Source organism: Nicotiana tomentosiformis, chromosome 2 (genome assembly GCF_000390325.3).
Source record: "Nicotiana tomentosiformis chromosome 2, ASM39032v3, whole genome shotgun sequence".
In the NCBI taxonomy this organism is placed as follows: Eukaryota; Viridiplantae; Streptophyta; class Magnoliopsida; order Solanales; family Solanaceae; genus Nicotiana; species Nicotiana tomentosiformis.
Window position 1 is genome coordinate 78,979,092 of NC_090813.1, and position 64,160 is coordinate 79,043,251.

General features: G+C 36.6%; 3 protein-coding genes across 5 annotated transcripts; 1 reads left to right on the forward strand and 2 right to left on the reverse strand.

Annotated features, from left to right (window-relative positions):
- Positions 1 to 13,116: 13,116 nt before the first annotated feature.
- On the reverse strand, positions 13,117 to 14,658 carry LOC104116446 (uncharacterized). Its single transcript, XM_009627300.2, has one exon. The coding sequence runs from the start codon at positions 14,656 to 14,658 to the stop codon at positions 13,117 to 13,119; it is 1,542 nt and encodes a 513-aa protein (XP_009625595.2).
- A 25,242-nt stretch (positions 14,659 to 39,900) lies between these two features.
- Positions 39,901 to 41,862, forward strand: LOC104086545 (protein MOTHER of FT and TFL1-like). The gene is made up of 4 exons (XM_009590835.3): positions 39,901 to 40,218; positions 40,707 to 40,768; positions 41,125 to 41,165; positions 41,465 to 41,862. The coding sequence occupies exons 1-4, from the start codon at positions 39,997 to 39,999 to the stop codon at positions 41,692 to 41,694; spliced, it is 555 nt and encodes a 184-aa protein (XP_009589130.1). The 5' UTR covers positions 39,901 to 39,996; the 3' UTR covers positions 41,695 to 41,862.
- A 95-nt stretch (positions 41,863 to 41,957) lies between these two features.
- Positions 41,958 to 51,533, reverse strand: LOC104086546 (lysine-specific demethylase JMJ28). 3 transcript variants are annotated; one of them, XM_009590838.4, is made up of 13 exons: positions 50,476 to 51,533; positions 50,207 to 50,352; positions 48,730 to 48,832; positions 48,512 to 48,644; positions 48,369 to 48,432; positions 47,568 to 48,282; positions 45,748 to 46,077; positions 44,667 to 45,191; positions 44,498 to 44,570; positions 44,334 to 44,419; positions 42,857 to 42,976; positions 42,389 to 42,495; positions 41,958 to 42,294 (listed from the first exon to the last, which is right to left on the reverse strand). In XM_009590838.4, exons 1-12 carry the CDS (start codon positions 51,070 to 51,072, stop codon positions 42,415 to 42,417), a joined length of 2,973 nt encoding a protein of 990 aa, XP_009589133.1. In that variant the 5' UTR covers positions 51,073 to 51,533; the 3' UTR covers positions 41,958 to 42,294; positions 42,389 to 42,414. The 3 variants fall into 3 exon arrangements, with proteins under 3 accessions (XP_009589133.1, XP_009589132.1, XP_070051735.1); XM_009590837.4 differs by having other exon boundaries at positions 41,958 to 42,303; positions 50,476 to 51,532; XM_070195634.1 differs by having other exon boundaries at positions 41,958 to 42,495; positions 50,476 to 51,532.
- Positions 51,534 to 64,160: the final 12,627 nt, after the last annotated feature.

A 64,160-nucleotide genomic window follows, 5' to 3' on the forward strand; every position in this document is an offset into this window, starting at 1 on the left:
TTGTATCGGGCGAAGGTATTAAGGTTGATCCCAAAAAGATTGAGGCAGTTCAAAATTAGCGTCGTCCTACTTCAGCGACTGAGATCAGAAGTTTTCTGGGTTTAGTAGGTTATTATCGTCGGTTCATGGAAGGTTTTTCATCTATTGCAGCACCTTTGACCAAATTAACCTAGAAGGGTGCTCCGTTCTGATGGTCCGATGATTGTGAGGTGAGCTTTCAAAAGCTCAAGACAACATTGACTACAACACCAATGTTGATGTTGCCTTCTGGTTCGGGGATGTATACAGTGTATTGTGACGCTTCACGCGTTGGCTTGGGTTGTGTATTGAAGCAGGAAGGGCGAGTTATTGCATATGCTTCATGACAATTGAAGCCCCACGAGAAGAATTACCTGGAACATGATTTGGAGTTAGATACAATTGTTCATGCTCTTAAGATTTGGAGGAATTATCTTTATGGGGTCTCTTGTGAAGTCTATACTGATCATCGCAATTTGCAGCATTTGTTCAAGCAGAGGGACCTGAATTTGAAGCAGCGCAGATGACTGGAGTTACTGAAAGATTATGATATTACTATCTTATATCATCCGGGCAAAGCAAATGTGGTTGCATACGCCTTGAGTAGAAAGGCTGAGAGTATGGGTAGTTTGGCTTTCATTTCAGCAGAGGAGAGGCCATTAGCTTTGGATATTCAGTCCTTGGCCAATAGACTTGTGTGGCTAGATATTTTAGAGCCCAGTCGAGTTCTTTCATATGTTGTAGCTCAGTCTTCACTATTTGAGAAAATCAAGGCTTGCCAGTATGATGATCCACACTTAATGGTTCTTCGAGAAACGGTACTACGGGGTGGTGCCAAGGAAGTTACTATTGGAGCGGATGGTGTTCTGCGACTCCAGGATCGTCTATATGTTCCTAATGTGAATGGACTGAGGAAAAAGATCCTAGAGGAAGCACACAGTTCTCGGTATTCTATTTATCCAGGTGCTACGAAGATATATCATGACCTGAGGCAGCATTACTGGTGGCGACGAATGAAAAAGGACATAGTTGAGTTTGTAGCTAGGTGTCTAAATTTTCAGCAAGTTAAATATGAGCACTAGAGGCTAGGTGGCCTACTTCACCAGATGAATATACTCGAGTGGAAATGGGAACGCATCACTATAGACTTTGTTTTCAGGTTGCCGCGGACCTTGCGAAAATTTGATGCAGTTTGGGTGATTGTTGACAGGTTGACCAAGTCAGCACATTTCATTCCAGTTGTGACTACGTATACTTCGGAGAGGTTGTCCCAGATTTATATACAAGAGATAGTTCGGTTGCACGGTGTGCCAATTTCTATCATATCAGATAGAGGCCCTCAGTTTACTTCACATTTCTGGAGAGCAGTACAAAGTGAATTAGGGACCCGCATAGAGCTCAGCACAGTATTTCATCCGTAGATCGACGGGCAGTTAGAGTAGACAATTCTGATTTTGGAGGATATGCTCAGGGCATGTGTGATTGACTTTGGAGGTTAGTGGGATCATTTCTTTCCTTTGGCCGAGTTTGCTTATAATAACAGTTACCAATCCAGCATCGAGATGGCTCTATTTGAGGCTTTATATGGTCGGCGATGTCATTCGCCCATCGGATTGTTTAAGCCCGGTGAGTCTAAGTTATATGGTACTGATTTTGCTGAAAGATGCCTTGGAAAAGGTAAAGTTGATTTAGGAGTGACTTCGTACAACACAGTCCAGACATAAGAGTTACGCATATCAGAAAGTGCGTGATTTATCATTTATGATTGGTGAAAATGTTCTCTTGAAGGTTTCGCCGATGAAGGGAATCATGAGATTCGGGAAGAAGGGCAAGTTGAGCCCAAGATTTATAAGCCCATTTGAGGTGTTGAGATGAGTTAGGGAGGTTGCTTATGAGCTTGCCTTGCCTCCGAATCTATCAGGAGTTCATATGATTTTCCATGTATCTACGCTCCGGAAATATCATGCCGACCTATCACATGTGTTAGACATTAGCACAGTTCAACTGGATAATAGTTTGGGCTATGAAGAAGAACCAATTGTCATTGTTGATAAACAGGTTTGCTAGTTGAGATCTAAGAGGACTTTTGCAGTAAAAGTCCAGTGGAGGGGCCAACCAGTCGAGGAAGCGACTTGGGAGGCCGAGGAGGACATGCGGAGCAAATATCCACACTTATTTAGCACCCCAAGTATTATTCTAAACCTATTCGAGGACGAACACATGTTTAAGAGATGGAGAATGTAATGACCCAACTGGTCATTTTGACTTTTAGAACCCTGTTCCCCTAAATAAAACTTCCCGAATGTACTTTTAATATTTTATGGCTTGCGAGAATGGTTGCTTCAGAATTTGAAAATGATCGGGTTGAAATCGGAATAATTGGTTCCTTAGTTTGGCTTTAAAAGGTCAAGTTTGACTTCGGTCAACATTTTTAGAAAATGACCTCGGAATCTGGATTTGACAGTTCCAATAGGTTCGTATGATGATTTCGGACTTGGGCGTATGTTCGAATCAGGTTTTGGATAACCCAGGAATATTTTAGCGATTAATGATAAAACATATCAACTATTTGAAGGTTTAAAGTTCTTTAAATTTGGTTTAGAATAGATTTTAGAGTAATCGAGGTCCGTTTGAAATTATGAGTTTGGGAATAGCTCCGTATAATGATTTAAGACTTGCACGTAAAATTTGGTGTCATTCCGAATAGTATAAGTATATTTCGGCGCGTTCGGAGTAAGTTTGAAGAATTTGAAAATTCTAAGTCGATTCAATTTGGTTTGGGGTATGATTCTTAGTTTTGATGTTGTTTTACACGTTCCGAGAGTTCGGGAGAGGGGGGGAGAGGGGAGGGGAGGGGGGATGAGGCTCGGACCAACTTCAGACTTGGGAGAAAAATGGTGAAGCTTTCTGCTTCTGGTACGTTAGCACCTGCGCTTGTACAGCTGCAGGTACGACCATCGCAGATGCGAGTTTGGCTCGCAGAAGCAAAAAGGAGAGGGCAGGCAATTGACAACAGATGCGGAATATTTATGCACCTGCGAATGCACAGGTGCGAGACAAAATGCGCAGATGCGAGGCTGGGCAAGTTGAGTGAAATTCTCCCTTGCGAGGCTTTTCCGCAGGTGCGAAAGGCATGTTTGGCAGAAAGCTTAAAAAAACGAGAATCAACCATTTTGAGCCCATTTTTCCTCCATTTCCGTGTGATTTTAGAGCTTTTGAGAGGGGAATTTCAACTAGCAATTGGAAGGTAAGTTAAATCTACACCCCCAGAGTTGCAAACATAGATTATGGGTAGATTATAACTTGTAAATCTTAGAAATAAATGGTTTAGATGATAAACCTAGATTTTCATAAAAATGAGATTTTAATCACGAAATTTTTTATGGAATTGGATAGAAATTATATATTTGAGTTCTTGAGATTATGGGTAACATTTTCATCCGAAAATTTGTGAATTTTAGGAATGTTACCATTTTGGTTTGGGTAATTTATTTAATATCCTAAATTCAAATTATTAAACATGTATTAATTATTTTGTATAACATTTGGATAGTTTCAGATTTTACGGCATCGAATTGAGAATTTAACGCGATGTGGAAATCGAAAAGTGGACTTTGAGACAAGGTAAGTCTCTTGTGTAATCTTGTAAGGGGAAATTTACCTCATAGGTGATTAAATTAAATACTTGTGCTAAATTGCGAAGGATACGTACGCACGAGGTGACGAGAGTCCGTGCATAGCTACTATTTATGCTAAAGTCAGGGTAGTTTAGGACTCAAATTATGAATTCCTTGTGTAAATTATATTCTTTATTTAATTAAAATTATTTGATATATATATTGTGAATTGTTAGGAAAAATATTAAAAGGTAAAAATCTCATATGCTTAATTTTCTGTTTAAATTAATTAATTATTAAAACAATTGTTCATCCTCTTGAATTGATTTTATAATAACTATACTCTCCTTCCGAAGGTACATAAGAAAATATCCTCCTTTCTTGTGGAGCGGGTCGAACTCCTCGCCATGATAGATGTATTTATGGATCACACTGCACGTCCCTCGGCAGTGTACACGACACTCTGGATCGGATCGTACAACCTCGACAGAAATTGTGCCTAATAATAATAATTATTCGATACCTTGGCATTTCAATTGCAGTTTGTGAATTTAATTAATAGTTTGCAAATTGTTGCATTTGAAAGAATTTAATTATTTCTGCTGGTTAAATAAATTATTGTTAATTCTGTGAATCATATTGATTTAGATATTCTAGTTTTATTACAATTAATATTATTTACCCATAGTGAGTGTCAAAGTCGTCCATCTCGTCTCTACCACTTCGAGATTAGGCTTGATACTTACTGGGTACACATTGTTTACGTACTCATACTACACCTGATGCACTTTTTGTGCAGGACCTGAGGCAAGTACTAATGGAGGACCTATCATCTTACACCTATGTTATCCAGAGGCGTAGTGGTGAGGTGCCTTTTGGAGCCGTTCTGCAGCTACCAATGTGTCTTCTTGTATTTACATTCTGTCTATTTTATTTCAGACAATATTTAGAGTTTTGTATAATCTACAAGATGCTACTACACTTGTGACACTAGGTCTTGGCATACACACACACACACTAGTAGAATGTTTGGACTTGATTATTTTTAATTTTCTAGAATCTTTTAATATAGTTTTAAATTTCTGCAATTAAGAAGAGTTCAATTACTCAGTTTATTTTAAAAGAATTGAATATGAGTTTAAATTACTAGTTGGCTTGCCTAGCTGTAGTGTTGGGCGCCATCACGACCTATAGGTAAAATTGGGTCGTGGCAGGTCTTGTCCGCTCGGGTGGGCGTAGCTAGTTACCTTCATTGCCTGGTGACCGAGGAGGACCAGTCAAAGATGAACGAAGTGGGCACTTCGAGCCTCCTCAATGAGGCGTAACATACACTGAACCGGGTAAGGCGTCTATCCTTCGTACTTCTTTGTGAACCTTGCTTAGTTTGAGGTGTGTTCTGATGACATCATTATTTTTCAGGCTTCAGTGCTTCATCATGAAAGATTCTTTCGGTCCCGCTTAGAGATCAACCAGCTCGAGTTCGAGCTCAAAGAGCAAGTCCGGAAGAAGGAAATATACAGGGCTCTTAGTGAATAACAAGAGGAGGCTCTCAAGGACCTTCCGATTCTCTGAGCCGAGCTAGAAAAGGCCCATATAGAGGCCTCAACCTTGAAGCAGGAGACGCCAACCTGGTCGAGAAGGTAATGATATTTGAGGCTAAAAGCAAGAATCTACTCATGGTGACTAACGACGCAACTTCACATGTCCAAGAAAAGATGGATATGATCGACCAGCTTCGGGCTGAGATGGATGAGGTCAAGGACACGACTGAGGCGTGGAAGGGCAGGATGGCCCTGTTGGCTTTGGAAAAAGAGGCTGCAAAAGTGAAGCTGGTATAGGCCAAGGACCAACTCCGGGTCGCAAAGAACAAGGCCGATAAGTGGTCTCGGTTAAATGACGAACTCCGAGCACAACTGAACTTGGCTGTCACGGAACGGGATGCCTTCAGCCAAGAATATAATGTGCTTAGGTCCAAGTTGGAGGCAACTTCTGTTGATTCCTCTATCATCGAGGAAATGTTGGCCCAGTATAAGGCCAATGTGGAGGTAGCCGAGGCTCTCTTAAAGACAAAGACTGAGTACGTATAGCGGCTATCCCGGAGAGAGACCCTCAATGAGGTCCATGCCCGAGGTTTTGTCCTTTCGACCGAGATTGAAGAAGCTAAGAGACTTGAGATCGAGGCGAAGGAACTCTACGAGCCTGAGGGTCCCGAACACTCCGTGGTTCTAGGGGTTCCGATGGTTTCAGTGACGAGTTGAGCCCTGGTGAAGACCAAGAAAGAAATTAAGTTTGTACCATAAGAAGTAGTACCCCTTTAAGTGTATCACGTTATAGTTGTTTGGTAGTTGTACACTAATAGAATGTATGAGTTGACCAAACTGTATAGAGACCTGGTCCTATACCAGTTCCCACAGAAATAGCTAATGAACCAGTAAGTAAATGACATGAGAGAAATTTATGTGGAAACATCCCTGCTCAAGGGGATAAAAAATCACGACCTACACTGGTAGGATTTCAACTTCACTAATAAGCAATCTTTAGATTACAACCTATTATAACCTAGGAATTAAACTCTTAATCCCTCACTAACTTGAAATACACCTATTACAAGCCACTTTGCAATACACCTATTACAAAGACTTCAACTCATGACTAACTCTAGTCACGACACAAGCTCTACAGGTTTGTGATTTTTGAGGTTCCTAATTTAAGCTTCTAGATAAAACAAAGTAGTAATTACAATAAATAGCAAATACAAAGATACAACTCAACTAAGGACATACAAAAGACTTGTTATGGAACTGGTCCGTAGTAGTGTTGCACTTTGTTCTTGATGCACTTGTGACTTCAATGCTGAATAATCACATCTTGAATATTTTTGTGTGAATATCACAAGTGTTCAAGTGATGCTTTTTGTAATGCTTCTTGTTAATATACTTTAAATGACATCACTTAGATGATGTAAACACTTGGTTAGTAAAAATCCCTTTCCAATGGGAAGTGACTACTGCATTGTTTCTGCATTGTAGCATGTACAGTACAGGCAGTCACTTTCCAACTGTAGAGTTGACTTTGCACTGCTGTCAGGGAAACTCGAAGGGATTAGGTTCCTGAGTTGGTTCTTTTCTATCTAAAGTCAACCAACTCACATTAGCTTAAGTCTATTGATGGATAAATATACCAAGCGTGCATCAGGTCCTTTATCTGGTTCTTGACAATAAGTTTGTTAGATCATCAAAACATAAATCTAAGATACTTTAAACCCATCAATTTCCCCTTTTTTGATGATGACAAAGTTTAAAAATTGACAATAATTTGCAGAGCACAAGAAACCAGATAAAGTACCAGGAACTTCACAAGTTCCCCCGGACTCTATGCTTCTCCCTTAATCAGATCCCCATGCTTCAATTTATCTTTCCTCTTTTGGAATCATTAAAAATACACAAGCAAGCAATCTTCATAAAGAAGTCTAGCCTAGCTAACTCATGCCACATGTGTGCATACAACATGATAGAAAAGAGAAGCAAAAAGAGACAAGCATTTAACAACAAAAGATAGTCTTCATTGATTTTTATAAAACATAAGCCTTTTCCATTATAGCAAAAGCAAGTTTGGACTGTTGAAAGCGGGAGAACTACATGTGAACTCCATCCACATCATAAAAAAAACAAAAAACTACCACAAGTCATCAAAACAAAAGATAGAAACTTGACACTGGTCACTGGAAGATTTTCTTAGGGAGCACTAGAGGAGGAAGGCTTGAAGGAGGCAACAGGAGTATTGAGAACAAGGTCAATCCCAGAATTTGTGGACATTTGCACCGCGAGCAGTTTCTCTCTCAGGTTCTCCACCTGTTGCCTGAGCTCAGCGTTTTCTTTAGACAGACGAGAAACTTCTTCACTTGATGAACTGGAGGGTCCTACTGCTGCTATAGCCTGACTAAGCTGAGTCTCCATAATGGAGTTCCGTGCCTTCAACTTCCTAATCTCTTATGTGGCACAATTCTGGGCGTTGATTAGCTGTGAGATCGTCGAAGTGCTTCCCATTCCTCCAACCTTTTCAATACATTCACATTCCTCCAGTGTAGTTTTTGAGAAGGTTTATTTCCTAGTCCCCATCATGGGATTTCCTAAGGGTACATCAAAGAACGTGAAGACACGCATGAGAAGAAAGCCATACGGAAGTCCATGGTTCCCATCTTTAAAAGCTACCACTTTCTGTATATGTTCAATCATAATGGCAGGCAAGTTGATAGAACAAAACTCATCTAGTGTTTCCATTAAGTATAGATCAGACCTGGAAGTAATGGACCTTCTTTCAGCATGAGGGAGTAGAACCTTGTTAACCAACTCGAACAACTATTGGTACACAAGAAGTAGATCCTTGTTGTGTACCCGTTCCCCATGTTGGATATCTTTTTATTTCACAATGGCGCGCCTAAAATTAGAGCCACGAGCACCTCTCACAGATGACAACCCTTCAGATGGAACCTTGAGAATGTCCCCCAACACAGTAGCATCCAATACCATATCCACTCCATTCACTAAAACACAGATGTGGTCATCTTCAACAATGAAGAGGTCGACATAGAAGCTTTTGACCTCATCCTCATATACTTTGGCCACATCCTCTTTGAACATATGGCCCCACAACTGAAACTCCACCATCTCAAGAATTTGTCTCATACCCTCCATTTCAAAAATCTCAAGGTCAAAAGTGCGACCCTACAGTACTTTTTGATATCTCAACCTTTCTTGCCCTAGTACACTTACACTTTTTACCCTTTTTGCATAACCGGGTTCCCCAATAGTTTGCAACTTCCTTTTTCCAGACCTGCCAATGGACTTTCCCTTACCACTTTATTTTACCAGAATATCATCATCAGACACAGATTCTTCCTCCACAACTTGCTTAGACTTGACACTACCTTTCACAAACTTTTTACTTAGTTTTTCAACAACTTCCTTTGAAGCACTCTCAACAGATTGTTTCTTTTTCAGAGATGTCTCAGATCAGGAACTTGGTTCCTCATGAGCATCCTCATCCACCTCTACTACTGGAATATTGTTTTCATACACAATTTCCCCTTCCTTCATCAGCCTTTTCTTCTTCTTCTTCTTCTTCTTCTTCTTCTTCTTCTTCTTGTTACTGCTTCTGCTTTTCTTCCGGGAAGACTCAAAAACCTCCTTCTTTTGCAACCTTATGGTAGGTCGCTTAGAAGGGGGCTCAGGAGTGACCACGAGCTTTCTAATAATGAAGCGAGCACTGAGAACCACATCATCCTGATCATCCTCATCACTAGGTTTCACAACAGGAGGGATAGACTTCAACGACTCAACGTCAAAGTGAGGAGAAGGAGCAAGGTCAAAGCTGACCTGGGAAGATGATTCCTGACCTATTTCCCTAGGAAGGGGTTCCGGTTCATCAGCAGGGTTCCTAGTAGCTTCTTCAGGTGCAGGTGGTTCAAAGAGCACTATTGTTCCTTTTTCTCCTAAGAGCGGAGTCCCTTCTCCCTAAGACGCATGCATGGTAGATTAGGGTCAGATGGAGTGGTGATAGAGATAAGAGGTGAAAGGGAATCAGGTTTGGATATATCAGTGTCAATAATGGTGGAAGAGGGGATTTTTTGTGGTGTTTCGAATGTGGTAGATGAGTCGAAGATGTTACCTTCCAAGGTGGGCAGGGTAACTTGCTCTTCAGCCATGGTGAGAGAGATCGATGATCGCTCAAGTTTAGGAATGAAGGGGTTTTAAGGATGGAAAGGATAATTATGAGGGAAGAGAGAAACGGGTTCTGAAACGGCGGTAGGTTTGTGGGATGATGCACCATTGCAGAAGGAAGTTAAAAGATTTGAAAGAAAATACGTGATATACAAGGTCTGAAAAGGTGGATGATGTGGTAGTTAATTTTGTTTCTTTTGAGATACGCATGAGAAAAACACAAGACTACTAACCTGTGGTACAAGAACTAGGTTCCTGACCGGTCTTTTTAAAAAGATTTTCAACTCTCTTTTGTTGCTCATGCATTGTTCCTTCAGCTTCTAGAATCATCATGTGTGTCTACCTGCAACGGTATAAAAGTGAGTTAAGCTTGGCTAGAAAACACTTTAGCTAGATTTACATGAATGTAAATTTCATAGCCATATGGAAGGGAATCAAGTTCTCAATTTGGCTTGATTAACCCCAATGACATCCTATTTCTCTCAAAATGTTCCCTGCTTAGAGCTTTGGTGAAGATATCTGCAATTTGGTCTTCTCTACTACATAACTTCATGCAAATAAGCCCCTTCTCCACGTTGTCGCTGAGAAAATGATGTCTCATATCAATGTGCTTGGTTCTCTTGTGTTGGACCGGGTTCTTTTCCATGTTGAGTGCACTGGTGTTGTCACATAACAGAGGTACACAATTAGTGTATACCCCAAAATCCTCCAATTGTTGTTTGATCCACAAGAGCTAAGCATAATAGGACGCTGCAACAACATATTCTGCTTTAACTATTGAGAGAGCTACTGAATTTTACTCCCTTGAACCCCATGAAATCAGATAGGATCCTAAGAAATGAGCCATTCCAGATGTTCTCTTCCTGTCCACAAGGTAACCTGCATAGTCAGTGTCAGCATAACCAACAAGATTAAAGTTGTCACCTTAAGGGAAATACAGAACCAGGTCTTGTGTTCCCTTAAGATATCTCAGAATCCTTTTAGCAGCTTTTAGAAGAGATTCCTTGGGATTTGATTGAAACCTTGCACATAAACCCACACTTAATACAATATCTAGCCTGCTAGCAGTGAGGTAGAGGAGTGATCCACTAATGCCTCGATACATTGTTTGATTTACAGGAGAGCCAGATTCATCCATGTCTAGCTTAGCGGCAGTGGCAATGAGGGTGTCAATAACCTTTGATTCTTCCATATCAAACCTCTTCAAAAGCTCTTTGATATATTTCTACTGACTAATACAAGTTCCCTTCGTGGACTGCTTCACTTGAAGACCCAAGAAAAAGTTCAGCTCCCTCATCATGCTCATCTCAAACTCACTTCCCATAAGTTTTGCAAATTTCTCACAAAGTGAGTCAGCTGTTGCCCCAAAGATAATAGCATCAACATATACCTGAAAAATGAGCAGGTTCCTTTCTCATTTCTTCAGAAATAGAGTGTTGTCAATTTTTTCTCTTGTAAAGCCATTTTCTAAGAGAAACTTTGACAACCTTTCATACCAAGTTCGAGGAATCTACTTCAAACCATACAGTGCCTTGTCTAATTTCAACACATATTCGGGATGTTTATGACATTCAAAACCTGGAGGATGCTTAACATAGACTTCTTCCTTTAGAAAACTATTCAGAAATTCACTTTTGACATCTATTTGGAACAAGGTGAATTCCATATGTGATGCAAAGGCAATGAGAATTCTGATAGTTTCCATACGAGCAACTGGAGAAAAAGTCTCATCATAATCATTCCTTCCTCCTGATTGTAACCTTAGACAACCAGCCTTGCCTGATTCTTTGTAATGCTTCCATACTCATCAAGCTTATTCTTGAATACCCACCTCGAACCTATGATGGTTCTATCTGAGGGTCTAGGTACCAGGTGCCATACTTTGTTCCCTTCAAATTGATGTAGCTCCTCCTGCATAGCTGTAATCCAGTTTGCATCCTTCAAGGCTTCCTTAATATTTTTGGGTTCTATTTGGGAGAGGAAGGCTGAGAAGGCAAGTGAATTTCTGGCTTTTGATCTAGTTTGGACTCTAGAATCAAGGGGGTTATTATATTATCGAGAGGATGAGAGATTTTGTGTTTCCAATTTGGAACCAGAATCTCATTAGTGGAAGAACTAGGTAATCCTGAATGGTTCCCTTGAATTCCTCTTTCTGCTGCATGTGGGGTACTTTGAATTGCACTAGCTACTCTTTCTTCAGCTTCAGTGGTTGTGATATGTGTACCTAGTTTCTTTTGAGCTGGAGAGGAAGAGGTTGCATTGTCTTCATTTGTCTCATTCATTTGACTCATCATATCTGCCTTTCCATTTGCCATGTCGGTGATCTCTCCTGGAACTAGGTGTGGCTCACTGTCTTGATCATCCTTGTTTCTCTTCTCACCAGATGGAAGTGTCTCATTAAAGATTACATGAACACTTTCTTCCACACACTGAGTCCTTTTATTGTAAACCTTGTAAGCTTTTCTTTGAGAGGAATACCCCAGAAAAATTACTTCATCTTGAGAACATAACATTTGAACCCAAACATTCTTAGGTTAGTCAGCTTGGGCTTCTTTCTATTGAGTAGTTCATAGGGAGTTTTGTTCAAGAAGGATCTAATCATGCACTTGTTCACCAAGTAGTAGGCTGTATTTATGGCTTCTACCCAGAAGTTTTTGGCTATCCCACTATCAATAAGCATTGTTCTAGCTATATCTTCAAGGGTTCTGTTCTTCCTTTCTACAACTTTATTTTGCTGAGAAGTTGTGGGTGATGCCATTTTCACTGCAGAATTCATCAAACTTGGCATTGTCAAATTCTGTTCCATGATCGGATCTGAGGCAAAACACTTTTGATTCCATCTTCACTTGGATTTTCTTGACAAAGGCTACAAACACTTCGAAGGTCTCATTCTTGGCTCTGAGAAACAGTGTCCAAGTAAATCTTGAGTAGTCATTTACTATCACAAAAATATATCTCTTTCCTCCTCTGTTTGGCACTCTCATAGGGCCACATAGATCCATATGAAGGAGTTCAAGTGGTTTTGATGTGATGACATCCTTCTTTGGCTTGAATGAGGATTTCACATGCTTTCCTCTAGCACATGCATCGCATACTCTGTGCTCCTTGAATTTTGAATTTGGCAATCCACGAACCAGGTCCTTCTGTATCAGCTTGTTCAGAAGAGAGACGCTTGCATGTCCCAGCCTTCTGTGCCATAACTCTGCATCATCATCAACTGCTTTCAAGCAGCTCATATCACCACTTTGTAGGGACTCAAAATCAGCAACGTAGATGTTCTTGTATCTTTTGGCCACTAGTACCACTTCGCTAGTTACCAGATTAGTAACTGTGCACACCTTTGACAAGAACTCCACATTGTTTACTTTATCACAGATTTGAGAAACACTCAAGAGACTATACTTCAGACCATTTACATAGTACACGTTCTCAATTGAGTGTGAGAGAGACTTTCCAACTCTTCTAACACCAAGTATGTACCCCTTTTTCCATTTCCAAAGGATACATTCCCTCCTTGCAGGGCTTTTAGTGAAAGAAAGTCCATGGTATTCCCAGTCATATGCTTAGAGCATCCACTGTCCATAATCCATTGTTGACTGCTTCCTTACACTTTTCCCTGCATAGATAAATCAAGGGTTAGATTTAGGAACCCAAACAAGTTTGGTTCCCTTGTAATGATAAAAAGGAATAAATGAGAGCTCTTCTAGTCCATGCAGGCAACATGCATTTTTTGTGAGTGGCACTTGGTCCTCTTCCAGTAGTTACTTTTTCAGCAAAAACTTTGTTTTTCTGAACAGACTGGACTCTGGCTTGGCAATTTTCCTTGAAATGTTCCCACAGTAGGTACACAACCAGTTATCATGTACAGTGACGTACTTGCTATGAGGGTTATAGGGAACTTTCTCCCTTTGGAACCTTATTTCCTGCCTGTTTCCACCATTATTAAAATACATGGCAGTAATAGCATCTGAGGACCAGGTCCACTTAAGAGATTTCTCAAGATCTTTTTTTACTTTCTCCAATTCTGCTTGAAGCTGCCTATTTTTCTCAAGCTCAACACACAGACTAGTTTTCACATTATTCAACTCATTTTCAAGTTTAATATGTGCCTCACTAGCTACTTCCTTCCCTTTTTCAGAATTTCCAGGCCTACATTCTACTTTAAGACCCTCAATTATTTCCTCTAGGTCTACGATTACCACTAAGAGATCATCTCTTTCTTGCTCAGTAATGGCAACTTTCTCCACTAAGGCATTCTTTTCTTTACTAAAGTTCTCTGTGGTTTCTTTCAAGTTAACTACAACTACCATTAAATCATCTCTTTCATGTTCTACACTAGCAATGTTTTCTATTAGAACCTCCTTCTTATTTTTTAGATTTTCTATAGTTTCTTTCAGGTCAACTCCATAAACCACCAAGTCATCTCTAGTATGCTCAGCATCTCCTAACTCTCTGGTCAAGGTATCCTTATCACTCACAAGACTATGATATGCATCAATCAAGACATTAGCTAATGACATGAATTTCTTGGGAGAGTAAGATTTCAGATTCCTCTGAACTTCCCTAAAGTTTACCTCATCATTGTCATCATCTTCATCATCGTCTGACTGAGCCATCAAAGCAAATATTGAGTCATATTCATTTGCTTCATTTTCAACTGCCATCATGGAACCATCACCTGCATCATTTTCTTCTTCTGATTCACTGGAGGAGTCTCCCCATGCTGCAAGAGCTTGCTTCTCAACATTGTCAGCTACGTTTTTCCTTTTGAAGAATTTTTCAGGAACCGGGTTCCTCTTGGCTGCTTTATCAGAGTTGTGCTCGAAATGCTCTTGCTTCAGAAGATGACAGTCCTTGATGAAATGCCCTGGCTTTCCACACTTATGACATAGGTCATAATTCTTTGGTTTGCTGAAACTGCCTCTCTTTGGTATACCTCCATTTCTTCGAACCATTTTCTGAAACCTTCTGGTAAGGTATGTCATGTTATTCTCCTTACTCGAATCATTGTTTTCAGCTTTGAGAACCAGCTTCTTCTCCTTCTTTGATTCTCTTCTTTCACTGTCCTCCTTTCTCTTCATCTCGTAGGTTTTCAGATTCCCAACTAGCTCGTCCATAGTCAATGTCTGCAGATCCTTGGCTTCAATGATAGCATTCACCTTACTTTCCCAGGAGGTGGGTAAAATGCTAAGAACTTTCCTCACGATCTTGTTCCTAGGAATGATTTCTCCAAGAGAGTTTAGCTCATTTATAATGGAAGTGAATCGAGTATGCATGTCTTGAATGGATTCATCATCTTTCATTCTAAAGAGCTCATACTCAGTGGTGAGCATATCGATCTTGGACTGCTTTACTTAAGTAGTTCCTTCATGTGCCGTTTGTAAAGCTTCCCACATCTCCTAGGCAGACTGATATGCTGAAATCCTGTTATATTCATCAGGTCCTATACCACACACCAAAATCTTTTTGGCACGAAAGTTCTTCTCTACAGCTTTCCTGTCAGCGTCATTGTACTCCTTCCTGGTTTTTTGCACCATTACAGCAGGCTCTCCTACCTTTTTTGTTGGGATATATGGACCGTCACAAATAACATCCCATAACTCAAAGTCTTCTGCCATTATAAAGTCATGCATTCGAGTTTTCCACCACCCATACTATTGGTCATTGAATCTTGGGGGCCTGTAAGTTGATTGTCCTTCCTCGAAGTTTGGTTGAGCAACCATGGTGAGAATCCTCTCTAGGTGTTAACCTTTTAGAAAGAACCTGCTTTGATACCAATTGATAGAATGTATGAGTTCACCAAACTGTATAGAGACTTGGTCCTATACCAGTTCCCACAAAAATGGCTAATGAACTATTAAGTAAATGACACGAGAGATTTTTACGTGGAAAAGTCCCTGCTCAAGGGGATAAAAAACCACGACCTACACTGGTAGGATTTCAACTTCACTACTGAGCTATCTTTAGATTACAACCTATTGCAACCTAAGAATTAAACTCTTAATCCCTTACTAACTTGCAATACACCTATTACAAGCCACTTTGCAATACACCTATTACAAAGACTTCAACTCATGACTAACTCTAGTCACGACACAAGCTCTACAGGTTTGTGGTTTTTGAGGTTCCTAATTTAAGCTTCTAGATAAGCAAAGTACGAATTACAATAAATAGCAAATACAAAGATACAACTCAACTAAGGACATACAAAAGACTTATTATGGAACTGGTCCATAGTAGTGTTGCACTTTATTCTTGATGCACTTGTGACTTCAATGCAGAATAATCAGATCTTGAATGCTTTTGTGTGAATATCACAAGTGTTCAAGTGATGTTTTTTTGTAATGCTTCTTGTTAATATACTTTGAATGACATCACTTAGATGATGTAAACACTTGGTTGGTAAAAAGACCTTCCCAATGGCAAGTGACTACTACACTGTAGCATGTACAGTGCAGGCAGTCACTTTTCAGCTGTAGAGTTGACTTCGTACTGCTATCAGGGAAACTCCAAGGGATCAGGTCCCTGCGTTGGTTCTTTTCTATCTGAAGTCATACAGCTCACATTAGCTTAAGTCCATTGAAGGATAAATATACCAAGTGTGCATCAGGTCCTTTATCTAGTTCTTGACAATAAGGTTTTTAGATCATCAAAACATAAATCTAAGATACTTTAAACCCATCGTACACTATTTCCCGCCTTGAATTTATATGAACCCTTACCGGTTATTCTGATAACTCGATACAGTCTTTCCCCAGTTTGGGCCCAGTTTTCCTTCGTTTGGGTTCTTGGTGTTTAGTGTTACCTTTCTTAATACCAAGCTTGAACTTAGGTTGAACATTGACCTTGCCCTCAATTGGACTGTCGGTTTGAGCCCGGTCGTGAATGAAGAATAAAACAAATGAGCAAGATTCTTAACAGTATCTAGAAGGTAAAAATAAATTTTATTGCCTTGAATCGTATGTTACAATGTGTCAGACTAAAGAAATATTTTTCATTTATATAGTAGGAGAGTTTCAGTCCTAACACAAGTCTAAAAAAGGTAAAATCTTCTTCAACCGGTAATTGTTGATCCATAATCGATATCAAGCGAGATTCGCTTTGCGATATCTGGTTGAGGGCGAGTATTGCGGCCCCCTATCAGTCGAGCATAACTGTACATCACGTCTCCCGAGGTCTAGAAGCCACACTCGGTCTGGGGTGCGTCGCTTTACCGCATCTGATGTCGAACATATCGTTCATCCTTCCCGGGTCTCGACGGGTCTCTGGCCCCGATAACAAGGTCATGGGTCTGTGTTCCCCCTTCGTTCTTTCATCGGGGAATCGGGGTGGACATTTCCCTTGATTTTACCCGTACACACCTTTATGACAAACTTAAAACATGCAGGGCTGATATGATATGCCTGTGTTGTGCGTTATGTCTAAACGTTTCAAAATTGTTATTGTCCCCCACGTCTCTTCAAAAAACATTTAGGTCACTTTTGTGTGAATCCACCAATGTGTGAAAACCTTAGTTTGGAAGGATGTTTCCCCCCAGATGTTTTATAGTATATGATCATTCTAATGCACATATGTACTTATTACATGTTCTAGGATTATAGAGAAAAAACGTTTTCTTGGTTGTTTGTGAGCACAAGCCAAGAGATCTTCTTTCCCGCAAATTTTCTTGATTTGAACATTTTTTTCCTCAAGTGATGTAAGCCCACCATCTTTTCCATGTAGGCCGTCAACCATACGTATGCCAACAATGAAAATCCTTAAATTAATTTAGTACTAAAGATATACAAACCTTAATTTATACATTCTTTATCAACTCAACAGGTATATATCCGAGTTAGGATTTGGCGAATAATTGTATTAACACATAGTCTTATATCAATGAAAATAATCAAATTTAATTCTAGAAAGAAAAGTTCGGGAGGCAGCAACTTCAGCTTAATTACTTCTATGGAAGATACAATTCAAGAACGTTAATGTCAAAAAGATTTGAAAGCGCAATTTAAATCTTACAAAAAGAAGATAAGTATTGACCCTCTAGCGTATAATGTTTACAGTTGTAAATTCAATGATTTATTACATGACTAATAAAGAGTAAACGTGTCGAAATATTAATTAGTGTACGAGTATAAAAGTTAAAATCATTTGGTTTGACCACGGACCGACCATACCGAGAGAGTCAAACTCTCATTGTTTTCTTTTTTCTTTCGACCGTCCAAAGAAAAGGCCTTTGAATTACGTAGTAAAAAGACTCCGAAAGTGTGTTTCTGTCTTTTGCTTGCGTCTCCCTTGTTACTTTTTCTTCTCATTGTATTTCACATATTTCTGGTTTTTTGTACGTTTCTATGATTCTTTCTATATACATGGCTTTTTAGATGACGGTACATCACTTGAGGAAAAACATGCTCAAATCAAGAAATTGCGGCTAAAATGAACAGAAATATGACACCTATTAAAATCATGAAAATGATTGTGTTTTTACTCACTTTTTGCCGCACACAGACAAAGCATCAATTTTTAATCTCTTGGTGTAATTAAGTTAGCTAGTCAAGGTGAAAAGCAAAACTCTTTTCACACTGACATAAAAGTCTGCTTGTATGAGCTTAAAAGTTGGTCAGTTTTTAACTTGTTGAATTATTTTACAATAAAAAAATAAACTTAAAAAAAGTTAAAATTTGTTTTAAAAAAATCAAAACAAATAAGTTGAAAAATTCAACTTTTTTTAAATTGACTTAAAAGTCATATTGCTTTGACCAAGAATATTATATTTTTATCCTTTATAATATTTTTTAATCCCGAAATTATCCCTAAGTAAAAATCCTACAACATACTATTTTTTTTCCATTCTCCAATATTTGTCAATTTCTTGAAGTTCTTAACGTGAAGCAAATAATAGTTTTTTAAATAATATTTGATACATTCCAATATTTTATAAATATTGTTCTTTTGGCTCCTTTTTTTGGTTCCATAACATTTAATTTTTTTGGTCGTTGAATCCTTCCTTTTTTTTAATTGGTGCAACTATATTCTAAAATCAAATCATTCAATGAATTTACGTGTTACCCCTTAATTTGAAGTTATGAACGGAAAATATAATATTATGGTCATCATCTTCTTTATAATGTTAACAACTTTAAGGATATTTCAGTCATTTTAACAAGAAAAAGTGCTTACCAGCACTTGTTTACCAAACAATTCATCAGCTTGTTTTAAGTTTCAGCGCTTTTATCCAAACACGTAATTGCTTATTTATAAAACAAGTTCAAGCACTTATAAAGTATTTTTAAGCACTTAACTTAAAAGTTACTTTTTTTAAGCCAATCCAAACGGGCCCAATAGTCATAAGATCTCTTTTTTTTTTTTTTTTTTGCTTTCTTTTCTGAATTGGTCTACGTACCAAGTTTTATTAGTAGATAATTAAATTAAATGAACAATAGTGAGGCATGATATCAGCCTAATCTCACTAATCGTGATAAGAAAGAACATGATTAATCATCTGTACATGAATGTAAGAAATGCATGTAAAATGAATCTAAACAAGACAGCTCACCTAGTTTCGGTTCTTCTTGAGTCCTCGATCTAAGATTTTCAAGTATTAATGAAAGAAATGAGAAGTTATAATTGTATACGGTCGAAACAGATTTCGGCCTTCGTACGATTGATCGGGGTCGAAACATAATGGATCAAAGAAAAATTTCGTAATATCAAGATGGGTTCCGAAAGTGGTACAAACAAGCTTTAGATTTCGGGTATAGATCGAACACCGAGTTCAAAGTCATTATCGAGCTCGGGTCCGAATCGAACTATGATGAGATGATTTCGAGCTTAAGGGGCAGAGGCCAACCGGGATCGAATCCGAATCATCACGTGATCCCGAGTCCACATCGAGTTCTAGAAGCAATATCGACTAGTACCGAGGCCGATAGAGCTCGAGCTCACAGACAAGAGCCGTTGCGAACACACTAAGGGAGAGAATCTCGGCGAAAATTAAAAGAAAAACTAATTTATCGTGGGTTCTCCACTATGTATTTTTAATTATATCTAAAGTGGGTTTTCCACTATAAAGAGGATGGCTACAATTCTATAGAGGGTAGTGTTTTTTGGCTTACATTGTAATGCAAGCACCATATTCTCCTGTATTCAAGGATTATTCTTTTAAATTTCATTAATTGACTCATTGTGTTTAGTCCTAAAAATCATCTTCTTTCCAACCTTGTTTATTTTGCACTTTTTGCAATCCATATTTGATATTTCTATTTATCCCTACGATTTGCATCAAGCTATACCACATATCCTTAGAACTACGTACAAATTCAACTATATCCGTTTTTCGGGTAAACAGTTTAGCGCCCACCATGGGGTTAAGGATAACAGTGGTTATTTGATACGAGTCCTAAAAAACACACCATTTTGCGCTTTACCGAAAGTATCTGGGATTTCGAATTAGCAACGACTAACTACCAATCAAATGGCTTCAACTATTGACAACAAAGCTGGTCTTCAAGATGAGAATAATAACTTGACACCCAGTACCGAAAGACCACTTGTCAACGCTGTTGGAGCTCGAATCGAAGTGCCTACAGATATCAATTCACATGTGGCCATTGAGCGAACCTGTATTCTGAACCTGAAAATAGCATTCATGGTGGCACTCGGTCTGCAGCTCGAGATACCCATAACGTCGAGGAAAACGACATCAGCTTGTGTATGATTTTCGAAATGTTTCAAGCTCAACAGGAAGCAATAGCTCAGTTGCAGAGCCAAACCTAACTACTGAGCAGGCCGGAGCCCTGTCCACCTCGAGAAATTGCCCACAGAACGGAGCAGGCCATAGTTTGGTCAAATGAGCAAGAATCGGGGATTACTCCCGAAATTGCTAAAATGCTCGAGGAGCTCACTAAGCGAGTCGAAACCAACGATAAAAAAATAGAAACATATAACTCCAGGGTGGATCAGATCCCGGGAGCTCCACCAATGATAAAAGGAATAGATTTCAAAAAATTCGTGCAAAAGCCTTTCCCCTCGAGCGCAGCCCCAAAACCAATCCCCAAAAAATTTCGTATACCCGAAATTCCCAAATATAACGGAACGATCGACCCCAACGAACACGTCACCTCTTACACGTGTGCCATCAAGGGCAATGAGTTAGAAGACGATGAAATCGAATCTGTGTTGTTAAAAAAATTCGGAGAGACGCTCTCAAAGGGAGCAATGGTTTGGTATCACAACCTACCACCGAATTCATCGACTCGTTTTCCATGTTAGAAGATTCTTTTGTAAAAGCACATGCCGGCACCAAAAAAATCACAACAAGGAAATCGAACCTTTTCAAGGTAAGACAAAAGGATAACGAGATGCTGAGGGAGTTCGTATCTCGTTTTCAAATGGAATAGATGGATCTGCCACCAGTCACAGACGATTGGGTCGTTCAGGCTTTCACTCAAGGTTTGAACGAACGAAGTTCTACGACTTCACAGTGGTCAAAACATAACCTATTACTTGGGCCGATGAGCATAATCGGTAACAATAAAAAGTAAGGGTCGAAGATGACCAGTTGAGTTCTGGATCCGATTTTAAAGGGGATACCGATCGAGAATCAAGATCAAGCAAGGATCGATATCGGCCATACAATGAAGATCGTCGGGGTAACGAACTTCCACGTAACCTCGTACGAGGAGAAAAGCGAAATGCTCGAAGCCAAGGATCTCGGGGACTTATGAACAGAAATGGGTTTGATAGGCATATTGGACCTAAGGAAGCACCACGGCTATCGGAGTATAACTTTAGCATCGACGCGTCCACCATCGTGTCGGCTATCGGATGTATCAAGGATACTAAATAGCCTCGACCCATGCAGACCGATCCTGCCCAGAGGAACCCCAATCAAATGTGTGAATATCATGGCACCTATGGGCACATAATGGAAGATTACAGGAAACTAAGAGAGGAGGTAGCCCGGTTATTCAATAAAGGGCACCTTCGAGAATTTCTAATCGACAGAGCCAAAAACAATTTCAAAAATAGGGATTTCGGTAAACAACACGAACAGGAAGAACCACAGCACGTCACCCACATTATCATCGGTGGCATCGATACTCCTCAGGGGCCGGTACTTAAACACACTAACACATCGGTTATGAGAGAAAAGCGGTCTCGAGCTTGGGATTACGCACCCATAGGAACCTTTTCCTTTAATGATGAAGATACAGAAGGGATCATGCAACCTCACAATGATGCACTGGTAATATCCGTACTCATGAATAAAACTAAAGTTAAACGTGTGTTAATTGATCCAGGTAGCTCGACCAACAATATTAGATCGAAAGTTGTAGAACAACTCGGTTTACAGGACCAGATCGTACCCGCAACCCTGGTTCTAAACGGATTCAATATGGCATGTGAAACTACCCAAGGTGAAATAATTCTACCGATAAACGTGGCCAGGACTATCGAGGAAATGAAGTTCCACGTAATAGAAGGCGATATGAGATAGAACGCCCTTTTTGGAAGGTCATGGATCCACAAAATGAAAGTTGTGCCTTCGACCTTCCATCAGGTTCTTAAATTCTCAACATCAGAGGGAATCAAAACGGTACACGGGGAACAACCTGCCGCAAAGGAAATGTTTGTCGTCGAAGTAACAATTCTGATATTCTCGCCTTCATCGATAAAGGGTTCAGGCTCAAAAGGGGAACGAGATGCCAAATAGCAGTCACAAACATCGGCTTTAACCCAACCAGAAAATCAGAAGATCGATGAAGATGATGATCAAAGGATCCATCGATCCTTCATGGTTCCTGATGATTCTGACGCTACCCAATCAATGATTGAGGAATTGGAGCAAGTCATACTAATCGAGCACTCGCCCGAATGAAAGGTATACCTGGGAATGGGGTTAACCCCCAAACTCAGGAAAAAGCTTATTCAATTTCTTATCGATAACACATATTATTTTGCTTGGTCCCATTTAGATATAACAGGGAACCCACCGGATATAACAACGCATCGGCTAAGCTTGAATCCTAGGTTCAGACCGGTGAAGCAAAAGAGAAGACCACAGTCCAAGGTAAAGCACACATTCATAAAGGACGAGGTAACCAAACTTCTCAAAATAGGATCCATTCGGGAGGTGAAATATCCTGAATGGTTAGCCAATATAGTTGTAGTGCCTAAAAAGGGAACAAACTTAGAATGTGTGTAGATTATAAGGATTTGAATAAAGCATGCCCCAAAGATTCCTTTCCGCTGCCCAATATTGATCGCATGATCGATGCCACGGCCGACCACGAGATTCTTACTTTTCTCGATGCCTATTCCGGGTATAATCAAATCCAAATGAACCCGGAAGACCATGAAAAGACTTCATTTGTCACCAAGTATGGAACATATTGTTATAATATGATGCCATTCGGGCTAAAAAATACAGGAGCTACTTACCAACGCCTAGTAAATAAAATGTTCGAGGAACAAATAGGTAAATCAATGGAAGTTTATAGTGATAGCATGCTAGTTAGGTCCCTGCGCGCAGAGGACCATTTGACCCATTTGCAGGAAACATTCGAGATTTTAAGGAAATACAACATGAATCTCAACCCCGAGAAATGTGCTTTCGGAGTCGGTTCGGGCAAGTTCCTCGGCTCCATGGTATCAAATCGGGGGATCGAGATTAACTCCGATAAAATTAAGGCCATCGAAGACATCGCCATCGTGAACAACGTTAAAGCTGTACAGAGGCTAACGGGACGGATTACAGCCTTAGGACGATTCATTTCAAGGTCATCAGATCGAAGTCACAATTTTTCTCTCTACTAAAAAAGAAGAACGATTTCGATTGGACCCCGGAATGCCAACATGCATTAGAGGAATTAAAAAGATATCTATCGAGCCCACCATTGCTTCATACTCCAAAAACAGACGAAAAACTTTGCTTGTACTTGGCAGTATCAGATATCGCAGTAAAACGGTGTCCTAGTTTGAGAAGAGCAAGGTACGTAATTTCCCGTTTATTATGTAAGTTGAACCTTAGGAGAAGCAGAACTAGATATCTGCACCTAGAAAAATTGGCACTTGCACTGATAAGCACCTCTAGAAAGTTAAGACCGTACTTTCAATGTCACCCCATATGCGTATTGACCACTTACCCACTCCGTAATATTTTGCACAAGCCCGAACTGTCAGGCCGATTGGCTAAATGGGTCGTCGAACTCAGTGGATACGATATCGAATATCAACCCCTTACGGACATCAAGTCTCAAATTAGGACTTCGTGGCCAATTTCACGTCGACCCTCGTACCCGAAGTTGAAAAAGAACTCTTATTGAAATCTGGTACGTCATCGGGGGTATGGACCCTTTTTACGGACGGGGCTTCGAACGTGAAGGGGTCCGAGCTGAGCATCGTGTTAAAGCCACCCATTGGTAACACTATTAGGCAATCTATCAAAACTACTAGGTTGACTAATAACGAGGCCGAGTATGAGGCCATGATTGCAGGTCTCGAGCTCGCTAAAAGCTTGAGAGCAGAAGTCATTGAAGCCAAGTGTGACTCTTTGTTGGTGGTAAATCAAGTAAACAAAACCTTCGAAGTTCGAGAAGATAGAATGCAAAGGTATTTGGACAAAATGCAGGTCACTTTGCACCATTTCAAAGAATGGACTTTATAGCATGTTCCACGAGAGCAAAACAGTGAGGCTGATGCACTTGCAAATTTGGGATCATCGATCGAGGAAGGTGAGATAAGCTCGGGGACTGTCATTTAACTCTCGGGATCCGTGATCGAAGAGGGTCATGCCGAGATAAATTCTACGAGCTTAACCTGGGATTGGAGAAATAAGTATATTGAATACTTAAAGAATGGGAAGCCCCCATCGGACCCTAAATATTTGAGGGCCCTATGAACCAAAGCTGCTCGATTCACATTAACTGCAGATGGAATGTTATACCAAAGGACATTCGATGGACCATTGGCAGTATGCTTAGGTCCTGGAGACACCGATTACATCCTACGTGAGGTGCACAAGGGCACTTGTGGAAATCACATCGTTGCCGATTCATTAGTCCAAAAAATAATTAGGGCAGGGTATTATTGGATCGAGATGGGCAAAGATGCAAAGGAATTTGTTCGAAAATGTGACAAATGTCAAAGGTTTGCACCAATGATCCATCAGCCCGGAGAGCAACTTCACTCGGTCCTATCCTCATGGCCATTCATGAAATGGGGAATGGATAACGGTGGCCCTCTACCATCGGCCCCAGGAAAAGCTAAGTTCATTTTATTTATGAATCACTATTTCTCTAAATGGGTTAAGCACAGACGTTCGTGAAAGTAAGAGAGAAAGAGGTTATAGACTTTATCTGGGATCATATCGTATATCGATTCGGGATACCCACTGAAATAGTATGTGACAATGGGAAACAGTTTGTCAGCAGCAAAGTGACGAAATTCTTCGAAGAACATACAATAAAAAGGATATTATCAACACTGTATCACCCTAGTGGGAACGGCCAGGCCGAATCAATGAACAAAACTATCATTCAAAACCTAAAGATGAGGTTGAACGACGCTAAGGGAAAATGGAGCAAAATCCTACCCGAAGTCCTTTGGGCATATCGACCAACATCAAAATCCAGTATGTGGGCAACCCCGTTCTCCTTAGTATATGGCTCCAAAGCCTTGATTCCAGTCGAAGTCGGGGAACCCAGTACCAGGTTTTGATATACAATATAAGAATCAAATAACGAGGCTATAAACACTAGTCTCGAATTATCGGATGAGAAACGAGAAGCTGCTCTCGTCCAATTGGCCGCCCAAAAGCAGTGAATCGAAAGATACTATAATCGAAGAACCAAGCTTCGCCATTTTAAACTCGGGGACTTAGTGCTAAGGAATGTCACCGTCAATACCCAGAATCCAAACAAAGGTAAACTAGGACCGAACTGGGAAGGACTGTATCAGGTTCTCGAAAACGTCGGAAAATGATCATACAAGCTCGGTATGATAAATGGCAAACAACTATCAAGCAATTGGAATGTATCGCACCTAAAATGATACTACTGTTAAGGTACGACCCTCCCATATTCGTTTACATTTCGAAACTAATCCCTGTAGGAGTCCGATCAGGAGCTAGGATGGATTCTTCAATACGAAGCCCTAGGTCTGGAAGCATGCGTTGCACTCATTTTCCCTTAGACCGATTTTATCCCAAATGGGTTTTTCGGCAAGATTTTTAATGAGACAACCAATGATCGTGCTATACTTAGAGACAATTCGACAATATCCGAGGTCTCTTTACAATCGACTTCGAATACTGGGGGAATTAGCCCTCAAATATATCAAGTTCTGATGCAAGAAAGTTATTTTGTAACAATAGGGTTCCAATAGGAAAAGTTGTAAGAGCCAAATGGTCAAAAAGAAACATGCTCATGTAGTTGGACCGAGACCTGACGGAAATCGTGAACACATGTATAATGACTTGCAAAGAAAGTTCTCTTCTTTACCGATATCTTATATCTAAGAAAAATTCCTCTATTTCGAGATTCATTATGCAAACTGGATTGAGATAAATCTCCAAATTCGAGCAAGCACTCACTCAACCAATAAGCCTGCAGGATACTACTATTCCGAGTTCGAGCAAGCACTCACTCGACTATTACGCCTACGGGGTACATTACTTCGAGTTCGAAACATTCACTCGACTACTACGCCTACGGGCTACATTACTTCGAGTTCGAAACAGTCACTCGACTAATAAGCCTACGTGCTACTCTTATTCCGAGTTCGAGCAAGAACTCACTCGACCATTAAGCCTACGAGCCACATTACTTCGAGTTCGAAATATTCACTCGACAAATAAGCCTACGGGCTACTCTTATTCCGAGTTAGAGCAAGCACTCACACCACTATTACGCCTACAGGCTAATTTACTTCGAGTTTGAAACATTTACTCGACTACTAAGCCTACGGCATATATTACTTCGATTTCGAAATATTCACTCAACTACTAAGCCTATGGGCTACTCTTATTCCGAGTTCAAGCAAGCACTCACTCGACCATTAAGCCTACGGGCTACATTACTTCCAGTTCTAAATAGTCACTCGACCACTAAGCCTACGGGCTACATTACTTCGAGTTCGAAATAGTCACTCGACCATTAAGCCTACGGGCTACATTACTTCGAGTTTGAAACAGTCACTCGACCATTAAGCCTATGGGCTACATTACTTCATTCGCAACAATCACTCGACCATTACGCCTATGGGATACATTACTTCGAGTTTGAAATATTCACTTGACTAATAAGCATACGGGCTACTCTTATTCCGAGTTCAAGCAAGCACTCACTCGACCATTAAGCCTACGGGCTACATTACTTCCAGTTCTAAATAGTCACTCGACCACTAAGCCTACGGGCTACATTACTTCGAGTTCGAAATAGTCACTCGGCCATTAAGCCTACGGGCTACATTACTTCGAGTTCGAAACAGTCACTCGACCATTACTACATTACTTCGAGTTCGAAACATTCACTCGACTACTAAGCCTACGGGCTATTTTATTTCGAGTTCAAGCAAACACTCACTCGACTATTACGCCTACGGGCCATATTACTTCGAGTTCGAATCACTCACTCGACTAATAAGCCTACGGGCTACATCATACTTCAAGTTTAAACAATCACTCAACTAGACTACTAAGCCTATGGGCTACCTTATTTCAAGCTTGAATAAGCACTCACTCGGTTATAAAGGCTACGAAGTCCAAATTCGATCAAATTGCCTAAATCCTTATGAAAACATTCATAAGGCATGAATAAAATCTTCACAAAATAGGAAACAAAACAACACTTAGCAAGGCTTCAGCATCGACTTACTCTCATCATCGTCATCATCATCATCGAAAACCGCTCTTACTCCCATCATCGTCATCATTATCATCATCGTCATCATTGGAAACCAAGACTTCAGCATCGGCTTCGATTTCTTTAGCTCTTTTTATATCTTCAACGAGATCGAAACCTCGAGCATGGATCTCCTCGAGGGTCTCCCTCCGAGATCAGCACTTAGCAAGTTCAGCGACCCAATCTGCTCGAGTATCGGCGGTCTCGGTTGCCTTGACCCGCGAGTGCATTAGCCTTTGCCTTTTCGACGTTAGATTCGGCCTTGACAAGTTCGTAGGTCAACCGAGGCTCGATATCCTCTATTATTCTTTGTTGAATCGAGCTTTTCTCCTTCATACTGTGAACTTGGTTTTTAACCGATGATAATTGGGATCGAGCTGCTTCTTTCTCTGCAGCAAAGCGATCCATACCTTCTTTCCACTTCAAAGACTCCACTTTTATCTCATTGACCTCCTCACAGAGTTTCCCGATCATCTCAATTTTCTGCTGCAGCTATGAGACCAAAAGATTAACCATCGTTACGGTATCGAGCCCATAGGCCTTTTAAAGTATCATTACCTTCTCGGACAGATCGGTCTGATCTTGGTTAGCCTTGGCCAACTCCGCTTGGAGATCTTTTATTTCCCCTCTCCTTTGCCCTAAGAGGAGCTTAAGGGATTTCCTCTCCTCCGTAACCCATTGAAGGTCGGCCTCATATCGACGCAGCTCGGTTCGAGACCGAGAACATGATTCTCGATGAACTGTCGTGGCCTGCAAAGAAAGAAGAAACGAAGTTAGAAAAGAAAAGAAAACATAAAGGTAATGCCCTATAATTTAAGGCTTACCTGATTCAAAGCCTGTTGCACTCCGTGAAAAAGATCTGATGTGTCACTTGTACCGGTAGCGTCCTCGACACCAATAAACAGGTCACGAAAAGGATCCTCTCCATCATGAGGCATATATAATTCATGGGCCTCCAAAGCTTGGGCTTACCGAATCGCCCCTGCGGAAAAATCAGGGAAGGTGGGCAAGTCTTCGATTTCTACTGCCCCAAGTGAATCACCTGGAGCATTCTTTTCGGTTCGAAGAGATTCGGGGAGAGCCCCTTCAGACATATCCCCCATCTGTTGGCTTCGATGGGGAGCATCTTCGATCTTCAAAAACTCGGGGACTCTGCTCGAATCTTTCTCCGATATATCCTCAGTTCGAGGTGGAGCCTTATGAACCACCATCGATCTAGCTGCCTGTGGAACGTCGGTGGTCTTCTTCGTTCGGGCCGCCAGTGCAGACCCATCATTCTCTTCTTCTTCTTCTTCTTCCCTCTAACGCAGAACTGATTCTACGATCAAATGAATGATATTCTTGTTTGGCTTACGAGTCGTCCTCTTCTTCGGTTTTTGATCTTCGAGGACGAAGGCTCTTTTCCTCTTATTATCTTTCACCGGTTTTGGGACAGAGGCCTCTTCCTCGAGGGCCTCAAAATCGAATCTTTGCCCACACCTACATACGAGAAATTTTATTAAATTGTGTGGAAAACATCTTGTTCGAACTACCAAAAGATACGAGAAAGGTGTTTACCATGATTTTTGGCCTCCCATAGCCCCTTTGAAAAGTCACACTATGAGCGCTCGATCTATGAGGAGGTCAAAACCAGATCACGTACCCAGTTCTTGAGATCGGGCACTACGTAAGGCGTCCGGGGAACCTCTGCATCACAAAAGGGGATTATCAGTGAGAGAGGAAATGAAAGGACAAAATAGTAGGAGATAACAGCAGAATTACACTTACGCTTCATGTTCCACTCCTTGGGAAAAGGCATCTTTTCAGTCTGAATTAGGTCCGAAGTCCTTACTTGAATGAACTTGCCCATCCAGCCTCGATCCTTATCCTCGTTTATATTCAAGAATAGAGCCTTGGTAGCTTGACGTTTGAGTTTTATTAACCCTCTTCGCAAAAGGCGAGGACGGTATAATCGGACAAGATGATCGAGGGTGAAAGGCATCCCCTCGATTTTATTCACAAAATATCGGATCAAAATAATGATCTGGAAAAAGGAAGGATGGATCTGCCCTAGGGTTATTAGGTATTTACAACAAAAAGCTATGATAACAGGGTCGAGGGGATCTAACGTGAAAGGGTAAGTGTACACACTTAAAACCCCTCTCACGTGAGTAATAATATTCTCTTCGGGAGATGGCACTACCACTTCTTTGTTCTCCCAGTTACAATCTTTTTTTATCCGCTCGATATGCCCCCGGGTTATCTATCGAATATATCTCCATACGGGCTCACATCGGCAAGGAACCGATGAACCTTTATTGATTTTGAAATCGGAGGTAAGAACACACGCCGCCAGAACGCACTCCTTAGGCCGTGGATCCACCGGTGTTTTGTCGACGACAGATTGGGAAAAAGAAGTTTTTTCCTTTTTGGGGGATAGTTTTCGATGTCTTTACCATTTTTTAATTTAAAGAAGGTGACAAAGATTTGATGGTTTAGAAGAAAATTTTTGCAGAAAAGAGTCAAAGATCAGCGAATAAACTCAGAATAGGCGAAAAAGAACTTGAAAAATTTTCTGAAGATCGGAGAAGTAAAAGTGATGAATGGTAGACGGAAAGGCTATTTATAGATTGAAACAATGAAGGCTCAATATCAGTAGTGGCCAACCACCATCTGACATACATTAAATGTCTTGAAAAACTAAATCGACAGGGCAGCTATCACGTGCGTCATGATCGATCCCAATGTGAACGCCAGCTTATAATCGAATCGAGCCATTGAGAAATCATATCGTTTCTCACCACATCCTTCCCGAGAAATGTGAGGACTATCTGTATACGGTCGCAATAGATTTCGGCCTTCGTACGATTGATCGGGTTCGAAACATAATGGATCAAAGAAAGACTTTGTAATATCGAGATGGGTTCTGAAGGTGGTACAAACAAGCTTCATATTTCAGGTATAGATCGAACACCGAGTTCGAAGTCATTATCGAGTTCGGGTACGAATCGAACTATGATGAGATGATTTCGAGCTTAAGGGGCAGAGGCCAACCGGGATCGAGTCCGAATCATCACCCGATCCCGAGTCCACATCGAGTTCTAGAAGCAATACCAACCGGCACTGAGGCCGATTGAGCTCGAGCTCACAGACAAGAGCCATTGCGAACACACTAAGGGAGAGAATCTCGTCAGAAATTAGGGAACACTGATTTATCGTGGGTTCTCCACTATGTATTTTTAATTATATCTAAAGTGGATTCTCCGCTATGTATTTTTAATTATATCTAAAGTGGATTCTCCACTATAAAGAGGATGGCTATATTTCTGTAGAGGACTTTTTTTTTTTGGCTTACATTGTAATTCAAGCAGCATAGTCTCCTATATTCAAGCATTATTCTTTTAAGTTTCATTAATTAACTCATTGTGCTTAGTCCTAAAAGGCGTCTTCTTTCCAACCTTATTTATTTTGCGTTCTTTGCAATCCATATTTGATATTTCTATTTATCCCTACGATTTGTATCAAACTATACCACATATCTTTAGAACTACGTACAAATTTAATTCTATCCGTTTTTCAGGTAAACAATAATATTCGGACAAATGATTTGTTGAGGGTATGTGAAGGTCCTTAAAAACCGTTTATGGCCTAGTTAATGAGCACATTTTTAATTTTTTTTAATAAAGAGTGGGCATCAGTCTAACCTCTTCTTCTCACAGCTAGAATGGGTAAGCCATTCCTACAAATTGACTTAAATAAAAAGGAAATATACAGCAAATGTGGGTTTCTCCTATTACAGTTGAAAGCTTTCAAAAATAAGTACTAAATTCAAAACTTAGTGTCACAAAAAAGATTTATTCAACGGGGGTCGAATATGAAGTTGTTCTTTAGCATCCGAATTCTAAAGTTTGGACGACTCCTCACATTATTCTTCAATGTAGCTATAATCTCCTTCGTAAGCTTATAGCCTCAGTGCAAAAGGCATTAATCTTATCATGTTAAACAAGATTGGCTAGAAGGTTTGCTGGAACGAGCACATTAGTCAATGCCTTTATATGAAATTACGGATTATCTTTTTCTTATTGTACAATACACATTCAAAAGAAAAGACAAACAGATTATTGTTCGTCCTAATAATGTGACAATTTATGTTTAATTGCAGTGTAACGTTAAACTACTTTACTTCTCGTGAATTGATAAGACAATACCATTTCGCTGCTTTCCCTCCAAATAAATATCTTGGACTTTTAAGTCTTTTAAATTGAACCGCACTCCTGAATTAGACTTGAGTGAAAATATTTTGTACCTTATTGACAAAAATGACTTCCATTATTTATAGATGGAATTTATTTTCTTTTTAAAAATTCCGACTTTTACTCCATATTACTTTCTTCAATGAACAACAGATGGACATTGCTTTCGACTTTTAGCAATAAAAAGTATCAACTGAACATTTTAATATGTACTCAGTATCACTCCTTTGCCTACTCTTATACTAAACCAAATACTGAAAAATATTTTCGACAAAAAGACATACTTATTACTCATCAGTCATCAACCATATATACCTTTCGTCTCGTAACTCGTCTTCTGCGCTAGCTTGAACATTTTCCTCCCTTTGGAAATTTTTCATTATCATCTATAACTCAGTCTGTGTGCTTGAAGACGAGACAATAATTAAATAATCAAAATGATTAAATTTAACATTTTTAACGTTTATCTTCTCTGGTCTCCTAAAATGGAACAGATTGTGGAGGCAACAAGATATTATTTAAAACGAGAAGAGATGAAATGTACTTTATTTTCTGGATGCACCTCGCTTTTGTTTATGTCACGGCCAAAACGTAAGATGACTCTAAGACTACGACAGATATATTAGAGATAAACATGACAGTGAGAATTAGTTTTAAAATTTTATTATGTTAATTAACCCATACATAGCTGTCAATATAATCGGCCATATCATCACCAAAATCTTCTCTTGGTTGAAAAACATCTTAGGTTCAGTGTATAACCAAATCTGACGTTATTATTTAGAAAATGACAAACTATTAAATAGTAGAACTTAAGCAGAATAGATAGCTAGATCGATTTATTCAAAGACGACATGTAAGAGAGAAGAATCTAGAACAATTTTGAAAACAAGTTAAAATGTGTTTTGGTCATTATTTTTTGATGAATTTTTTATGTTTGTCGTGAATTGTTTTTAATTGGATGTTCCCGAAGGGACGTAGTGAATTTATTGGGAGTTTTACTCAATATTGCCTTCACTCAAAGTAATACCCGGCAAATTATATATATATATATATATATATATATATATATATATACTAGTTTCTGTGAACGTGTTACACGTTAATAATGACACATAAATATTTAATCAATTATAAAATAACAAATTCAATTAATGAGAAAATTGCGTATACATTCAGAAAGAAGAATTTTCATAAAGCAATTCACGTGGAAAAATACAACAATAATTTAAATGTTGGAAATCAATATTATTAGATTACTGTAGTACTTGAATTTAAAATGATTGGTATTATCTAAATGTGCAAAAGTGATCAATTTAATTTAGTTAGATGTATGATATACTCTCTCTGTTTAAAAAAAAATGAACCTATTACCACTATTTAGGGAGTCAAATAAGATTTTATTTGGCCATATTTTTTGTAAATAATTTTTAAATATTTTAAATTGTTTATAATTTTTATTTAATTTATAGTACTTTTTATATAATTTCTAACTTAATTAAAGATTTTATGTCCGAATTCACATAAAATATTAATCAATTTGACTTTCGTACTCCGAAAAGGTTCAAACAAATTAAAATGAAGGAAATATGTACTTATAGTTTTATGCTTTATACTTATGCATTGTAACCATATCTTACCAAAGCCTTATTTATATATACAGTAATGAATGAACTTGAACTTCCCGTTAAAAAGATATTTTGATACATAGAAGGAGGCTGATATTTGGAGCTTAATTTTGAACCTAAAAAAAAAGTAGTCAGCAAGTGATCAACGGTCAAACTTTTTTTCTGGATACTAAATATTTTGGATGGATACATATTTTTTTGTTCTTCTTTTATCTCTCTCACATTGCTATAAAAAGTCTTTTATTGCAAAGGCGGATCTAGTGCAAAGGTTATGGGTTAAAGATACTCGGACGAATAATGTTTAGAATATAAACTCAGATAATAATCTTGTGAGTATCAATTATTTGAGTTAATTAAGATGTGTATACCATCTTTTATATGTTAATTTGATGGTTATATCCAAGTGTGATCAGTATGGCATTGAAACTTGACGTCTATTATAAAATTTAAAAAGAAAATATTATTAATTTACTTTAACAAAACTAACTTACATTAAAGAATATTTCAGCAAGAATAAACTATTGCAAATTGTATTGAAGACTTCTATAGTTACATGAATATCAACATTGTAAAATTAAAGAAGAATAAAACAAAGAGGGGTTAGAGAGGATTTTGCTCGTTACTGTTTATTCCATATATATCATCAGGTATTTATACAATAGCTTTGGTGGCCTCCCTTCACGCAAACACTCTAGAAACCAAAATAGACATATTCTAGGCTGGGCCTGCTATAGGGTAAAGCTTCTAAAACATTTGCTTGAGGCTCCCAAATTTGGGGCCCTATTTTTTTTATATCAAAATAGGTTTATAGGCTGTTTTAGAAAAATAATGAATAGTTTTTACCTTGAAAATTAGATATTTTTTTATAAAAGAAAAGAATAGATGTGTAACTAATTGAAGTGAGCGTAATACTTTTTATAAATGTGAATTTCTTTCAAATCTTTTTTTGTATGAACAAAAAATCTAACAAGTGAAATTATTATATTCCACTTTTTACCCATTTTTTCATCATAATATATGTAGTACTAAATCATATTTTTACACTATTCATTTTCTTTCTTGGTTTGTCCAAGAGTTAATCGCTCGCATAACTTTATACTCTTATATATTCTCTTTCTTGCTTTTTTTTTGAGTTTAAATCTGATAACTTAGTAGGAGTAGTATTATTCGAAAACCCACATAGTTTAAAAGTACTATTGATATCATATATCGTGCATTCTTTTTTGTTTTTTCCTGAAATTTCAAGCATTTTGTGCTATTGAAGGAGCAAAAAAATATCTTGAAATCAAGTCATCATTTTTCTTGAATTAAATTCTATTATTATAACTTTCAAGTATTATTATTCATCTCATTTTATTCTTACTTCATAGTTATATATTGTCTTTTATGCATATATTAAAATTTAAATATGCCACGAAAAATATGAATCAAGTTGTTCAAAACTAAAATAAAAGAGTTAAAAACTATTTTAATATTGTCCAAAATATTTTTAGGAGAGATTGATTATAAAAAGTTATTAGTAATTTTGTATCTCGGAATATTAGAAAAATAGAATTCTATATATATATATGTGTGTGTGTGTGTGTGATTTTTTTTAATAAAAAATAAAGTTTAGGGTCTCTTATCAACATTGGCTTTAGGCCACAAATATTGTTAAGCCGCCGCTGATTCTAGGATATAGTTTACACGATTATACATGAACTCCATTGCACAATAAAAACTATAACTATATACAACAACAACAACAACCCAGTATAATTTCACTAGTGGGTCTGGAGAGGGTAGTGTGTACGCAGACATTACCCCTACCCTGGGGTAGAGAGGTCTAGAGAGGGTAGTGTGTACGCAGACCTTACCCCTACCCTGGGATAGAGATGTTGTTTCCAATAGAAACTCGGCTCCCTCCCTCCAAGAACGTAACTCCCCACCTTGCTCTTGGAGTGACTCGAACTCACAACCTCTTGATTGAAAAGTGGAGGGTGTTCACCACCAGAGCAACTCACTCTTGTCACAACAAAAAATATATACTTACATATAATGACATAATAGGTTTTCTCGTGTAACTCAAAATTGAAAGCTCTGACTCAAAGTTTGACCCAAAATCTAAAACCATATATATCCAAGGCTCAAGCTTGCTCACGTGTGGAGCTCTGTGCTTTTGGTGATATAAACTCATATTTTCGCCGTTTCAATTTATGTGAACTTACTTCCGTTTTATTCCGTGACAAAAATAATAATCTCTTTTCATATTTGAAAAGAATTTATCTTTATGCAATGATTTATAGTCATACAATTTATATGTATCTCATTTCACCCGTGCAAGTTCAAAAATCTTTTTTTTTTCTTAAACTCCGTGTCCAATCAAATAAGTTCACGTAAATTGAAACCGATGAAGCAACATTTACAAATTTATCACAAGACCTGCAATTAAGCTAGACTAATGAAGTATTTAAATTTTATAATGTAATTATGATTTCGTTTTGGAATTAGGAAACTTTTAGTCCGACTATTATTTTAAATTGCTTTGAATTGGCCGACTTTTTAGAAACAATAGAAGTCGTTGACTAATTAAATTCCGAAAAATCAGCCAAATAGGTTTAGTCTTAAGATTCCATTTTAGTTGAATTTAAATTCCTAAGTATTAGGAAAAATCTCAAATATTGGAGTACCATTTTATCCAATATGAAAATATTTTTCGGAAGAAATAAATTAGCTTTCAAAGGATATAATAATCGCTCAACATTTAATAACCAACTTATTTGAGTTGTAGTTAATGTCTGATTGTAGTTATAATAATATCGATAATTATAAGTTAATATAATAACATCAATATATATATATATATATATATATATATAAATAAATGGATATTTTACCATCACGCCTCGTCTACAAAATAATGAAAAGAAGAAAAAAATCTTAGAGCAAGTGGATGTCATGGAGAGGGATGGAATCTGGAGGCTTCAAATTAATCAAATTTAGGAGTGGATATTAAGTTCTATTTTGGAAAACTCCATCGTTTTTCAAATTTGAAATATTGCAAACTGAGACCTGTTTGAAATAGTGTTATAACCCAACGATGATTTTCTTGTTACCTAAGAAATTTTGTGTCCGATTTATTTAAAACTTCATATTTAGTTTAGTGTTTTTTTAACCAATATAACCAATTGATTTATGATAAGTTTATCGAAATTTTAAGACTATTTTAGTCTCTCAATATATATATATATATATATATATATATATATATATATATATATATATATATATATATATATATATGATCGTGCGTTGCACGAGAATGTGTACTAACAACAGTTAACTTTTGATTGTATATGTATACAGTATGAAATCAATTGCTTAAATAAATAAAAAAATATAATTTATTAGACAAACCATATCATAAATAGTGTTTTGACATAATATAGAGAACAAATTAAAACTAAATATTCTGGAGTCACAAAGTTATGTGATTGAAATTGTAAATAACTTAACAAATGCACTATTATTTACTATTTTATGTGAAGTTATGATTTACTTTAGTTAAGCCTTTAGGCATATGACGTTTAACATATATCTCAAGATAAAAATATATTGATAATGGAGAAAACTAAGCTTAAAAGTCATTTAGTTATCATTGTCTTTCATGGCACTTTTTTTTTTGTTGGATGTTTTTCTGTTTCAATTATTATACATTTTTATATCTAAAAATTTTAAATTCTTAGCCACACATTGAAAACACATTTCTTTTATTATACAGAAGAAATCATATTATACAAAAATTATCGCTAGGAAATTATTCAACCCTTATTCTTATCATTCCATTCAAACCAATCGTCATAGAGAACCTTGAGATGTGACTTAGTATATCTATTTTTTAAAGTGATTGATTTATTAGGAGTAGTCACCAATTGAGATTTAGCGTCTTTAAGTTGCAAATTGACATATAAATATATATATATATATATATATATATATATATATATATATATATATATATATATATATATATATTAAAAGATTGCCATAACTACCAAACCAAACGTCTATCCTTGTTGTTGACTTGTAAATATTTCTTTTAAACTATTTATCTTAGATATAGAGTGAAAACTCATTGATAATTTATTCGAAGGAATAAAATTCATTCTGTTAGGCAAACATTCATATTTAAATCTATTCATGCTTACTATGCAACTCTAAAGTCTGTATGTGCAGGTGTTGATACTTTTGCCAATCAATATTTTGTGTTTTAACATTTGTACTTTTATAATATTTTATATATATATGATTAGAATTTGTATAGTATAATTCTATACAAATATAATATAGCTAGTATAGTATAAATCAACGTTGTTTATCTAATGAAAGTTTATTCAATTCATAATTATTTCCAACGTTACCAATTTGTAGTTGTATTGGAAGTTCTAGATATTGGTAGAGTAGGAATTTGCTGTCGGATATGGAGTTTTAATCCGAAAAGAATTCCATTCTTGGGGTAATATTTGGAATATTACAATTAAATTCATATTTAACTCAAAATTTTAAGGGCATAAAAGTCTATCAAAGTTTCGAGGATATTTTAGTCGTTCAACATTTAACATAAATTATTCGTGTTTTTATAATAATAAAGAAATATAGATATAGATAGATATAGATAGATAGATATAGATAGATAGATAGATAATATGGTAAAAGATGGTACCAACTGTTCTTATCTATGTAAAATTGGTATATATAGGGCGCTTTAGAATTATTAATAATGAGTAGGACACCTTGATTGGTATTAGAATTCCATACAAATTCATATTAGGAATTTACTGTTACAATTCTAATCTACGGGCAATTATCTTATTTGACGATAAAATTAAAATTTTGGAGGATTTTGATATATCAACATTGTATCCATGCATGGTAAAAGATTTGACAACACTGAAAATGTTTTTGCAAATAATTGAACTAAAATTCGACAACAAAATTAAAACTCATGAAAACCTATCAATTGCATGCACAAAAAGATGATAATGAAAGAGTAAAAAGCACATGTTTTCGGGTCTCATTCCGATTTCAAAGAAAAATACACTAACTTTGAGAAGTTACTGAGTTTTGTTAACTTCTTTCTGCAGCACCACACTTTAAAACTAATATTCATTAAAGAGTTAACAGATGACCTTTAAGTCTAAATCCCATTGAACGAAGAAAATTATTTTCACTCAAATACTAATACCGAAATATGAAATATTTTAGAGTTCCAGTGCAATAGGAATTAGAGTTCGTATTCATAGTTCATATTTTGTGCTCTTATTCAAGTTCAATAAGGAATGCATTATAGAGTTCATTTTCATGGTTTGAATTTAATAATAAAAAAAAGGAGTAAAACATTCTTAATCAGCAATTTTAGACACACACACCATAAAGTTATAGGATTCTACTCAAATAACATTATTAAATTTTACAATTCTATCCAATGCCAAATATAAAAATCCATCAATACTTAGGACTATTTTGGTACATCGACTTTGTGTTCAAACTTTTATAATAATATAGATATAGATAGATAATAGTCATATTTGACTAGTACCGTCAAAAGGGGAACATTTTTTGCCAAGACCGGTCCCTTTAGGGGATACGCCGTGCAAATGTTTGGGCTTTTATTGGGCCAAACCCATGTTATAACTTTGGGGAACTTCTTGAAAACCAATTTTAGTGGGCTCTTTCATGCAGGCGCCCTAAGGTTCTACCGTACTAAAGTGGATCTTAAATTTGGGCTACTTAGTATATGAGCTATCTTGTAGAAGTGAAAAGTGAAAATTATATATATTCACTCAAAGAATACGTAGGCTATCTTCTACGAGTAAAAAGGTTAAAATAGCACGGTCTAGCCAGTTTTCACACTGATTATTCAAAAATAGCCGGCGTTTGCCAAGTCATTGAAAAATAGTTACTATTTTGCTGTAACAGAGACCGGTCCAGCATAATATACTGGAGTTCGGTGCACCTGTGTATGAACTTCCAGCATATTATGCTGGATCGGTATACTTTGCGGGCTCCAATATAATATACTGGAGTTCCAGCAAAGTATACTGGAACTCCAGTATGTTATACTGGAGTTCCAATATATTATACTGGAATTCCAGTATATTATGCTGGAGTATTTTTCGGATATTGAACCGTATTTTCATTCAAATTTATCTTTACATAAAAAATGACTAAATTTCGATAACTTTTGAAAGTGTGGTTATTTTTGAATAACCACTTATAAATCTGACTATTGTTTTGAATTTCTCCCAGTAAAAAGTGAAACTTACGAGTACATAAAGTTTCATTAGCCAGAAATTCAGTATAAACTTCTTTTACATAATTTTGACTTATTTCTAAGAGCTTTAAACCAAAATTGTCCCTTTATATTTTGGGATAGATCTAAATTAGTCTTGAGCATCTATCATTCTTTAAGTTTGCTCAAATTGAGCAAATACTCCATGTAACGAAAGACTGAAAACGGTAGTAACAAATTTCACAGCTCCTTCACAACAAATAGCCTTTGCTGTGTTTTTGTTTTTGTTTTTCCTTCTAATATCGTCACTTAATGCCTGGATATATGTCCCAACAAAACATTTCGGCGGCCCTCAAGATATATATATACTTCTTGTACTGTCGCATTCGCAAATTTTGTTTATTGTTACACACAAGGACTTCTAAACATAACACGTGTTCCCTCAGCAACAACATCAGCGTTAACATGACAATGACCATTTCTATACGTGTCCGCTTTACTATATATTTAACATCTCCTAATAATACTCAAATTCCATTTCACCAACTTCAGTCACTTCACAAAATTGACTAGTTTTCCTAGTACACCCGACCCAATCAGTCAATTAATTGTGAGAATGGCAAACATGGTAAATCCTCCGAGGTCAGTGGATCCTCTAGTTGTCGGAAAGGTGATCGGAGATGTTCTCGACATGTTTGTTCCGGTGATTGAATTTACCGTCGAATATGGTTCCAAAAAACAAATATCTAATGGAGTTGAAATAAAACCGGCTGCAGCTGCACAAAGGCCTAGAGTTCATATCCAGGGTTCTCGTGACTCTAATAATCTTTACACCCTTGTAAGTCTGCCTACTAGTACCTCCTTATTCAGTCCCAAATATTACATTATTTTAGCGAAGTGAGATTAATTAATTGTTGCCTTTTATTTTAATTAAAAGAGTATTTTAGGAAAACATGCCATTGAATAATAAATAAGTGCAATTTAGTTAAACAACTCTTATTATTAATGTTTTTAATAATAAATAAGAATTATTTTAATCAAATAACTCTTATCAAAGCGACAAGTAAATAGTACTAGACGGAGTAAACAGAATTCTTCGTACAAATTAAGGTCAATATTTTTAATGAAGTTGAACAACCATTAAAAATTATGAAACCGTTTGATTTTATAGTAATGGTGTCATTTTTTTTATCTGTCGACTGAGTTTAATTTGGATAGAATTTTGTCGTTTATGAATGTAAACATATATGAGCAGTGATTATTACTTTATTAGGGAGAAAATTCGAAGAGGACTTATTGTTGTATCCGCTACTGGATTTTTCGCAGGTAATGGCTGATCCAGATGCTCCTAGTCCCAGTGAACCGACTTTTAGAGAATGGCTCCATTGGTAATTTAATTTGTTTTATTTTCTCCTTCAACTGCACATGCAAATTTTCCACTTGTTTAAGTTATTTCAACTGGCCATCCTTTTTATCTCGATCTATGCACTAATAAGGTAGAGATTTTTTACACAGTTAGTTTAGTTTTAACTTGTGATAATAATTTACTTATGGTTACCAATTAATGTTTATCAAAAATTTACATAAAATTACCTAACAAGTGACACTTGAACTTATCTTTGTTTTCGTACTACATCTTGCTACTTCTAAATACGAAAGCAGAAAGAACCTGCATGGTTTTGATATTGAAGTAGAGATGATAATAAGTTGTTTAATTTATATGATGTGGTACTATTTCTTGCAGGATTGTCACGGATATTCCAGAGGGAGGAGATGCCTCCGAAGGTAACTCAATACTTACAATTACGACGAATACGGCTTAATTATATAGTATACATTAAAATCTATATACATATACCGAAAGTGTAATGATTTCCTTTCCATTGGTACAACGTAAGATGTTTTACATCATTGGTGTAGTTTATAATCTATAATGCTCTTTCTATGAAGTTGCTAATGAATATTGCTTTCTTCTTATAGAAGTTCACCTATAAGGTGTCTGATAATGTAAATATTTTAGAGTCTATCAGTACATAAAACGTAATTAAACTTTAGCATTATTTCTTCATGTGATGGGGTTGCAGGAAGGGAGGTTATGGAATATATGGGAGCTCAGCCACCAACAGGGATACATCGATACGTGTTTACTTTGTTTAGGCAGACGGAGGCGGAGCAAGTGCCCCATAAACCACCAGAAAGGCGTGCTAATTTCAACACTCGCAAGTTTGCAAGCGACAATGGACTCGGTTTTCCTGTGGCTGCCCTCTACTTTAATTCACACAAGGAACATGCTGCTGCAAACAAGAAACGTTAGCTAGCTACAAATCACTACCCTCTCTACACTATGTATTTATCATGTTGCTATAGGTTACATATATGTGAATATATAGCTATGTAATTTTTTAGCTTGTGCTTGTTAGCGAAGTACTCTTTCTATGTATAGCTGTGTTCACTATGAATATACATGTAATGTTTTATTATATGACTTGCTTCTCTCTTGACTCATGATTGTAACGCATCTGTTTTTTATACAATGCAAAGAAACTAGTGTTTAAATTTGTATAAAAAGAACTTGGGTTTGGAGTCGCAACAAGTAGCAATTGAATTTATAAATTGATCAATGAATGTTGTTGCGGACACACCAATATTGTTAGGGGAGTATAAATCGTAGCAATTAAATTATGGACATCTACAGAGGACCCTAACGAAGCATGTACAATGAATATTGAATATACGTTGTCATGGCATTGTGTGTGTTCAATCTGCCACTTGCGATCTTTGCTTTTCATCTTCAGATATATACATAACCAATTGTTGACGAGTGACAAGGATCTTAACCTAATCAATGTCTACTCATCCTTTCTTTGTCGAAAAATGTACTATATCCCATTCCCTGGCAGTATGTAGCATGAACCTGCAACATCTATGAGATTGCATAATCAGTTCTGAAAAAGCATATTAAAAACTGTAGTCTTTGTACAGTCTTCTACCAAGTTTCCTAAACTTACTATTGCACAAGTAAATAGATCATCTCTCAAGAGGACGGCTTAGTATGCACGAGGTCGCGAATCTCTGCAATTGCATTGCTGATTCCACAAACAGCCATTTTCTTCACCTGCTAAACGCATTATAAGAGGTATATTAATCCAATCCTCATGGGATTGTACCATACACGAAAATGACATAAGGTTTTCAAACATGAGATCTACTTTGGACTAGTAAGCTGGCATATGTAAAAAAAAAAAACGGATGTAGGAGCATTTTTCTTTTGAATTGTAAAGCTAGATCTAGGACCAGAAGTACAAACATTTACACACATTTTTCTCAAACAAAATGCTTTTTGCTACTAAACATGAAAGCTAACAGAGGTCTCAGACAAGCATAACGTCAAACAATGCCAATGTTCGGGTTTCTACATTATAGCAGTTTGAACCTGGGGTTTTAGCAACTAAAACAAAGAGTGTTGTGAAACTTGCCTCCAGCACTTTTCCCCTGGCTTTGTGGTGCTCAGGAAGTAGATGAATTTCATCAATTATGTGGATACATTCAGCAACATTTTCAGGCGAGATGAAGTCCAGAACAACATTGATGCATGACTGTAGACAGTGAATAGAATCTTATGTCAGTTATTATGCGCTAAAAGAAACAAAGCGCCCAGATACAAATATACATATGAGACTAGATTCAGTTGAGCTGGTAATATACACACATGCAATCAATGTTAGGCTGGTCTAAGGCTCTTCTAGACAGAAGAGCTAATGGTAACTATGGCACAGCTCACAGCATGTTTTAATCAGAATATGGAAAAGTAAAACTGTCGCAAAATTGGATATGGTGAGAACTGATTTAAAATAGTCACCTAACATACTTTCTGATTTCTTTTTCTCTCTGGATAAGTAATTTGCAATGAGATGTTCACAAATAGTAATATAAAATTTGTAATCATGGTCTTACGTGCCAATAACTTCAACTAACAGTTACCATCAATCACTGCCGTCAATGAAGAGAAGCTTAGAAAAGTGCCAAGGCTCGTTTGCTCTTAAGTGTAAACGCACAACAAAGCATGGGCTTGAGTGAAGAAAGTCGCAAAGGAAGAAATATGCTTGTAATGCAAGAGAAAATAACTATACAAATAATATATGGATAACAGAATTGAAAATTTACAATAAAGTGAAATATATAGTAAAAATAACGTAAATCAAGTTCAAAACCATAATTTATGATTCAGATGCAAAGATGCATTTTAAATTGTAGGTTTAGGTACGCTGGCTTAATTTCTTATATTGGATTTCTAATTTCCTATTCCTAATCGCTCGATCAAAAGTTTCCTATTCCTAATCGTGAAAATTGATATATCAATTTGCCAACTATACAAGTATATATATTGTTTGGTGTCATCCTATTCAAGATAGAGCCCATGGGTAAAGAAGCGCACACCATAGCGCCTTGGTGTCTGCACTGACGTGCCACCAAAGCAAGGCAAAGCGCCCAACCTGCTTTGCACCTAGTTTCAGGGCCTAAGCGTTCCTCATCCGATCCTTTAAAAACACTGCCACCAATAAGCTTCTGTTAATAATTTTGCAAATTAAAGAGAAATCTACTTCCTTATAAAGAAGTTACAAAGCGGAAGAGTCACCTTAAACGAACCATCATTTGAATATCGTGGGATCTATTCAATTGATCCAGATAGTGTTTGCTTATAATTATCTCCAAGTCTGACATTTCCTATGTATTTATTTATCCATGACTGACCAGAAAAATTCTAAAGAAGATATAGTAACATACTGTCCTTGGTCAATGGATTCTTCTTTCTGTTTTCTGACTAATTCATGGGGTTAAAACAAGAATTTGCAGTTCTTAATTCTATGTATCCAATATAGTAAACATCTACATGAGCAGTGAGGAAATCGTGTTTGTGGGAAGATGTATGAAGGTCATCACTATAAAGGATACCTTAAGTTGTTTGACTTGATATGGACATCCAGCAGGGATGAGAATCGCTTCTCCAAGATGCTGTTCAAAAGTCCAAGGTTGAATGTCTAAAACGTAATAACATTAAGAATTAGTACTAATTTAATCCAAACGATAAAAGATAAAATAAGACAAAGCAAATATACCAAATTCCTCCTTAAGCCTCAATTTGTGGAATGCATCAAAGAAGAAACTTCGATCAAGAATTGGGTGAATAACCTGCAGCAGGTACATGCCAAAGATATGAAGATTAAGTTAATTTTTATCACCATACTCTCATCTTTACCATGAAACTCTTGGTACAAAGGGCTTTACTTGTTTGGAATAACCAGGCGTGGAGGTGAACTCGCTAGAATGCCTTCTGAGGTACTCTAGAAGCTTTGGGACATCTTGTCTGCGGAAAACGTCCCACTGAGCACCTGAGGGTTTTGCTTCTTTCTTTACACTATCGACATCTTCAAAAAGATAATCACTGTCTGAATCTTCAGATCTTTCAACAGATCCAGAGCAGAACAGTGAGACATCAGACTCAAATTCTGAGTCATTTTCATTGTCACTGGAGATATTGCCATCTTGGTCTCCATACCTTTGACCATTTAGTGAGTCAGCAGAGTAGAAAGGTCGTTTAGCAATACCATCAGGCAAGTGGCCGCCAGCTCCATCCTGCAGACAGGATTCTTCTGTATCTCCACTATGCAGGGATGATTTTCCTTTCTGATCACTTGAGTAGCTGGTAGATTCCTTGTGATCTTGAGGCTTCTTATTTTTCATTAAACATTTTATTTTTCTTATTTGTTCCTTGGAAATGGGAACATCGGTAGCACATGCAAGAATATTAACCTGAGCAAAACCAAAGTAATATGAATCAAAATTTCAGTTGTCATCTCACATGCTAGATCAATCTTTATTTCGGACTGCAAGAGGAAATCACATTTAGAACTCTATTGAATGTCATAAGACATGGATCGTTCCAGTCTACTAAAATTTCCCTTTTTCATGCTACCTATGTTGCCGGGACTCTCCGAAACAGCTGTCGCACCTGTGTAGGATCCTCCAAAAATGCACTACTTCTGGAGGATCCGACACACACCCATCGATATTTTTGGAGAGTCCGAGCAACATAGCATGCTACATGTAACTGAAGAGGTTGGGAAGGGGGGGGGGGCAGGATGGCTGAATCACTAAAAGTTTCTATGAACTTTTCCATGCTATATTAGTGCATCTTGTACGATTACTAGCTAGTAGCTTCACAGAAGCAGAGATGTGTTTCATCTTTCAAAAATTAGCAGTCACAGAGAAGATATAATAGATAGGATGGTCTCAATGTTCAATTGCATGCAGCCAAGATAAGTAAACAAACCAAAAAAAATAGATAATAGCAGATAATTAGGCCTACCACATCATAAGATTCACAACATAGTTTAGTGACAAATTCTGCTTGCGATACTTCTTCAGGTCCACCATAGGAAATATAGATTGAAGGTCCCAAATCTATTTCTGGCATTTCCGGTGGCAGTTTAACTGCTAGATTTAGAAGACCAGATTTTGGATTCATATACTCTTGAAGTGGCAAAGCCCTCAAGACCTCCGCATAGTGAGCAGGAAACTGTTCTTTGAATAGATGGGAAGAAAGCCATGCTCTAAACTTTACCATATCGCGCTGCATTGTTGCATGTGTTTGCCATTCAAGTGACCCCATAAATATCTGCTTTCTAGCTATTTCAACCTACAAACTGCAGATTATCAGGCCATGATATTCTTTTTATATAAATATGTACACTTTCAGAGACTACTACATTTAAAAAAGAAAAATGTAGAAAATCAATGAGGATAAGAAAAAAGTATAACATCATCAATTTAAATGATTCCTTACAAAGCACTAGTACAATACAAAATAATTCCTTTAAAAAGATGCTGTAGCTTAATTTTTACTCTATATATCTTTTGCCTTTTTATTTGTTAATTAGTAATTACATAGCATGAGAATTAAATTAAGTATTATACTATTATTTTTCTCTTCCTTTTCTGTTTTTAAAAATGGTGAGAATGCAGGGTGGAAGACTAATACAAATTAGATATATAGATGATAGATCCATCATAGTACTAAACTACTAATCCACCACCCCACCCCACCCCAAAAAAAAAAAAAACTTTCTAAATTTTACATGACACTATCATTTTTGGTCTGTTCCAAATAGATTGACACCTTTTATTTTTGGGAACTCTTTAATCTTAACATTACCGTTTTGCCGTCAATTACATGCTCTTAGAGGAGTTGGCAGGGCATGCCGAAGACAATCAGACTGTTAGGAACTTTTGTATGTCATATATATTTAGCTCATGCATCAAAGCCTTTCTTGCTTTTTTCTTAAAATTCATGTCCAGCCAAACGCTACCATATAAATGAAACATAGAAAGTAGTCCTTACTGTCCTAAACTGAAGAGAAAAGTCCATAGACAGCTAAGTTCTTCAGATCGTCTACCTTTATTAATATCAACCAAGAAAAACATACTTAACAGATAAGAATATCTAGGGGAAGAGAACAAATAAGATTGTGCAGCCGATAAAAACAAAATAAGATTGTGCAGCTTCGTTTCAGACTCCAGCTTTTTCATAATTAGAATTATTTAAAGGAGAAGCGCAGTTCTCATCTACATGAATTTAGTCCATGCATCCTTCTAATTTATAATTAAGAGTTAGATGACTATAGCACCCAAGGGTTGGCCAAGCATTCAATGAAGTGGGTGAAAACCATGGAAGGACTAGGGTTCAAAATCCCAACAAAGAAAGAAACGGTAGGTGATTTTCTTCCCGTTTGTCTAAGCCTTGGGGCAAAGTTACCTTGTACCTGTATTGGTAGGAGGTAGTAGATAGTCGGTGGAATAGTAGAGGTACAAGAAAGCACTCGGACACCTCCGTTATTACAAAAATAAAATAAAAAGGTCAGACTATAGCCTATCCCAGCCGTTCTTCCCGTTCTGGAGAGAGAGAGATAGAGCAAATTTGTTGTTCTGATAGATCTGATAGAGATTTGCCTTTCTACCCCAACTGATATCAACCTTATAAACATAACTTTGTCAATTGCATCCTAAAATATTGTAATTTAGAGGTTAAGTTCTAGTCAAGGGTGATGATGAAAGAAAATTCTTGTCAACGGCCCGGAGGACATAGAGCATTTTATCAGAGATCTAGAGAAGAAAGCATAAAGTACCTACCTCACACCAGTCCGAGTGATTTTGTGCCTTAGCTGCTTCTTTATCTCGGGAACATTTTGACCTTTTCTCAAGGTAAGTGCAGAACATAACAACAGGATCCCAAGACAAATCAGGAGAATTTCGAAGCACATTTCGTACTATAATAGGATGAGCTTCACCCCAGTGTTTCTGAAAGTGTTCAAGGTTTTCTTCACGGAGATTCTTTATAGACGGACAATACAGGAACTTGTCCCGCGAATCTTGTCTCTCAGCCACTTTAATGAATGAATCAAAAACAGCATCTTTGTGATCGCTTCCCCTGCATAATGAGCAAGATGAAAAAATGTGTTCCGCGTTCTGAAAGTTGTAGCTGCATAATATTGCTTCAGCACTGATTTCCAGTTCCTTGATCCAAGCGTAGGGAAATACACATCTTAATTCCAGGATGCTATTACTACAACCGCCGTATTCTGCAGGGGGACAAGATATACTTCCATCAGCACAAGCTTGCAAGTAATGTATCCCCGAGAAACTTTGCCTTGAGGTGCTAGTATGCTTCATCCTTGATGTTCGCTCAAAGTTAGAAGAACAAGCTTGTTCTTCATTAGAACCATTGGATTTGCAATCTTCAGCTAAGCTTCCACGACGGGACTCCCAACAACAATGTAAGCAAAGGCTATATGAACACTCAGAGCAGATTCTGTGGTAATCCAGAATGGAGGTTTTGCAGTTACTACTGCTCAGAATTAAAATAGCATGGATAAGACAGGCAGCAGGTTTAATATCCTTCACAACCAAACTTTTCAGGAGCAGTCAACTTACCAGCTATATAATTTTCCTTCTCCTGCTGAAGCCTGCTGAACCTGAATGTCAGGTTGCTGCTTTCCTATAAAATGTAAAATATGAGTAGATGTCTCAAACTTGGAAAAATAAACAAATCCCAGAGTGTCAAGTAATAACAGTACCCGATATCTTTGCTTCTATCTCCACTTCAATTCTCTGCTCTTCATTTATTTTTTCCAGTACAGGAAGAAGCAGGTGGACCAGATGATAAAGTAGCTGGACTTTTTGAACCTTCCTTTTATGCCTACAGAATTCCTGGTACAGTTTTGTTCATAAACAAGAGAATCAGAATTAGATAAGTACATACAATGGCTCAAATTCAGTTTCACGTTTGTCAGACCTTATGACTGGAGGGCTTCAATTCATTCCTTTTGCAGATCCGACAGCTACAGGCTCCACGGCAAACAGGACATGCCCCTCTAATTTCTTGCTTCTCCAAATACCTAAAACAGATCAAACATCAGAACTTTCACGTAACAAGTTGTTCTTGTTACATATCCACATTTCATCTGAACCTAACAACATTTTAGCAAGCAACTGGCCTGCTTCCAGTTCAGTTTGCAGCTGGATTGGCATCACTTGCAGGCTGCAGCTCCTGCCACCATAGGGGCACAGCTTTAGGCATTTTTGGAATATAACTTCAAGGTACCATTCCTCCACACATCAAAAACCGATCGTGTCTTGTTTCCCTCGACATCAGTAACAACACTTTCCACAGGGGATTTGCCAAAAGACTTGGCTCATTTGCAGAGGTTGATTAATTGATGTCAAAAGCAATAACTTCACAGGTGCCATTCCATCAATTTTAAGTTCGTTAATGAACCTTCATTCTGTGTGCCTTTCGATGAACCAATATTCTGGAAAGCTGAAAATTTACTTGAAGGAAAGTTCCGTCAAGAACTCGGTAATCTTCAGCTAAGCTTGAAAAAATGTAGGTAACTGTTAACTTATTCTTACGTACAGAGGCGGATCCAGGATTTAAATCCTATGGGTTCAATTTTAAGGTTTTTAACATTGAACCCGTTATATTTTTAAAGTTATGGGTTCATATCTACTATTTTTGCAATTTTAATGAATTTTTACATACAAATTTTTACTCCGCGTCGAAAGTTATGAGTTCAGTTGAACCCGTACATAGTATACTACATCCGCCTCTGCCTGTACTATAAACATCCCCCCTCCCAGTCAATTACTATCTTTTACCGGTTCTCATTTGGTTATAGGGAGAGAAACATCCACAAACATTTACATCCCACGACTTTCCACTACCCCCCCCCTTATACAGTTCCTTTTTTCCTATGCTTTTTCTTCTCTAACAGAAAAGACTTTCCAAACACAAGCTGTTCAAATCACCTGAAGTGGCAGGACACAGCAGCATAGCAGAAGCAATAAGAAAAATACAGCTCACCGTCTTGTCAAATGTCAAGGACATCCTAAATAGTCCTTTTTCATTTCTTACGAAATTCATAGTTCTAAGATCCATGCCAACAGGTTAAAGTCATTAACATCCTAACTGAATGTCGTCCTAATTTGAGAGTATCAGATGCAGCCAATAACAATTATTCTACCCACTTATAGCTAGTTGTAAGCTCCTTGAGAAAAGGTTAAAGTCAATGAACAATCTAGCTGAAGATAGTTCAATTTTTAAGTACCAGAATCAAAGGCAGATGGTATAACCTGCCCGCGAATGTATTTAACACTAAAACAATGGTTTCAATACAAATACTTCTGTATACAGGAGAATTGTGAGAAAACAGGTAATCATACATAAATATAAGTAAATTAGTTCAAAAACTAAGGAAAGCAAAAGATCAAACCTTTCTTTAATACAATCCAGACAGAAGAATTGTTTCTTACACCTCGAACACTTGATCAGAACCCGGTAGCTGCTTCTTCTACACCAATGACACTTCCTCCTGTTTACTCTACTTAAATTCTTCCCGTTCTTAGCAAATGGCACGGCCTAATCACCAAAAAGGCACCCCACATTCATTACAGCAGTTATCATGTATGCACAACAATAACAATTTGAAAGAATATCAGTTTTTGGAACTAAAATAAAAGCTCACACGAAAAAAGAAATAACCTGCATTGTACTAATTGGAAGGGGTTCAATATTTTTTGATCGGAAACGCCTTAACGAAAAGGGGCTAGAGCTCGAATCCACGCCTAATTTTATGTCTAAAACAGAACCTGCATTGCTGAAATTCTCCGCGGGTGTAGGAGGAATAGCCATTACAGCATTAGGGAATTCTCTCATCAATTCAGCACTATCATTCTTTGATTCTTTATCTTTTTTCTTCTCTAATTGTCGCTTCAAGAAAACCCGAATCAACTCTAACGGCAAATCCCCTCTTTTAAGTTCCATTCTCCTCAAAGCTTCATCTAATGCCTCTGAAACACAGGGTTTAGGCTTGAGGGGTTTCTTCTTCTTCTTTAATATTCTCAACCCAATTTCAAGAGACCCTTTTGAATTCTGAATCTTGGGCTTCTTCTTGTTTTTCGTATTTCTCATGATTTTCAGCGACTCCGGTACCTTCTGCTTCTTATTCCTGTGACGGCCTTGAATATAGTGAATTTCACAAAGCTTTTTCCCTTCCACTACCCGCCGTTTGCACCGCCATTGCCGTCCGTCCGTTCTGTTACACCGGAGATCGTCCGGCAGCGCACCGTTTTCCGCCATTTGGGTGTCTCTATTTTCCAAGAAAATCCAAAACTTTCTCAGAAAAATCGAATCTTGGAAGTACAAAATGTTGAGGGAGTTTCTGCGACTAGGGTTTAGTGCGTGACTTTTTTTGTATGTGTGTGTGTTTAATGAGATATTGATAGACAGATAGTGTGTACTTTGTGCGTGGAGTGATGGAAAAAAAGAGTCCTAATTTGTCTTGGAAGTTTCAATTGAATCACAAGTGGAATCTATTTGACACTGCATCATCCAATAATGACTTCTGTAGTTTTATATATATACTGTATAGATGTGTGCATCTGATCAGTCCCACACAATCAGGAACTCCCAAATTCAGACTGTGTAGCTTAGCAGTGAATGAATCAGAAAATTTTTGAATTGCATTTTGATGAGATATGGCAAAATTCAGAGAGACTCTGTTTGTCTGTGAATGAATTTTTCTTTTTTTGTTCAATGAGATAATGTGTTCGATTGCATTTTCTTGATTCATTTATATTTTTTCATTGTTTGAGATTGAGACGTAGTTGTTGTTCTGTTCGGTTGAGGGATAGAAATGATTTTTGTATTTGAATAAGAATGTTGCATAGATCATATTGTTATCAAAATGATATTTTTCTCTTTTTCACTTTTTGGCAGAGAATACATTAATAGGGTTGGTTGGATCGTTGGGATATCAAGATTCTTAGGAAAGTTTCTAATAAGCAGCTTAAAACATGATGTGGTAGTTTGGATATCAGATAGCAGTTGGTACGTTCAAATAATGTACTTGATCATAGTTTGGATTTTTGGTACCGCCCTGTTCAAGTAGTAGTACTAAGATTCAACAATTTGGAAGTGTGATTTTGTGCATTTTCAGCAGCAAAAATGGCTTGGCATCAAGTGTAAGTTTTGGTCTGGATTTTTTGTGTATTGATTACTTTTTCTATTCCTGTTGACATTTCCCGACCCCAAAATTTCTGAATCTGCTACTTATCTGTAGACTGTAGTTAAGGTTGTGGCTGAAGAGGCAACTATTAAAATTTGTTTGGTACGGAGATAAATTACCAACATTTAAGAGAATTTAAGTCAATTTATTAAAAAGAGATGGTCTTGGAAAACAGACTCAGTTATATATATATATATATATATTCTGATGTTGAGTTTTTTCTGTTGGTCAATTCCGGGATATCAGAAGATAGCAATTTTTGTTAATGTTGGTACCCTTACTCTTCAAGCAAAATATTAAGACAAAGACATTACCAAAACTAGTGCTACTTGTACAGTATATTTGTCAAATGAATATGGATTAATTGTCCTTCAGAAAAAAGCTATAGGTTGTCATTTCCAAGAGTGGAATTGAAAACTGCGATCTGCATATTCAAATTGGTTGCATTTTGCCACTTCAATTTTTTTTTCTTTTTTTGGTTGATGTTGGTAGTATAAGCTGTTCAAGTAAATATTAGACATATATCAAAGAACCAGAGCGCAAGTTATATATAGGATCTTTGTTAAATGAGCATGGATCAATGTAAGAAGACAAACACGAAATTGATCAAACTATATAAAGTAAGGATTTATACAAGAAGTGTTTCGAAGCATTGTGAAACCTTCCACAAATTCAAAAACTGAAAAATCTTGAAATCAGTTATGAGACTTCATCAACCTGCACACAATGATGTTCTACAAAATGCTGACTATTTGCTTTTCACTTGCCTTCCACATATTTAATATGTCCATATATTGATCAAGTGATGCATATTAAATACGTAAAGAGCGGAGCGGACAAAGTACTTCCAATTTATAGTAGAATAGACTACCAAGAGAATATTATGCACTTTCTTTTTTTTAATTTTCCATTAATTGCTGATCCGTTACGATAATATCAGAAGCGAGAGTGTAGGTTGTATCCATATCTTTTTTCTTTCTTTTCCTATGGTTGTTTACTTATTACGCTAAAAGTTAAGCTACTACGTAGATAAATAATTGAAGGAGATTTTGTTTCCTGCATAAATTCTTGCTTGGTCCTTAGTTTTTGAACAATGAGTAATATGGTAGCCATTACTATGAAAGAAATTTAACAATGAAATTAAAATTGACATGACACAATCCCTGATTAAGAGTATGATGTGTCTGGCTTTAATTTACTTCTCTCGGTCACCACCCACCTCCCTTAAGGGCGAAAGAATATTAATATTTATATCAGAAACTGCTTTTAGTTTTATCTTCTCAGAGTTACTTGTGAAAAAAGACAAGGTAAAACTCTTCTTGAAGGGCAATCGATCCATGGTCATTTGATAAAGATCCTATAGGAAGTAGTCAAGTAGGGACGGGTGAGTCTAATATTTGCTTGAAAATCTTGTACTAACATAACAACGACGACGACAACAACAACAAGAAGTTCTATCGAAGTAGAATGCTACGAATTTTGACTAGCTATGTAGTTCCATTCATCATCATGCAAATTATTATTTTTATGCTAAGAAATTCTTTCATTATTTCAGTTACTTCTTGAGAGGTTACAATTGCCGCGAACAAAGATATTAATGATGAGGAGGGCTTTTTTCATTATGCTATTAATACTTGATCTACCATGCATACATTCTGTCATACTACGGGAATTATATATGTAGTCCATTGCCAATTCTTCACTATCAGCATATCTGACTTTTGAATCACACTTTCCTACTCCAATATATTCCAGATGTGATCAATATCAGTATTTTACATAGAGAAGGAAAAAAAAAATGTACAGTGACTTTTTTTCAACTAAATACCAAGGAAATAATGAAAAGGACTTTAAAAGCTCTCAGATTTACGAAATAATTATGAAGTGCATGAGAAGTCATTGATGTAAAGAATTTTGAATTAGGAGAAATGAGAAGAGCTCATCAATATTTTCCTCAAAATGAAGATGTGTCTACAGATTTTTGCATGAAAGAGTTGGTGTAGAAAGAAAGGAAGGTAACTTCTGCATTTTGCTTCACGAAGGCCGAGCATAAGATCTACGCAGTCTTACCCCTATTCCCGGAAGGGCCGATAGACCCTCGGCTGGAGAGCGACCGAAAAAGAACATGTAAGAAGGCTAGGCAACAATTTTTTTTTTTTTTTTCTGGCAACAAATTGAGACCAACAGAAAAATATGGAAAAATATATTTGAGTTTTTTTTCCTTTATCGAAAAGAGTTTTAATTTGCATGAATATTCTATAGGGTCTTGCATATGCGAGGAGGCTAGCCGGATAGGCAAGTCATGAGTGGACTTTTTAATGACCATTTTTCTTTAAAATTAAAGCCCGATGATTCCATTTGATGCAGAATAAAGCAGCAAGACTTTTGGTTCAAGTCTGGGATGAGCTAAATATGAATGAAAACCCTTAAAAGTAGGAGATATTACACATTAATAATTTTTATGGTGTTTCAAAGTTAATGGGCACTATAGTTCCATATTTATATATACAGCTAGAGAAACTAAAGTTTAGATAAGATGTTAGATATCCTAGGTCTTGCCATGTTCATGTGTTGACAAGCTGCGGAAAAAAAGAAATTTAGTTTGATGAAAGCATTTATACTAGTAGTCTCGATGTTGCAAAATTATGGAAAATGTTATTTGTTTATAAATATATTATATTATGGATATCCATTTAGTAATCTGTTGTAAATAAGCTTCCTAAAGAAGTTTATCCATATTGGACTTCGCCGTAAATATGTTTATATATTTAGTACTCTATTGGAAATAAGCCTCTTGAAGAAACTTATCACCACAGCACTCCGTTGTGGATAAATATTACTTATGTAGAAGATTATCTATAACCGGTACAATAACAACTTACAAGAAGCTTACACACCAGCTTGCAGTAGGAGTTTACAAGAAGCTTGCAGTAGCAGCTTACACAGCAGTTTGTAGTAGCAGCTTACACACCAGCTTCTTTTCTTCTATAAATAGAAGAGATTTTAATGCATTATGTACATGAGTTTGAAATTGAATAATATATCAATCTCTCTTTATACTTGCCTTCGATTTATTTACTTTATAATTTTTATTTTATAACACGTTATCAGCACGAGACTCTATCATTTTGAGCACTTACTTCGAATTAATTTCCATTTCAGTATTCATCTCCGATATAAGACGACACTCTTATGTCTGTGGTTAGATCTTGTTCATTCCGAGCATCATAAGGCAGATTATATCCTTGATGTGGTGAGTTTTTCTTCTTGGCAGTAGTGATATAGATATCACTTACATCTGGAGTGGCCAAATCTGCGTAAATTAGTTTGAGTCTTTTTCTTATATTTTAATATCTTTATCATCGCTTACTTAGTTATATGTTACGTATACAATAGCTATTTTGGTATTTGTTTTCATCCTAATTATCTTAATAAAGGATTATAAAGTGAATAACATTCTTAGATCCACTTAAACTCCAGCAGATATTTTATTGTAACTAAATTTTGTTAACCACCATAAGTGGTATATGCCTATGACCACTAAAAGTGATAATTTAGGCTTTCTACGGTTACAATCAGAAGTTAAGATAGAGAAATATTCTCTATATTACATGCACGCATCGATTTGATCTTGAAGTAGTAAATATTTTAAAAGAGGTTGAAGCATCACAATTTGATGTGATTAATGTGCGTTCAGATAATTATGTTCGCTTTTCTAATGGATGAGAATTTTTGATAAACATTATTCCATTCCCTGAAGTGAATGTGATAATATTAATAAAGTCGTAAATATGAACGCACTCTTGATATAAATAGATTATAATTCACCTCCAGAAGAGCTAATATGATTGAGAGAATATATACTCAATATTTCATATTTTAAATTTGCTCCTGAAGAAGTAACACAAATCTCCTCCTGAAGTAGGAAAATATTATGAAGGGGTGTTTTCTTGTGCTTAAATAATTGTTTTATATTATTTATTTGATTATATTTTTTTTCATGATACCAGAAGTGTCTGAGCAATATTTGATAGTACAAAATATATCGACAACTCCTAAAGAGCTAGCTGTTTGTCTAGAAGACACATGACAATAGTAGTGTCCGATAAATATTAGATTGTGGATAATAAATAAAGGCTCTCGAATAGTTTATATACAAATATGTCATTCATATTATATGATTATGGTTAAAACATATGTTGTAGTAAACCTGAAGTTTACTGATACAAATGATTGAGAGATTAAAAATCTTCATATTTCCACAATCATAGGGAGTAAAATAATATGTATGTGAGAAGTGACCCGCCTTATTCTTCAATTTGTACTATATCATGTATCACAGTAAACCAGAAGTTTACTAATGCAAAAGCAGTCACAGTAAATCAAAAGTTTTATAGAGGCAAAAGTAGCTACAGTAAATCAGGAATTCGCTGATATAAAAGTAGCCACAGTAAATTAGAAGTTTACTAGTACAAAAGTTTATGCCATAGTAAACTAGAAGTTTACTAAGAGATAGCACATGCTATGATAAACTTGAAGTTTTCATTTGCCATTTTTATATGAGTTATTTGAGAACTCAGATAAGCATATACTGAAGAACTAGAAGATTCTTCAAAAATTCGCTTGTGTTGCTTGTTCTCATAATAAATTGATTATACCAGCTAAAGTTGGGACTAAGACCCCTAAATTCTGGAATATATAAAAGGTGAATATGGGCTCATTCACCTATTATGTGAACCACTTATAGATGCATATATGATATGGTTACATGTGTGTTTATTGTCAACCTGTAGTTCGTCATTTGAAATTGCTTTTCTCAATTAAGAGCATAATTTTCAGATTATGAAATCAAGATAGTTCATCTTGATGATGCTGGTTTATATCCAAGCTAGTATGAATACCTCTCATTAATGGTTAAACTATTGCTTATGAGAACAAAGCATCATGTGTTGGTCTAAGATTTTCTAAATTGCATACAACAGCACTTGTATGCATCAGACCAACAAAATATGATAAGTCCTCCCCTCACAATTGGTTTAGGATTAGAAACCAAATATTTTTACTATCTAATAACTTTTGATGTGTGGTATATGATTAATTTCTCTACCACAATGCACAAAGATAGGTTTCCTAAAGAAGATAGGGGATATGTGTTAGTTTTTCTAACATTTGGGGAATGGAATAAACAGCTGAAAAATATGCTACATGAATCAAATTATCATTAATATGATCCTCACTTAGCAGATAATTCAAGTCAAATGCCAGAATCATTTGCTGATCCAAAATTAAATATCATACTTCAGCTGCAAATGCTTCTATTAAAATTAAAGTCCCTGAAAGATAAAGTTTACTGCACGCATAAAGTGTAGTAAACCGGTCGGTTCCAAAGGTAACAATCCTTGAAAATTAATAGGAAAAATTAATCAAAATGATCATAATGAGGAGGAAATGAGCTTTAGAAGAGCCCACGACATAACATTTCATGAAACTCCAGAAGAAGTTCAGGTACCTGAAAATAAAGAAAGTGATAAGATCTCAACAAGTTATGTCGCTTAGGAACCGATACAAAATGATCGTCGACGATGTATTTGATACAATATTCACAATATTGTAAAAGATTGTGAGGATCAGACATGTAGTCCAGACACCTGAAGATGTCATTCCATCTAAATGCAAGTCATAACCTATATGACTCATTTTATTAAGTCTATATGAAGATCCCTGGAGGATTTAAAATGCTTGGAGCATATAGTTGAAAGTATCGTGAAATGTACTCAATCTGATTACAAAGATCTTTGTACGGTTTAAATCAATCTGGGCGCATGTGATATAATCGCCTCAGTGCATATTTGTTGAAAGAACGTTACACAAATGATGTTATTTGTCCGTGTATTTTTATAAAGAAAATGGCATCAGAATTTGTTATACTTGCAATTTATGTTGATGACATAAATCTTGTTGGAACTCCAGAAGAGTTCCAAAAGGCAATTGAATATCTTAAGAAAGAATTTGATATGATAGATCTTGGAAAGACAAAAATTTATCTTGGTCTGTAAATTAAACATTTAGCAGATGAAATCTTTATCCATTAATCTGCCTATACAAAAAGGGTCTTAAAACTCTTTTACATGGACAAAGCGTACCCATTGAGTACACCAATGGTTATTCGATCACTTGAAGTGAATAAGGATATGTTCCGACCTCCAGAAGAGGATGAGGAACTTCTTGGTCCTAAAATACCTTATCTTAGTGCAATTGGTGCACTTATGTATCTTGCTAATGCTGCAAGGCCTGACATAGCATTTTCTGTTAATTTACTAGCAAGATATAGCTCTTCTCTTACACTGAGACATTGGAACGGGATTAAGCATATATTGTAATATTTAAAGGGAACTCATGATATGGGTTTATTTTATTCTAATAAAGGTAGTGCAGATCTTGTTGGTTATATAGATTCAGGTTATTTATCTGATCCGCATAAAGCTCGATCTCAAACGGGGTACGTGTTTACATATGGAGGTATTGTCATATCATGGCGCTCTGCAAATCAATCTATTGTTGCTACTTCTTCAAATCATGCTGAGATAACAGCTATTCATGAAACAAGTAGGGAATGTGTATGGTTGAGATCAGTGATTCATTTTATTCAAGGAAAATATGGTTTGGAATGGGATAAAAGATCCACAATTTTATACGAAGACAATGTTGCATGCATAGTCAAATTAAAGGGAGGATTTATAAAAGGAGATAGAACGAAGCACATTTTACCAAAAATATTCTACACACATGATCTTCAGAAAAATGGTGACATTGATGTACAACAAATCTGCTCAAGTGACAATCCAACATATTTATTCACTAAATCTTTACCAACTTCAACTTTTGAGAAGATGGTATACAAGATTGGAATGCAGAGACATATTATTTGAAACAAAGTTTTCATCAGGGGGAGTAAAATACGTGTTGTACTCTTTTTACCTTACTAAGGTTTTTCCCACAGGGTTTTCCTTATAAGGTTTTTAATTATGCAGCTAGCAATGCGTATTACTAGATATGTATACTCTTTTTCTTTCACTAGAATTTTTTTTCACGGGGTTTTTCCTAGTAAGATTTTAATGGGGCACATTATCTTTTAATGAACATACAAGGGGGAGTTGTATGTATGTATGTCCATTTAGTACTCAGTTGTAAAGAAGTTTCCTCAAGAAGCTTATCCATATTGGACTCCGCCGTAAATATGTTTATATATTTAGTACTCTATTGAAAATATGTCTCCTGAAGAAGCTTATCATTTCGGCACTCCGTTGTGGATAAATATTACTATAGTAGAAGATTATCTATAACTAGTACAATAACAGCTTACAAGAAGCTTACACAACAGCTTGCAGTAGAAGCTTACAAACAACTTATACAGTCGCTTGCAGTAGCAACTTACACAACAGCTTGTAGTATCATGATGGTAGGCTATAATCCCGTATTTTAGTCTCTTATTGCACTCTAATTCACTGCACTTTACTTATGTTGAGCTTTAATTAGGCGTGTTTTGCACTTATTGTGTGTTTTATGCTATGTAGGAGTGATTCCGAGCTATGTAGATGTTGTGGTATGAATTCATGCTATTTTTGAGTTTTGAAGTATGAGTAAAAGCCCAAGGATTAAGTCGGGATCGAGTTCGGGGATCAACGGATGATAGTGGAATGAAACGAAGAATCTAGTAGGCATATTGCGCATTGTCAAGTAAAACGTACATAACGTTTCGCTCGAAACTCCGTTTGGACTCCACAATATATCTTTCGAAAGATATTTAAAAGGAATACAACTTTCATGTTTTACACTTTCCCAAATTCCCAACTTATACAACCCAGGTGCGCGACCAAGTGCGCGCACTTGGGGCAGAATGGTGTGCAAAGTGAGCGACCAGGTGCGCGATCGCGCATATCCTGTCCGGGAAAATCCCTATTTCGCTAAGAAAGGGTATTTTCGTCCGGAATTTATTTTGGGGACGAATTAAATACCCCCAAATACCATTTTTGACACATATTTGGACAGATTTCGACCTAGGGAAGCCAAGGAGGAGTTTGAAGAACACAAGCACAAGGATTTCATCATTCATTCCTCACTCACGATCCGGGTTTGGATTGTATTTATGTCTTCCTCTACTTTTATTTCATTTGTGAAGAGCTTTTCCATGTCTATGGAGTAGAACCTTTTGGGTTTTGATGGATTTGGTGTATTGATGGTTGTTTGTGGATTATAACTCTATTTTTATGTATTTGAATTGATTTTTAGAAGATTTAATTGTTGTATCTATATTAACTTGTTCTTGTAATCGAAAGAGGCATAACTTGTGATATATTTGTACTATATTATTGGTTGAGTTCATAGATTCTTCTAAGCAATCGAAAGAGGCTAGTTGAATCATTGATTAAACCTAGTTAGGAGGATAATCGAAAGAGGTTCTCCTAAAGACCAATCCATTTCGAATTCTTGCATATCTTCACTGAGCTTAAATTGGTTCATATTGTGAGGTTGAGACTTAATCGAGAGAGAAGTTTTTACTAAACAATTGTACTGATAATTAAGTGAATTCGAGAGACTCACTTGAACATTAAAAGTGAATTATCTAGGGTTAGATCTCGAACAATTATCTTGCACATATCCTATCAACCCATATTTTCTCCCAATGATAACTTCATTGCTTACCTTTGTTGTGATTGTCATGAGTCAATAGCTTTAGATTCTTAGTTAATTGTAGTTATAAATCATATATATCTCCATTGTTGATCCTCTTGGATAGCAATCTATCTTCAAACTACGAGAACATTATTTAACTCCAATCCCTATGGACACGATATTATAATATACTATCTTTGACTAGCGAGTACAATTTAAGTGTGTGTTTTGCGCTCGTCATAGCAGCTTACACAACAGCATGCAGTAGCAGCTTCCTTTCTTCTACAAATAGAAGAAATTTCAGTTCATTATGTACATGAGTTTGAAGTTGAATAATATATCAATCTCTCTCTATACTTGTCTTCGATTTATTTACTTTACAATTTTTATTTTATAGCATATTTGACATTGTCTTTGAATAATAAATTCCCTAAATGATGTTGGATGGCCTTTTTTAGACCACTATTTATATTTTGACCATGTTAAAAAAGTTTTAATAAATAGCTTCGAGTCAGAATTTTAAAGCATGCTTGCCAGAATTTTGAAGCAACATAAATTATGACAATCGCCATAATTTAAAAGCACCAGAAATTTTCACGATTGTCAAAATTTCCAGGTAGAATGCTGATCGGGATTTGTGATAAAATCTTGACGATCATCATAATTGCTGAAATTCTGCCCAACTTGCTTTAAAATTATAGCAATCGAGAAAATTCTATCCAACATGTTTTAAAATTCTAGCATCTGATTTTTATTTCAATACTTCTATTACTGGGGGTCAAAAAATCAATAGTGGCACAAAAATATTTTTGTCATTCTTTATGCGCCAAAGAATAACATACCATCAACATCATGCCCAATCAGTCAGACCACAAAATGAAGTGAAATGGATAAAACCCATTTTCTCTAAACGAGAAGAAAAGAGAGACTTATTTTACAAGTATAAAACCTCCAGCTTAGACTTCATAAATCTTTCGTCGTTCTATACCAAATGTGTGATAAGACAATAAGTAATGATAGAGTTAGGTCAACTAGGTGAACAACAGGACTATTAGGCTAGAAAAAATATTTCAGACCCAACTTTTACACCAATTGCATTAGTTTATCATAACTAAGTGGTAGATTGAGTCATTGAGGTAATAATATATTAGTTAACTATGCTTGGTGACAGAGCCTACATGAAAAACTATCAATTCATTATAATTATTTGCTGATGTTAGGCCCATAACATTGTTCCAGTTATTTATTGAGGAAGTGAAGTTAAAAAAAGTAGCAAATAGATGAACTTGAACATTGAGGTGTTGTTTATAGATATGTAGAACAAGTTTTTGAACAATTTAATAATATATGTAGTATGTAGAATGAAATAGTATCTAAATCTTACCCGCCTTGCATGACTTGTGAACATGGCAAGTTTTGCTCATCTCACAGAACTTGGTCAAAATGTTCTGCCCCGTCCAGCAATATTATGCGAGAAAATCACCCAAACTGTCACTCTATAAACTTTTCCAATCAAAAATAGCCCAAAATAAAACATCTACTAAAAAAGGCCGAAATGTCATTTTGGGCCGAAATAGTTTCAATTAATGTTAGTTTTTTTGTATCCATTATTTTTGTAGTATAGACACCGAGTTTTCACTCTCTCTCTCTCTCTCTCTCTCTCTCTCTCTCTCTATATATATATATATATATATATATATATATATATATGCGATTTTTTGCTAAATTGAACCAAAATTGCTGAAATTGACGACAAAACAAGAAACATTTGCGGTTATTTTCTTATGATTCCAAGTAATTTAAAGTACAAAATCTCTTGTTTTGAATATTTTTCGAATTGCATGTGTTTTTGGAGAAGCGATGTTGCTTTTTTTAAAAGGGTTTTGCGACTGAATTGTTTAGTTAGAGTTCATCGTATGTATCTGTTATATACGATTTTATTAGTTTTGGTCGAGTTTTGTATCAATTTTTTCACAAAATTTTATAACCGTTTGTTCATATATATATATATATATATATTTTTAAAATCTCATTGAACCTAGTTTCAATTGTGAAACAGAGCAATATGACAAGGCAAACTCGTTCGATGAGTTCATCACCTTATTCAAAGTCGGCTTCAATTAAAAAATCGAGCAACATGAGAAGAGAAACTAGGCCGATGAGTTTATCTCCTCATTCAACCCCGGTTTTAGTTGAGAAATCGATTGATGAACGAAATATAGGAAGACAAAATTATTCTGACAGTGTTAAAGTGTTAGAATCTCGAAAGGATGTTGTTAGACAATCTGAGAAAAAGAAGAGCAAAAGGGTTAGAGTGGATGATGTTGAAGGTAAGAGAAAACGTGTCATGGAGGACGAAGTGAATTTGGGTGTCAAATAAAAAAAATGTAAGGTTCAAAAGGCAGATAAAGTTAAAATTCCTGATAAAATTTATAAGGTACATACAATTTCAGTTATATTTTTTTCTATTGTTGAATCATCTTTTAAAATTGGATTTAGTTTGTATTTATTTATTTTTAATTCGTGTCATTTATTTGTAGTCTTAAAAGCTCTATATTCCAATTGGTGAGCCTTTTCCTGTTACTCATTGGACATCATACACTAATGTGGACATCATATCAGTTTTACAGTCAAAGCTGACTGATGTCCAGCTTCTGATGTTTAGGAAAAGTTGTTTTGGCTATTTCCTTGATTTACCCTGAGTTGCTATCTAGACACAACTTATTCGTTCTTTAATGTTTAGGGAGTTAGTTCAAGATAAGTGTGATCAATTTTATGTGAAATTGAATGACGAATGTGTTTTACGTTTTGGTCTTCAGGAATTTGGTGTCGTAAGTGGTTTAAACTGTTGTGGAAATGAACATGTGGAGGGTAACTTCAGTGGACCCAATATGTTGGTGGATATTTATTTTTCTGGTTTTGAAGCGGTGTCAAAGAAGTCACTTATTGATTGTTTTGAGAAGAAGAAATGACAGTCTGATGAAGACGGAGTTAAGATTGTAACCTTTTATTTCATAAATAAATTTCTAATGTCCACTTAGGCTCTCAGAAGATATTTATAAGTAAACGTGATTTCCATCTTGTCTACAGTGGTGGGTATGTGTCCTTTCCTTGGGGTAAGATTGCATTTCGAGTTTTAATGAAATCGGTGAGGGACATGTTGAGGGAAAAGTCTGAGTTTTATAGGATTGGTGGATTTCCTCTTGCACTGCAGGTGTGGTTCTATGAATGTTGCCCCGTAATTGATCAAAAGTTTGTTGTTCGCGTTGGAGACCATACACCACGTATATTGAATTGGAAAATGACAAACATGCCAACACGTGAGGACTTCTCTACTGATTTCTTCAATAGCACATGGAATAAGGCACTGGCTTTTGTATTTATGGGTTATATATATATGATATACTGTAATTCATTGTGATACATAAGATATACAGTTTTTATATATCTTTGATACATCTAGGACTAAAGCACTTTTTGTTACATT

Excerpts from the sequence above, each read along its gene's own strand:
- LOC104116446 (XM_009627300.2), bottom strand. The coding sequence starts at position 14,658 with ATGAAAGATGATGAATCCATTCAAGACATGCATACTCGATTCACTTCC.
- LOC104086546 (XM_009590838.4), bottom strand. The coding sequence starts at position 51,072 with ATGGCGGAAAACGGTGCGCTGCCGGACGATCTCCGGTGTAACAGAACG. Across the intron at positions 48,283-48,368 it reads GAAGGAAAATTATATAGCTG|TAGTAACTGCAAAACCTCCA; the intron begins GTAAGTTGACTG and ends AATTCTGAGCAG. Across the intron at positions 42,496-42,856 it reads CCAGGGGAAAAGTGCTGGAG|GTGAAGAAAATGGCTGTTTG; the intron begins GCAAGTTTCACA and ends TGCGTTTAGCAG.
- LOC104086545 (XM_009590835.3), top strand. The coding sequence starts at position 39,997 with ATGGCAAACATGGTAAATCCTCCGAGGTCAGTGGATCCTCTAGTTGTC. Across the intron at positions 40,219-40,706 it reads CTAATAATCTTTACACCCTT|GTAATGGCTGATCCAGATGC; the intron begins GTAAGTCTGCCT and ends GATTTTTCGCAG. Across the intron at positions 40,769-41,124 it reads TTTAGAGAATGGCTCCATTG|GATTGTCACGGATATTCCAG; the intron begins GTAATTTAATTT and ends TATTTCTTGCAG.